This window comes from Cololabis saira, chromosome 11 (genome assembly GCF_033807715.1).
Source record: "Cololabis saira isolate AMF1-May2022 chromosome 11, fColSai1.1, whole genome shotgun sequence".
In the NCBI taxonomy this organism is placed as follows: Eukaryota; Metazoa; Chordata; class Actinopteri; order Beloniformes; family Belonidae; genus Cololabis; species Cololabis saira.
This window is the reverse complement of record NC_084597.1, coordinates 21,123,672-21,184,619: the sequence shown is the minus strand read 5'-3', so window position 1 is coordinate 21,184,619 and position 60,948 is coordinate 21,123,672. Positions and strand designations below refer to the sequence as shown.

General features: G+C 41.9%; 2 protein-coding genes across 3 annotated transcripts; one reads left to right on the top strand and one right to left on the bottom strand.

Moving 5' to 3' along the window:
* Positions 1-9,619: 9,619 nt before the first annotated feature.
* LOC133454618 (rhotekin-like) lies at positions 9,620-28,709 on the top strand. 2 transcript variants are annotated; one of them, XM_061733341.1, is made up of 13 exons: positions 9,620-9,663; positions 11,475-11,674; positions 13,230-13,282; positions 13,368-13,421; positions 13,535-13,652; positions 13,739-14,008; positions 14,524-14,618; positions 15,405-15,511; positions 15,612-15,731; positions 16,851-17,013; positions 18,180-18,278; positions 22,477-22,564; positions 28,146-28,709. In XM_061733341.1, the coding sequence occupies exons 1-13, from the start codon at positions 9,646-9,648 to the stop codon at positions 28,150-28,152; spliced, it is 1,392 nt and encodes a 463-aa protein (XP_061589325.1). In that variant the 5' UTR covers positions 9,620-9,645; the 3' UTR covers positions 28,153-28,709. The 2 variants fall into 2 exon arrangements, with proteins under 2 accessions (XP_061589325.1, XP_061589324.1); XM_061733340.1 differs by having other exon boundaries at positions 15,612-15,740.
* A 3,076-nt stretch (positions 28,710-31,785) lies between these two features.
* Positions 31,786-37,339, bottom strand: arid6 (AT-rich interaction domain 6). The gene is made up of 6 exons (XM_061733966.1): positions 37,211-37,339; positions 36,834-36,991; positions 35,295-35,347; positions 34,755-34,852; positions 34,459-34,606; positions 31,786-34,298 (listed from the first exon to the last, which is right to left on the bottom strand). The coding sequence occupies exons 2-6, from the start codon at positions 36,976-36,978 to the stop codon at positions 32,919-32,921; spliced, it is 1,824 nt and encodes a 607-aa protein (XP_061589950.1). The 5' UTR covers positions 36,979-36,991; positions 37,211-37,339; the 3' UTR covers positions 31,786-32,918.
* Positions 37,340-60,948: the final 23,609 nt, after the last annotated feature.

The window sequence follows — 60,948 nt, the reverse complement described above, 5'->3', positions numbered from 1 at the left end:
ATTTTTTTATTGAGACAAAAAAAAATTGAAATCATTTAAGAAACATTGGAAAGAGGGCTTCATTTTTCTCCACTTACAACAGTGTATATGATATTTAGTCAGTAAAAGAATGAAATTAACCAAAAGAGACACTGATTTGTCAATTGTATCTATGTAAAAAATAATGTTTGAGATTTCTAATGGGATGTCGTTCATTTTTAAAGATAGCCAATTTCTAATTTCACACCAAAAGGTTTGTGAGACAGGACACAATAGAAACATATGATCAAGTGATTCTTCAGATTCATTATAAAAAGCACAGGGGTCAACTTCAGATTTAAATCTTTGTCTCAAAAATTAAACGGTTGGATACATTTTATTGATCAATTTAAAATGAGTTTGACTTTGGGGGGATGGGCCATTTGATATCATTTGAGCAGGTATTTTCTAGTGTAGACAAAACTAAAGACTGTGAACTGTCAGAATATAACCTTCTGTGATAGTCATTAAATTATCGCGACTTAAAGACAGCACTTATAAACTTTTTTATTACATTTCTTATTCAATAACTCAGTGGTCACCAACCCTGGTCCTCAAGATCTACTGTCATGTTTTGGATGTTTCCCGGCCTCAGCACACCTGATTCTAATTAACGGTCCTCATTAGCTTGTTATCAAGGTCTGGACAGTTCTGTTGTTGACACAGCTCCTTGTATCACGGTGTGCTGAAGCAGGGTAACATCTTAAACATGCAGGACAGTACATCTCGAGGACCAGGGTTGGTGACCACTGCAATGATCCATAATCCTCAATAAATAACACAGGAAGTGCTGTCTCAATATCTCCATACATTAGAGCACTTTTAATCAAATGAATAAATGGCAGGGGAATGGCTTTACAAACCTTCATAAATTCTACATGACAATTTAAACCACATTTGTTCAAAAAGTATGCAAAATCAAATACATTCCCTGTATCATCTAGCTAGCATATCAGTGACAAAAACTATCCCTTTCTCAAACCAGCTTTGTTTAAACAAAGATCTTCTATTAGATAATATTACTGTATTATTCCATAGAGTTGATCTATGGGGTAAAAAATTATGTTTGAACAGCATCTTCCAGAAATTGAGAATCTGCTTATGGAAATTTGACAATTTAAAATACATTTTGCCCACTTCAAAATAACATTTTAAGAGAAACCCTAAGCCACCTATTTAACTAAACAAGGACCCGGGAATATGAAACCATATAGAGTCAGGCTGAGACGGACAATCCTTAATCCAGTTAATTATTTATTTTTTTTAAAGATTTTTTTTGGGCTCTAGTGGCCCCTTTATTTAAATTGCAGACAGGAAGGGGGTAGAGAGAGAGAATGGGGATGACATGCAGCAAGGGTGCGCAGGCTGAGATTAGAATCTGGGGACTGTAGCCTCAGTATATGAGCCGCTTGCTTAACCCCCTGCGCCACCAAGCGGCCCAATCCTGTTAATTCTAAATGTACCAGCCATTGCCTCGAAGTCCAGTGCTTTCACACCACCTCTTTCATAATCTTTAACAAGGTGTGACCTTCTGAGATAATGGGTTTTATTCCTCCATAAAAAAATGGAAAATGATTGAATTTGCTTTTTAAATATTTTTGGAAGAAACATACAAGGAGTGGAATTGATATATCAATTTAGAGATTCCCTCTGCCTTAGACAGAATAATTCTGCCGAATATTGTAAGATCTCTTGTTAGCCATTGGCTGAGGGATTTCTTCACATCAGTAATATGGCTGGATACATTTACGCCTTCACGTCTAATAAGATTTTTTGATATGGTTATTCCTAAGTATTTCAGCTCAGATACGACATTAATTTGTTCTATAGTGGAGTCAGGACATTCATGAATATGGAGTAATTCACATTTTTTGATATTAAGAGACAGACCTGAAGCATTAGAGAAAAAAAGAGATTTTGTTTTGTACTCTTCTCACCATTGATTTGCTTTTTAAGAAAATGGATGTGTCGTCCGCAAATTGACTCAATTCAAACTCTTTATTAAAAATGGTAATACCTTCTATTTCTGGGGATTGTTGAATTAGAAGAGTTAGTAATTGAGTTGCCAAAATGAAAAGCTTTGGGGATATAGGACAGCCTTGTCGAATACCTCGCGATACCATAAACCTAGGCGTCATTCCAGGATTAAGAGAAACACAACTGCTTATATCCGTATAAAACATTTTAACAAAAAGTTTTTCCAAAGCCCAAAAAGCTTAAAACTTCCAAAAGAAAGGGATGTTCCACACTATCAAAAGCCTTATAAAAATCTAGAAAGAGCACTAAGCTTTCAGAATCAATATAATCGCTATAATCCAGCATATCAAGTATCAACCTTGTGTGACTATGTATATTTCTGCCTTTTATGAAAGCCTACTGGCATTCATCAACAAGTTTTGTTATGCCACAATCCAGGCAGTTTGAGTATACATGAGCTATGTCTCCTCTTTTTGCCCGCAACACAAAACAGCTAGAGGAATTCAGGTGAGTCGGTCGAGCAACAAACAAAGGTGGAGGAAAAGTTTGACTGTACTTTCCCCACTCACTAAAAAGGGACTCCATAGACTTCTTTATGCCAAAAACAGAGCCACTGTCGTAACTCCAAACAGCAGACGCATAACAATTTCATAATTGGCCTGATATGACCACACATGTTATAAAAACAATAAATAGTTGTCTGCAGAAGGCTAGCAGTGGCGTAGCAAGCAAGACTCTGCATTCACGGTATGTTATATTGACTCCGTCATTCAAGCTTACTTTCCTTCAGAACAATGAAAACATAACTTAACCATGGCAAAGGTGTATGCAGTTACAGCAGGGTCGATTGCCTTATCACCGCCATCTGGTGGCCATAATAAGCCACAACATCAATTTTATTTATTAACAGGCAGTTAATAATAGCAGTTTTTTCTCCACAGTAGTCTCTCTAACTCAACTGATACGTGTTATGGGACTACATTTTTGCACTATTTTGCACCGATTTTGTATATATGTATATTTTTGCATTAAAGTTTTTTGATAATTTTTTTTTACTACTACTCACTTTTTAAAGTATTTGTTGCGTTTACTTGACTAGAGACGTGTTTTGATCTCCATTGTGACTCAAATTCATCAAGAGAGGAAATCAACTCTTGCCCTCATGCTATATAATCTTTTAATCTTGACTCATACCGTCTTTTTATTCATTTGACTATATTTCCCACAAACCCATGCAGTCAAAATTACATTGCGTCACATTAAAGATAGCAGACTAGTGAGTGCACGGGTCCGCTCGGTCCGCTATGCACCGATCATCAGATTCCTTGAAGGATAGATCTTTTTTCCTATAAAACAGCATTTTCTCGAACATGTACGTTGTTATAATCAAAGTAATACGTGATGTAATAAAACATATAGATATTGTTGTCCCAGCTGGAAAACATCAGTGATAAGACTGATTCAAGTTAGATAGAGACCTGCACGGATAGTGTTACGAGTGTAGTGTAGTAGAGTGTAGGCTCATTTTTGGCAGTTTTTGGCACAGTATTGGCGGGATATGCAGCCTATTTAACATGTGTGATGCTGAACATAACTTTCATTGTCCCTTGATCAGATAACATTCATAATGAAAAACCTCCTCTTACCAGTAGTCAACAAAACTCCTGAGTTTTGCAGTAAGTGACATGAATGAAAACACTAAAACACCCCATGGATGGGACATTTATGTCAGGAGATTGTGTATTTTGTGGTTGCTTGAACATTTTCACATTGGATTGCATTATTAAACAACTAATTTTGGTGTTTCAAAGCTGTACTTACTGTTATAGTATGTTCCTTGTGGTTTTACACTGAACCAGTCTTTCCAGAGTGGCAGTTCAAGCCAGTTCAAGCCCCTCCTTGAACCATCAACCATCAACCATCTGGTGGCCATAATTATGGTGGCCATAATAAGCCACAACATCAATTTTATTTATTAACAGGCAGTTAATAATAGCAGTTTTTTCTCCACAGTAGTCTCTCTAACTCAACTGATACGTGTTATGGGACTACATTTTTGCACTATTTTGCACCGATTTTGTATATATGTATATTTTTGCATTAAAGTTTTTTGATAATTTTTTTTACTACTACTCACTTTTTAAAGTATTTGTTGCGTTTACTTGACTAGAGACGTGTTTTGATCTCCATTGTGACTCAAATTCATCAAGAGAGGAAATCAACTCTTGCCCTCATGCTATATAATCTTTTAATCTTGACTCATACCGTCTTTTTATTCATTTGACTATATTTCCCACAAACCCATGCAGTCAAAATTACATTGCGTCACATTAAAGATAGCAGACTAGTGAGTGCACGGGTCCGCTCGGTCCGCTATGCACCGATCATCAGATTCCTTGAAGGATAGATCTTTTTTCCTATAAAACAGCATTTTCTCGAACATGTACGTTGTTATAATCAAAGTAATACGTGATGTAATAAAACATATAGATATTGTTGTCCCAGCTGGAAAACATCAGTGATAAGACTGATTCAAGTTAGATAGAGACCTGCACGGATAGTGTTACGAGTGTAGTGTAGTAGAGTGTAGGCTCATTTTTGGCAGTTTTTGGCACAGTATTGGCGGGATATGCAGCCTATTTAACATGTGTGATGCTGAACATAACTTTCATTGTCCCTTGATCAGATAACATTCATAATGAAAAACCTCCTCTTACCAGTAGTCAACAAAACTCCTGAGTTTTGCAGTAAGTGACATGAATGAAAACACTAAAACACCCCATGGATGGGACATTTATGTCAGGAGATTGTGTATTTTGTGGTTGCTTGAACATTTTCACATTGGATTGCATTATTAAACAACTAATTTTGGTGTTTCAAAGCTGTACTTACTGTTATAGTATGTTCCTTGTGGTTTTACACTGAACCAGTCTTTCCAGAGTGGCAGTTCAAGCCCCTCCTTGAACCACCACCTTATTGTGGTGGAGGGGTTTGTGTTGCCTGAATAATCCTAGGAGCTAAGTTGTCTGGGGCATTACGCCTGGTAGGGTCACCCATGGCAAACAGGTCCTGGGTGACGGGCCAGACGAAGAGCGGTTCAAAGGCTAATCATGGTAAAGAGAACATCAAGGACCGTTACGTCGCCGGATTGGCGTCACCGGGGCCCCTTCCTGGAGCCAGGCCTGGGGTTGGGGCTCGAAGGCGAGCGCCTGGTGGCCGGGTCTTTGTCCATGGGACCTGGTCGTGCTCAGCCCGAAACGGCAACGTGGGCCCGCCTTCCTGTAGGCCCACAACCCGCAGGAAGGACCGTGATAAGCTGGTGCATTGTGGTCTGGGTAGCAGTCATGGTGGGGTGCCTCGACGACCCAACCCCTGGACCAAAACCCTCGCAGGGGGGACATGGAATGTCACCTTGCTGGGGGGGAAGGAGCCGGAGCTAGTGCGTGAGGTTGAGAGATACCGGCTAGAGATAGTCGGGCTCACCTCCACACATAGCTTGGGCTCTGGAACCCAGCTCCTTGAAAGGGGCTGGACCCTCAACTATTCTGGAGTTGCCCAGGGTGAGAGGCTGCGAGCTGGTGTGGGCTTGTTTATAGCCCCCCAGCTCAGCTGCAATGTGTTGGAGTTCACCCCGGTGAATGAGAGGGTCGGTTCCCTGCGCCTTCGGGTCGGGAAAAGGTCTCTCACTGTTGTTTGTGCCTACGGGCTGAATAGCAGTGCGGAGTACCCGCCTTCTTGGAGTCCCTGGGAGAAGTACTTGATGGTGCTCCAACTGGGGACTCAATTGTTCTACTGGGGGACTTCAACGCTCACGTGGGCAATGACAGTGACACCTGGAGAGGCGTGATTGGGAGGAACGGCGTCCCCGATCTGAACCCGAATGGTCCTCTGTTGTTGGACTTCTGTGCTAGTCACAGTTTGTCCATAATGAACACCACGTTCAAGCAAAAGGGTGTCCATCAGTGCACATGGTACCAGGACACCCTTTGTTGTTGTTTCATCTGATCTTCGGCTGTATGTCTTGGACACTCGGGTAAAGAGAGGGGCTGAGCTGTCAACTGATCACCACCTGGTGGTGAGTTGGATACGCTGGCAGAGGAGGAAGTTGGACAGACCGGCAGACCCAAATGCCTGGCGACTGACATGCCTTCCATTGAGGAAGCAGAGACTGTGGACTCGGGGATGTGCTCATCCATCACCCAAGCCGAGGTCACTGAGGTGGTTCATAAACTCCTCAGTGGCAGGGCACCGGGAGTGGATGAGATCTGCCCTGAGTACCTCAAGTCTCTGGATGTCGTAGGGCTGTCTTGGTTGACACGCCTCTTCGAGATTGCATGGAAGAAGGGGACAGCACCGCTGGAGTGGCAAACATGGGTGGTGGTCCCTCTTTTTAAAAAAGGGGGCCGGAGAGTGTGTTCCAACTATAGGGGGATCACACTTCTCAGCCTCCCTGGGAAAATCTACGCCAGGGTGCTGGAGAGGAGAAAACGGCCGATAGTCGAACCTTGGATTCAGGAGGAACAATGCAGTTTTTGTCCTGGTCGTGGGACACCAGCTCTATAACCTCTGCAGGGTGCATGAGGGTTCATGGGAATTTGCCCAACCAGTCCACATGTGTTTTGTGGATCTGGAGAAGGCATTTGACCGTGTCCCTCTTGCCATTCTGTGGGGGGGTGCTCGGTGAGTATGGGGGCCGGGGCCCTTTATTAAGGGCTATCCGGTCTCTATATGATCGGAGCAGGAGTTTGGTTCGTATTGCCGGCAGTAAGTCAGACTTGTTCCCAATGCATGTTGGAGTTCGGCAGGGCTGCCCTTTGTCACCTGTTCTGTTCATAATTTTTACGGACAGGATTTGTAGGCATAGCCAGGGGCCTGAGGGGATCCCGTTTGGGAACCACAGGATGTCGTCTTTGCTTTTTGCGGATGACGTTGTCCTGTTGGCTTCATCGGACCGGGACCTTCAGCATGTGCTGGGGGGGTTTGAGGCCGGGTGCAACGCGGCAGGGATGAGAATCAGCACCTCCAAAACCGAGGCCATGGTTCTCCACCGGGAAAGGGTGGCGTGCCTTCTCCGGGTGGGTGGAGAAGTCCGGCCTCAGGTGGAGGAGTTCAAGTATCTCAGGGTCTTGTTCACGAGGGAACGATGGAGTGTGAGATTGACAGACGGATCGGTGCAGCGTCCGCAGTTATGCAGTTGGTGTACCGGACCGTTGTCGTGAAGAAAGAGCTGAGTCGAAAGGCGAAGCTCTCAATTTACCGGTCAGTCTACACGCCTACACTCACCTATGGTCATGAACTTTGGGTAGTGACCGAAAGGAAAAGATCGTGGATACAAGCAGCCAAGATGAGTTTCCTCCGCAGGGTGGCTGGACGCTCTCTTAGAGATGGGGTCACTCGGGAGGAGCTCAGAGTTGAGCCGCTGCTCCTTCACATTGAGAGGAGTCAGCTGAGGTGGCTTGGGCATCTGTATCGGATGCCTCCTAGACGCCTCCCTAGAGAGGTGTTCCAGGCATGTCCCACTGGGAGGAGACCCCTGGAGAGACCCAGGACACACTGGAGAGACTATGTCTCTCGGCTGGCCTGGGAACGCCTCTCGGAAGAGCTGGAGGAAGTGTCTAGGGTAAAGGAAGTCTGGGCATCTCTATTGAGGCTGCTGCCCCCGCGACCCGGTTCCGGATAAGCGGTGGAGAATAGATGGATGGATGGATGGCAGTCTGGAAAGTGACCAAATTCTCACCCAGAATAAAGTGTCCTTTCCTTATTGTAAGATATGCATAAAAAACCTACTTGTTTCAGTTGACAGAACATTAAAATGTTAATTCAAGGATAAGTGATGACTTGAACTTGAATTACTTCTTTACCAGCCTTTCTACCTGACAATGAGGCTACAGAAATATCAGAGAAAGTCAAGACCCTCTTGTCATCCAAACACATGTCTTTGCTGAAACCATCTGAGCCCCCCTTAAAATGTGTGTGAGGTAGACAGACAGATATTGCACATATGGTATTGCACATCTTGTTGTTGTTATTATTACATGTGTTGTTGGCCATAAACTACTGAGAGCAGGCCTGGTTGTACAGTCTGATGTCAGCGGGGAGGAAGGACCTGCGATACCTCTCAGTGATGCATCGCGGGTGACGAAGCCGGTCGCTGATGGAGCTCTCCAGGGATCTGACAATCTCATGAAGGGGGTGGGAGACATTATCCATGATGGATGAAAGTTTAGCCACCATCCTCCTCTCCCCCACCACCTCCACAGGATGGAGACTGCAGCCCAGGACAGAGCCGGCTTTCCTAACCCACTTGTCCAGTCTCTTCCTCTCTGCGGCTGTGATGCTGCTGCTCCAGCAGACCACACCATAAAAGATGGCCGACGCCACCACACAGTCATAGAAGGTACTCAGGAGGCCTTCCCCCACTCCGAAGGACCTCAGTCTGCGCAGCAGGTGGAGTCTGCTTTGGCCTTTCTTATACAGTGCCTGAGTGTTTACAGTCCAGTCCAGTTTTTTGTTCAGGTGAACACCCAGGTACTTGTAAGAGTCCACTATCTCTATGTCCGTTCCCTGGATGTTCACCGGCGAGGGGGGGACTTTGCGCCAGTTGAAGTCCGCTACCAGCTCCTTCGTTTTCCCAGCGTTAATCTGTTGGCGGTTCCGCTGGCACCAGTTCACAAATCTGTGGTTCAGTTCTCGGTACTCCCTCTCGTCTCCGTTGTTGATGAGACCGACGATGGCGGAGTCGTCCGAGAACTTCTGGAGGTGGCAGTTTGTTGTGTGTGGGGGACGTCGGCTGTGTAGACGGTGAAGAGGGGAGCCAGGACGGTCCCCTGTGGAGCTCCTGTGCTGCAGACCACCGTGTCAGACACGCAGCCTCCTGTCCTCACAAACTGTGGTCTGTTTGTGAGGAGGTCCAGGACCCATGATGCCAGCTGCTGGCAGACTCCAGCATGGTCCCGTTGGACGCTTATGGCGCTTTTCCACTAGCACCTACTCAGCCCGACTCGCCTCGGCGCGGCTCATCCCGGCTCCACCCGTTTTGTCCCCGTTTGTTTTTCCACAGCCAGGTGAGAAGTGGGCGGGTTGGGGTGAAGCTGCTGTGACGTACTCGATTGCGCAACCTCTTTGTTTGTGTCGACGCAGATGAGAAATCAGCTGGAACCGCGAGCGGCTGAGAGTAAAACAGAGCGCCTGTGGATCTGATCGTTCCTTATCGCCCGTCTACATCCCTTTTTTAATTCTCTCGTCAGCCATGTATTGTATAAGTAGTACATCACATGGTCATACCTTTTACTTTTACCAGTAGACCCTTTTTGATCTGGCTTGATTGCTGATCGGATACATTAAATCAGATGGAATTACCTATTTGAAAATAATAAACTGTAATGCTTTAAAAAGAGAGAGATTGATCTTTTTTTAATATTTGTGTTGTTATCTGAACCACCTATGCTACACACAGACCTTTATTATAGAGCCGCTTGAATAACAGACTTGGAGACCCCTAATCCTCTTGCTGCAGCCTCTTGTATGGAAGCTTATGGCTGTTTTGATCTCTGTTGTGTAACTAGCTGGCCTGTGTGCACGTCCACCTTAAATAAGACCGGCCATTCACTCGGTGTTACTGGACTGACTGGGTTCTGCGAGGGAAGGACCATGAATGATCCGACTCAGGTCAGACAGGGGAAATGGCTTTTCTGGTGACCCTATATATATATATATATATATATATATATATATATATATATATATATATATATATATATATATATATATATATATATATATATATATGATATACCTGTGTATGTAGGGAGAGAGAGAGAGAGAGATGATTGATAGTTTATTGTTTTATTTCAGTTACATTTAGTTCTAAGTGGCATTTTGTTTTATTTTTAATATGACGTTTTTAATTTACATGAGAAAATTGATCTGAAGTTTGAGGATTGATAGGTTATTTAAACTTTCATGTATCTGAGGTAAAGACTAGAAGACTGATTTCTTTCAAACAAGCTGCCTTTAACCTTCATCACTGGCAGTTGTCATTGTGTCCTTGAAGTTTTGAAAGAGAAAAAAAGTCTTAAATTGCATGTATTTACTGTAAAAAATATTTTAGTTTTGTCAGAAAGTATTCAAACGTGCCAACAGAGAGTGTGACAGACTTATGCAATGCTATTATGATCCGTAAAGCTGCGTTTTCACCTAAAATGCATGACTGGTTAATTCCCGGTTCACCTTGCGGGGACCTTAAGTCCTGGTGAAACCATTGTACAGAATTCATAGATGTGACATCAACATTGAGGCTAAATAACCTGATCAAATGATGTCTGCTGATACCTGAGGGGGTGACCTTTATCATCATCATAAACTCCTGTCCTGTCTAAGATCAGATACAAGCGGCTGAAATAAGCTTCCTCCAAAGTGGGGGCTGGACACTACCTTAGACGGGTGAGAAGTCAAGTTATCCAGGAGGGGCCATGCAGGCATCCTTCCTTGGGAGGTGTTTCGGGCATGTCCAACCGGGACTCACTGGAGAGATTATATCCCTGGGCTGGCCTGGGAACACCTTGGTATTCTCCTGGATGAGCCGGAGAAGGAGGCCTTTGCCCCTCTCTGCTTAGGCTGCTGCCCCGTGACCCGACCTTGGCTAAGCAAAAGTTAAAGGAGCTTGAGGCTCCTTTTAAGAAATGAGACTCTCTAGCGCCACCCTTCACCACGACGGCCGTTGGGGGTACTGCAGCCAACAGTGAAGCCGGCACGGGAGAACGGGGAGAACGTGCATGCAGCGTCATGTGACGTCACATCCGCAGCCCAGCGCGGGAAATTCGGGACCGAATTGCAGCACATTTTGCAGCACACAGCCTGTTCAAGGCAACGGAGAGATACACTAAAGGGCTCATTCTTTTGGGTTTGGAACGCTTCATCTGACATTATTACTAGAAAACTTAAAATGTATACGGATTTTTTTCATAAATCTTGCCACAATCCGGCCTCAAGCTCCTTTTAAAGGATGGATGGATGATATGGATGCATAGTAAACTCCTCGTCATACATGCATCAGCTAATCGTGTTTATTCCTATTCAGGGTCCCAATGATCTGCTGGAGCCAGAGCCAACAAACAATACACATAAATTAAAAATAAATAAGGGCTGTTGGAGCAGCAGAAGTAGTGACATCATACAAAAGTCTCATGTGATAGAGGCACGGTGGCGCAGCTGGTAGTGCAGCTCTCTCACAGCAAGAAGGTCCTGGGTTCAATTCCCGCCGAGGACGCTGTGGGCGCTGAAGTGTGTGTTAAGTTCCCCCCATGACTTCAGCGCCCACACCCTGGGTAGGGTTGGTGAAAGTGTGGGTTTCTGTGTGGAGTTTGCATGTTCTCCCCGTGCCCCCTCTGGCTAGCTGGGGTGCCAGATTAAGAAAAAAAAAAAGAAGAAAAGTCTCATGTGATATGTTTTCTTGTATTGTTTTTTTAAATCTCTAACAGGATGAGAAGGTGCTGCAGCAGATTGAGATGGAGGTGCGCATGCGGGAGGGGGCTGGTAAGCTGCTGGCTGCCTGTTCCCAGAAAGACCAGGCCCTGGAGGCCTCCAAGAGTCTGCTGACCTGCAACACTCGCATCCTGGCTTTTCTCAGCCAACTGCAGCAGATGAGGAGAGCTCAGATCTTGGAGAGAGTGGGATCCAGGTCAGATGGAGAGCCAGGATTTACTTTAAGAGTGGATATAATGCATAGGTGGATATAGAGGAGTGATTGCTGTGGTCAAGATTGTTTGGTTTTTCCCAAGCACGCTGTTCCAGCCATGTGTTTTGTTCAGATGCAACTTTGCAAACTGTTGCTCTGCTGCCACGTTCTTTTTGCAGGGATCAGATCTTCCATTTCATCTGTGTGCAGTGTTTTAACTGTTGCTCCCTGGGTAACTAAGGTTCTGCTGGGGCATTTTGAACTGCCCTTGGGAAGGAAACTGAACTCCACAATGTCCCCTGATATGCTGAGTGTGGTATGATTATAGGAAAAAAAGCACTTCTGTGTATAGATTGAATGTATACCGTAGAAGATTATGTAGCGCGAAGGTGTTTGGGTGAATTAGAAACATGTCATCGGACTTAGAATGAACTTGCTGGGATGTTTTCACCTGGACAGAATGTATGTAAGTAATTAAGTTTATTTATATAACACTTTTCAGAGGTTTAAAGCCACAAAGTGCTTCACAACAGCGAGTCACAAATATAGGACTAAAAGGGTAATACAAAGTACAAGTACAAGAAGAAATAAAAACATATGACAAAGCCTTAGTCTAATTAAAAGCTTGTTTAAAGTCTTTATCTGCTTTCAAAAAGATTGAAAGCTCTCTTGAATGTTTTCCACTTGTGAAGTTTTCTTGCATTAAAATGATGAACTCCATGTCGTGGTTCTGCTGGCACCACCAGGCAGGGATCTTTAGCTCACTGGAGTGGTCCACAACCGAGATGATGATTGGGGGGTGGGGGGAGTCCAGTCATCGAAGAGAGACTTGGAGCAGAGCTGTTGCTTCTCAGTTGGTTCCTTTATGCCAAAAGAAGCCCCCTGTGGTTCAGACACCTTGCTAGGATCCCCCCTTGATGCCTCCGTGGTAATTTGGGGACCTAGTGGAAGACTCAGGACATGCTGGACGGATTGTTTCTCATGGATGTTCTCGGAATGCTTTGGCATCTTTCTGGACGAGCTAGAGAGACCCGACTGACCCCACAACCTCAACCTGGATGGATGGATGGATGGATGGATGGGTGGATGGATGAAGGAAGGATCAAATGAATGAACGAATGAACAAATAGTTTGGAAATGTTTAACTCTTCCCAGATTCATGAAAAACAGTTGTTGCAGCCCTGAGATCTGCTGATGTCTGTACTGTTGGGCATTCTGTAAACACATACCTGAATGCCCCAGACCTGCCAAAACCTCTGCTTTTATAGAGCTGATCATACTTTCAAAAGACCACTTAATAAAATATATTTGATAAGCAGCGCCTGGCTGCTATAGACCTTAATGTCTTCAGGAGCGAAGGATGTGCTCAGTCTTCGGGCTCTTCTTCTCAATGTTGGCTTAGTTTTTGCAAAATAATGATCCCATGTCACATGTCACACATGGTCATTCTCTCAAGGCCAAAATTATCACCTTTTAAGGCCTCGTAAAAACACATTTTATTTTCACACAACTACATAAATCGACCTGAAGGATTAATCAATAATCTATTTTACTACAGAGCCTCTGAAGATGAAGATGTGGCACCATGTACCGGAAAAATAGCACTTTCAGGTGAATGTAACAACATCTTCTTTGCATTTATTCATTTCCCACAAATCTTTTGCAGAAGTTGACACTTGTTGTTTCCTCTCCGCAGACCTGCGGATCCCCCTCATGTGGAAGGACTCGGAGTACTTTAAAAACAAAGGCGGTAACGTTCAACATAAACCTCACCAGAAATTAAAATCATCGGGAAAAAACCCCAACTTGCACTTGAATGCTAATCATTTGAAAACTTTCATCTGTTTCTCTGTGTACTCTTAGACCTGCACCGCTGTGCTGTGTTCTGCCTTCTTCAGTGCGGCACTGAGATCCATGACACAGATCTGGTGATGGTAGACCGGACTCTAACTGATGTCTGTTTCGATAACACAATCATATTGTAAGTTCACCAGACGTTTCACCAGACTCTCAGAGGCCTGGATTATGGTTCATTGCTGTCTTTGCTAAACATTTCTGTGTGAGCAGCAACGACGTGGGTCCAGGGTTCCAGCTCCGCGTGGAGCTCTACAGCAGCAGTGCCGTCGAGGACTTCACGCCGGGAGCCCTGGTCCCCAGGAGACTGAGCTTTCTGGGAAGCTCCCTGGGAGGCTCCCTGGGAGGCTCTCTGGGATGTTCCTCCGGCAAAAAGATCAGAGCGGCGTTTGACTCCGCAGGTGCTTGTGGATCTGCTCCTGCTGGACGACACGTGAGACCGGGACGGGTGTCCCTGCCTCTATCGCTTGACCAGTCTGCACTGTGAGTGTGACAGTTTCTCTGACGTGCATTAAAGCCACTATGTGTGGCGGTACCACTTCTGACCACATGGGGGCAGCACATGGCAGGAAAGTCCACGCGTCTGCCTTTCGGCGTGAGAGACAGCAAAGGTCGTCTCTAGTGGCACACAGTGGTATTACAAGACGTGCCAGCCACGAGCGGATCTAGGATTCTAGGAGATCAGAGGCTTAGCCATGTGCGAGCGCATTCGTCGGAGCGGGGTGGCTTCTGATTCAATTGAAATCCACCACTAGCCTATCCGTTTAAAAATTTGCAGCTCAGGCACTCGACTTGACACAGCAACAAAAGGGAAACGCCTGTATCCCAAGTAGCCACCCCCTAGGTCCGCCACTGGTGGCGGCAAGCCCCACTCATGAACATGAGTGGGGACTCTTTAGTGAACATCAAGCATCTGCGTGCCTCCACGTGGTTAGAGGGGGTTGTTTTATTGGGTCGTTTTCAGGTCACTGAGGGCGCTTGCTGTTTTCTGTGTAAAGGGGCCCGAAGTACAACCTGTTGGCTCACACGACTCTGACCATCAAACACATCCAGGAAGGTCTAAAAGCACATGATCTCACATTTTCAGCATCAGGTGATTGTATTTTTCTTCTTTTCCTCTTTTTGCCTCCTTATGTCTTCTCTCTTGTGTTCAGTCTTGTGCACATTTATTTATTTCTGTCTCATGTGGTAACTGATAACTGCAATCACAAACTGGAAGAAGCCAAATAGAATATAAATGAGTTCATCATTTATTCAGTTTACTTTCACTTCCGTTTTATTTCGAGGCAAACTAAAAATGTTTTATCTTTTTTTCCCTCATCAGCTTCATTTAATTTAATATTCATCACTTTTTTGCATTTCAGACCTGCAAAACATTTAAAAAAAAAAGAAATTGTAACAGTAAAGTTTTTCCCACTTTCTAAAGCCATATTTCTGCTTCTGCTTATTCCACGGAGTTTGATTTGCGCAGATTATTATATCAGCTGTTGATTGATGATATTTAATGCAGCAGCGTTTGATGGATTAGAGGAGTCATAGGGGTCTTTATGCCCTGAAACTCCTCCTCACCTTTCAATTTGATAATAAACATGGTTTTTAGTGATTTCTCTGGTACATCTGTCGACAGATGGGATATCCTATGTCCAACTTTGCTCTTCAGAGATGTACTCCTCATGGATTTTCATTACAATCACCTGTTTGACATAACATCAATGTTCTTTTCTTTCGCTTCTTGTTTAGCACTAAATTGTAGCAGCATTTTTTAATGCACTGAGATGCAGAATTGGATGTACAACAAACCTGACAAGAAAAAACAAAGTATCTTGGACTTTTTTTACTCTTCTGATCTGGATCTGAGTGATTTCCCCTTTTTTTCCAGAGGACAGTCCGTTCTGGTTGCCCTTGTATGGCAGCATGTGCTGTCGCTTTGTAGCTCAGCCTCACTGTATGACCCAGGCAGTGATGAGGGGTCAAGTCAAGGTCAAGGTGACTGCATCTAAAAATGTTTTTTCCCCATCTTTCTTTTTAAAATGTGATCATTTGTATCATCACACTAGTTGTTTACTTTGTGCCCTCCTTCCCTTAGCTCAACCAGGACTCCAGTTGCTGGGAGACCTTCCACGCCACCATCAGGAGCCAAAGTCTTCTCTGTTATCAAACTCAAGAAGACCTGGACACCGAAGAGAGGCCGCTGCTTGTGATCCCCGTAAGAAAGGTTGGTCTCTTCCCAAGGGAAGCCATAAAAATGGTGAATGAAGAGCTGGAGTCTGGCTTTGTTCATGCTGGTTGCAGTTACAAGCCAAGGCCACAGGAGGGCGCAACTGAATTAAACTGAAAAGATACCGGTGATGTGGATGAGCATCGAATGGAATCTTCGCTTCTCCGTCACGTTTTGCTTTAGATTATTTAAATAATGTAATCGTAAATAAGAATACAAATACCCGCCGTTTCAGATGAACACATTGTTTGCTGCTTGTGTCTGAAAATGAACCTGAGAAAGGGTGTTTCTTCCTCCTCTTTCTCCTGCCATGTTGCACTGGAAACACAGCTGTGGATATCGCATGTGTTCCCCCAAATGGACCTCGAGTGTTTTAAACTGAATCCAAACGAAGAAGTTAAACAATTCTGGGTTTCTGGCAGTAACTGACTTTTTTAAAGGCTCATAAACCTGAACGAACAGTGATAGTCCAAGCATCGTTTATGGATAGACTCCGCTGTTGCAAGTACCAGCATCGTACGGGTCCTTTCAAAATAGCAGAAAATTAATTACCGGTGGGGGTGACGGGCAATCTGATCGTTGTGTTGTCATGGGTATGTTGTGTAGCAACAGAGACCAGAAAACTGTTCCTTGAACCAGGCTGTAAATATGTTTATTTCTGCTGGAAATGTGGACGTTTGAACATGGAGGTCGATGGAGAATTGGAGCCTGACCCTAGTGGTCATTCCAGAAAGTGATGAACTCCACCCAGAAACTCTGGTGGATACCGTGCAGCAGGCTTCATAGTTGAAAAATAGAAAAGTAGAAAAATGATTCAATAAAAGATTGGTGTCTTCTGACTACTAAAATAAAAGTATGGTTTACTTCTATTTCAGGTCTCCCACATGGGTCCTAAATTTTTCGAATTTATGTTTTTGACTTGACCTCCAGTTTAAACTTGACTATATTTAACAAATTCTATGGACCTCTCTAGCTCCTATGGACTGTAGCCGGTATATTTGGAGCAGGATGTTTTAGTTTGCAGAGATTTATTGTGAACTGTACATTTACATCTCATATCTTATCAGATCCTGCCAAAGTAAATGAACCTGTGCGTTTTTGTGACAGGACACATGCGTCTATGTGTCTGACGACGATCCTGTCCACGGCCAGAACGTGAACATCAGAGCGCAGCTTCAAGGAGAAGATGTAACCTACACCATTACCACGGAAATTGCTGAAGACATACATCTCTGGAGCAAGGCCCTCCAACAACACATCTTTAACCTTGGTAGGACCTTAATTAAAGAAAAAAAAAACAACCTTTTTTTCTTTCCAAGACACTTTTGTAGTTGGTCTCTGCAAGAGCAAAAGACGTTTGAATTTGAGCAGGTTGAGAGGCAACATTCAGGTTTCTTAGATGGGACATAATAGAGAAAATGTGTGTATATATATATATATATATATATATATATATATATATATATATATATATATATATATATATATATATATATATATATATATATATATATATATATATATATATATATATATATATATATATATATTCAACACAAATAATAATCAACCTGTATGTTTGAAAAACAGCCACCAAAGCAGGAAATAACAATAGTCATGACGTGGAAAATATAAGGGGACAAAAAGAGAAAAGCATTTTTTCATTTACAGACATAATGAACCTGAAGTTTTCAGCGAGACAATGCAAAACCACATCCTGCACACATTACAAAGGCCTGGATGAGGAAAAGAGAGACGCTGCCTCCGGACAAGGTTATGTGAAGAGTACGTGAAGATTTTAGCTCGTTCACCCATTAACATAACACATAAGCATCATGCTAATCTAGTCCTGAAATGGGGCCAATAAAATGCCTGAGGGATCTGAGAAGGATGATACCACTGGACTAGTGACCTCCCACTGTTCACCTAAAGACAGGTGGGATGGGCTCCAGTAGAGCCGGAAAAATGAGAGTAGACGGTGAATTCATGTTTTATGGAAGAAATGGGCTTCTGTATGCTTCAGACAAAAACAGAAAGCAGTGGGACCATGCAGACTGAGATGAAAGACGTCACCACTCTGTATCCTTTACATAAAAACACAGTTCATGTGTCTGGAAGGTGTTGCAGGCTTCACATGACAAAACAACGGTGCACTAACAACTTAAATTAAGCTGACGGTATGAGAAAACACATGAAACATTGTGGGTTTATATAGTTGGCAAAGAGTCAAGTACAAGTCAAATAAACAGTCAAAATCACTGCATTGGTTTTTAGTTTTCCACATCTCCCCAATGCTTTCTCAGTCAGGGTTTTATGAAGAAAGACAGACAGAAAAACTCTTAAAAAAGACTGCGGTTTTTCTTTCCAACTATTGCATGAATAGTTTGACGTTGTAATTCCTGCCATTTATGTGCTGTGATATATCTTTGTTTTCAGGCCAGTGGGGGCCATGTTGTGATCTCCTCATGAGAATTGAACCAGCAAACTCCAGGAGGCCTAATGCCATGAAGCAAGGATCTCTGTACCATGAAATAGGTAGTGACAAGCGTGACATCACATGCTCACCTCAGTGCATTTCAGTGATTTTAACTGATTAAAACCTGGAAGCCTCTTTATGTTTAACATCAAATCGCTGCCATTCATCACTCATATTTAGATTTTTACGAATCAGTGTGCTCTTAAACACTCTGTATTGTGGTTTTTAATAATTCATGATGTAATTTTCGGTCCGACAGCAACAGGCTTACATGCTTAAATGAAAAAGGAAATTTTTTTTGCAGCAGCATGTTCCAAACAGCTGCAGCATTAGTTGCCTTTCAGCTCCCAAACCTCATTTTACACTGCAAAAAGAGCAGCGTAAAATAACCATAGGCCTAACATTCCAAAGTAGTCAAAAACTGTCTCATTTTAAGCAAAAATATCTCTGCCAGTGGGGTAAAAAAAGCTATTCTTGACTAAATTCTTAAAACTAGCAAAATGGTAGGAAAAGTCTTCTAATTTTCTTGAAAGTAGGCTTTTTTACTGCCATAGAAATTTGTTTTTGCAGCACTAAACTCAGAATATAGGAACAGAGGAGGCACGGTGGCATGCAGCGAAGATAATTATATATACTTGCTTCATTTTAAAGCCCCACTGCAAAAGATTTCTCCTCTCTTGGAGCCCCATACAGACAGTTTCAATGCAATAATCACTACTGTATATAAAGATTGCAGTTTGAGGCCTGCAGGAGAGCATCCTTGCTTCTAGTTCCTCCAGCAAGCCTCCTCTCCCCTCTCCACTCTGTCCTGCAGGTTCATTGTAGTAATAGAGACATACTTCCACATCACATTCTGAGAAAATGGGGGACAAAGAAGCGTGACGAGACAAATCTGAGGCTTTCTGGCAGATAATATGCAAGTTGTTTTCACAGTGATGTCGATTAAATCGTCTCAGGTACGCTACAACGCTGGGTACTGTAACTCCCATTGGTGGGATCTCTTTAAACTCCAAAAGGCACGTAATGAATCCATGAAACTGTACGCAGAAAAAAATAAATAAGAAATAAAGAAAAAAACAACAACAAAAATAATGTGAGCAATATTAAGTACCCCTTTGCTGCTTCCATAGGATTTAAGAAGGTAATTTACAGTGGGTGTTATTTGTTATCCAGCATTATTGAACTGAGCATTGGGAGGTGAGCAGGCCTCTGTGAGCGGCATTCAGGTGTGTTTTAACACGATCCCAAGAGTATAAAATGAGGGTTACGCTGGACTGACACAGCAGCGTTCTGGCAACGCACGTCGGAGGGATTGTCTATGCTTTCCACATCTGCCAACCCTCATTTTTGGGCTCTGTTTTTGTCGAACATGCAGGTAGTTGAAGATGGCGATGATTCGTTTTTTCCTCTATTGTCCTGTGATCTGTGTTCAGAACGACCCGCTTCCACCTTTGACGCGGTTTGGACGCAGATGAAACACGCATCGCTGCTGTGTTAATCCAGCATTGGTCTCAGAGAAGCAACTTTCATCAACCTGGACAGAGTTATAAATGACATAAGTTAGAGTTCAACAATCAATAGTTGGAAAGATTATTGATAATTGGAAATCATTAAAATACTTCCCCGTCATTACGCCGCAACTGAAAAGACAGAAAACTGGAAGAACAGCTTGTTTGGAAGCGTTCCCAAAAGAACCTTTTGTCATGAAAAAAATTAGCCAGTTGGAACCAATTGTGCTGCTGACTGGCACATTGTATAGTGGCTAGCCAATGAAATTCTGAAAACAACAATATGCCGCTTCAGGGGGTGGTAACAAAGCCACAACAAGGAAGTTCATGCATAAAGTGAATTACTTGCAGCCAATGAAACGTGCATACGTGTTTTGACTCTTTTATATGCAAATTTAGCTTAATGTTTGAGTAACTTTTTTTCAGCAATATTGATAGTGAATCTGGATATGGGATAGGATACCTCTAAGTGTCACCTTTCATTACCTTTCAAATTATGACTGTACGTTGAAGGGTTCAAGAGTTATGCCCTTTTATCCTAGATATGTGACCATGGTTATCCAAGATGTCCTTTTGGCATCTCCAAATGGCCATTTTTGGAAAGGTCTAGACACAATCTTACAAAAACATGTGTAAAATACTAATTTTTTCTGGTATTGTTATCAAATTTGAACTTGCACTAGATAAGGCTTCATGCTGTAGTGCCATTGTGTTTTCCAGCTAATAAGTCACAGCTACACTCATCTGCAGACATCTGGTTACAAAACAAATTTCCGCTGGAAATAAAAACCTTCTATTTCAGCGTGTTCAAACTTATTACTCAATGCTATTAGCACTTATAGGGATTCTGACAGTCGGGGGAAAAACTTGTGTGAGTGTTACCTTTCAAAAGTTTTATGCAAATTTTACAGAAATGATAACAGGTTAAAATACTTCCCCGTCATTACGCCGCAACTGAAAAGATAGAAAACTGGAAGAACAGCTCGCTTGGTAATAAAAACCTTCTATTTCAGTGTGTTCAAACTTAGATTACACAATGCTATTAGCCCTTATAATGATTCTGACAGTTGGGGGAAAAACTTTTATGAGTTTTACCTTTCAAAAGTTTTATGCAAATTTTACAGGAATGGTAACAGGTTAAAATACTTCCCTGTCATTACGCCACAACTGAAAAGATAGAAAACGGGAAGAACAGCTCATTTGGAAGCATTCCCAAAAGAACCTGTAGCACAGCTGAGGTTCACAAAACTCCATCTGAACCAATCATCAGACTCCTGGAGCAACGTCACCAACATGAATGTGTTTCTTTAGCACCCACTGCCATGTTTCAGCAAAAACGCCTACTGTCCAGCACGTACAATGGAACAGAGATCTGGAGCATCAACGCTTTGGAATGAGCGGCGGAGAAGTGAAAACCCCAAAACGTCAATGACCTGAAGAGATGTCGTAGAGAAAAATGGGGCAAAATCTGTTCACAGTGATTCAAAAGGCAGATAAAGTCATTCAGAAAGCAAGAACTTCCAGTTATTGGAGCTAAAACAGGAACTACAAGTTACTGAATCAGGAGCCTACATAGTGCTGCCCCGATTTATGTTTTTCTTTCTCTTGTTAAATAATGGCATGCTGAGACATTTTTTCTGTGGTTTATTCGTATGAAGTTGCATTTTCCTGATAGTGAAAACAAAAAAAACGGAATATTAAAAGAGGTTCTCCAGTTTTAACTTGTGAACAACCTTGCAGTCGACAGTAAAGTACACTTCGCACTTTCGTTGAGTGTGAATTTAACAATTTAACATGACCCCGCTGATGATTCTCTTTTAATCGTTCCAGAATATTCACCGACCTGTCAGGTGCTCAGCCTTTCTGCTGTTTGGTTTTGAGCTGGGAAACTACAGGCTGTTTCCATGAGCTGCACTTATATCCAAAGAGGGAAAATGAATCGGAGCAGCAAAGGGATGGAGTATGGGAAGGTTCTCAGTGGGATTTGTCACTATGAGGGAACCCATTTATTTAAGAGTCCATTTGATCCATTATTAATAAATATACAGTAGCTGATTTAACTTTGACTTGTGACTGAGTGTACCAATTAAATGAGGGTAATATGTCTGCAAATAATGTTTAACTAAGAAAAATGAATAAAAGCTCCATACAGAAGAAAAAAGCCACAAAGCATGTAATGGAACATTCTGGCTCTCAATGCTCTAAATGGTGCAAACAATCTTATCATTGTAAGCATCAGAACGTTACAGTCAACATGCAACATTGCTCAATCTCTGGAATTTGCAAAAACAAAATAATTTGCAAAGATTCAGAGTTTATCTGGGCCAGGTTGCAGTAACAACTATATTCAAAGTAGACAGACATGGTTGAATGATCCTAATGATAAAGACGCAACCCAACAAGCCAGATACTGTCATCGTATCCATCATCCCAAACACCATCAGACAAACACTTCGGTCATGCAGATCAAAGAATCTTTCACCACAGCCCAGGGCACGAACCAATTATAAAAATAAAATTTGGCACATCAGATGAAGGTGTGTAATCAAATGATCCCTTTGTAGTTCGACATTCAATTATAAAAACAAACAAACAAACAAAAAAGAACGTCAGTGTGAAGAGAAAAAGTGCATAATAAGTACATAATAAGTACATAAAAATGGTACAAAGGAAGTGTTGAAAGTATGTGATCTCCAGTTTGATCATATAAATTTACAGTAAATTCTGTTTCCTTATTGTCCATTTTCAGTAACGCCCTCTTCTCCAAGAATGGGTCCTGTGGTTCACGATCTATCTCACGAGATTCGCACCTTGCTGTCGTCATACTACAGTGAAAGGTATGTTTCCTGCCTCGCACAAAGATTTTTCCCACAGTTTGGCTTTCTAACTAAAAGTAACTCTTCAATTCCTGATGTATTAAATAAACACAGAAAATCATATTTTTAAGTGTTTATTATATATTGAAATTAAAAACACAAATTTTTTGTATCATTGAGTAATTTTAAAATGTATTTGTTTAAAATTTGCATTATTTGGTGCATTATTTATTTACTTTTAATTTACTTAAAAAAAAATTGTATTCGTGTACAGTATTTGGCCAGAGCAGTACATATTTGTTCAGTTCACTTTACTTCACTTGATTTGTACAGAGCCAATTCTCAACAAAAGTAATTTCAAGGTACTTGAGACAGAAAGTAAACAAGTTCAGTGCAGTCTATTGAAATACAGTGCGATTCAATTCAAATTCAAATCTCAAAATATTACAGGAATATTCCAGCGTAAAAACAGTCCTAGGCCTGTTATTAAATGGTAAAGACTTTAAAATAAGGACCAACATGATGTTAACTCAAGCATTTTTAAATGCATTTTTTCAAGCATTTTTTAATTGTGTTTATTGTTAGCACAGTGTAATCCAAAAAGGAAGTTGTTATCCGCAGATTATTGACAGATTCAAGTTCAGTTAAGACACGGCTGCATCAGGTAAAGAATGAGTCACTGTCCTCCTGAGACGATTGCTTATTGCTCGCACAAACAGATATGTACAGTACCTGCCTCTAAACAGCGGTTATCAGAGGAAATTTTAGTTTCTGTGGCACTGCAAAACATTCAGAATACACTACATAACTCCAATCTTTATGTAGGGTGTTTCCAGGCAGGTGTAAGGGGGCATTTAATAATAGTAAAAAGGGGGAAAAAAGGCAGGCAGGTGATCATAGGAAACTTGAAAGCTAAACAAGTTTGGTAAGAACATGGTTGCAGCTAATACATTGAATCCAGTGAAGCATGTACTGTATGTGGAAGAGTGATGATATGCGGTTTGAATAAGTATAAAAGATGTTAAGAGAGACAATGCTTATAGATGGCGCCATTAATGTCTGTGACCAATATACCAAAATACTGATTGACAGATGATTTCAGTCTGCAGTTGGCAGTTCATGGCGGTAACAGTGCGTAGCACACTGTAGCCGTTACATTAGAGGAGCTAAAGAAGAAAAACATAAACACTGCAATCTGCTTACTTAAGTAAAATCTAAGAGCATCTTTGGGTGTGATGTTATTTTAAATGTATGCAACATTTAAATCCTCCAAGATAGTAAGAATGAATAAGCCAGCCAGCGCATAAATGGATAAAGATAAATAACTTTGATAAATGTAAGTATTTTCAAATATAAAGTATAAAATCAAATAATTAAAAATGTATGTAATGAAAGGCCTATTTTAGGGCCTGTATTTGACAGTAGTGAGTTTAAACTAGTATTTCAATTTATCAGGAGAGAAAATGCCCTCTGCTGTTCAGAAGTGATGTTTTTAGGTATGACTGCAACCAGCAATCATGTAGGTAGTCAAATAACTTGTTGATAATTTCCGTTTCAACTACCTGACTAGTCAAAAATGATATCCATCATGTCTTCCATGTGGTTCTGAGAAATGATAGCTGTTCATCACAAATGCAACTCATCACCGTGGTAGATATAGGTAGAAGATGGCTGATGGATCTGGATAGCACTCGCTTCTGGTGGCATCAGCTGTTTAAAACGGGACGCTGCAGCGCAGCAAGACATGTGCTATTCCCGTGCCGGCCTGGGGCGGGGTGGTCATGGTGCCCGGGTCCTGGCGTGGGCTCGCCGCGCTGCCTGGCGGTGCCGGACCCCCCTGGGGAGTGGGGAATGGTGAGAGAATGAGTGTCCATGTCTTTGTCGGTGAGTGTGGGTATGTAAGGATCCTGCGATGGAAGATGCACAAAATTTTGGGCCTCCATCAGCAGGACAAAAAAAAATAAAAAAAATAGAGATACTTAATAATAATAATTATATATATATATATATATATATATATATATATATATATATATATATATATATATATACTTAAAATATATATATATATTGTCGGGCCCGCGCGGGTGTCGCCTTGTTGGGGGGTTCCCTCTCTCCGGGCCCGTCTCCGGTCCCCCCCTCACTGTCGACGTGGCCCCGTCTCTCTGGGCAGGCTGGCCTCTCGCCGGGTGGGGGGTCATTGGCCTGGGGGGTGTGGGCCTCCTGGCTGCATGTCCGGCCCATGCCGGGTGGTCGGAGTTCGCCTGGGTCCTGGTCCACCGCTGTGGGTTCCCTAGCTGCCTCTTCCCGTGGTCGTGGGGGCTCCGCCCGCGGGTTCCCTCGGTCGCCGCTGGGAGGGGGCGGGCCTCGCTGGCAGTGAGTTTCCTCCCGCCCTTTTCTCGCCCTCTGTGGGGTTGCTGGTGGCCTGGATCCGGGTTTTTCCTTGTCGGCCTCTGGTCTCTCAGGTGGCGGGGTTGCGCCCTCCCTCCTCCACTATAGTTACAGTTCAGGTAGAGCATCGTTTTGGCTTTGCACACACACAGTTATACAGACATACACACCTGCTCACTCACCTACATACTTATGTCTCTGCCTGTTCTCGTGTCTGTTTATTTTTTCTCTTACAGATCTCCAAGGCTTGTGTGCTCGTTGTGCGTTTCCCTGTGTTTTTCGCGTTTTAGACTAACAGCGGATGTCACCCCTCACCCCCACCCCCCACCCGACCCCCCCATATAAAAAAGATATATATATATGCATACTGTATATATATATGCCTCAAGTTTTTACCAGCTTGGTAACCATTAATGTATATGCAGACAAAAAAAAAGACATCTGCTATTGTGCATCTGCTTTGCATACTATATCCCAAAATAGAATGTGTCACTCGAGTACAAGCTTGTCAGAGCAGTCACGTCACTGCCTTCCATTTTTCCCATAGTGTAATTTGTTTTTATAGTGTCATGTTGTGTACTCTAAAAACCTGCTAAACCAGTATGTAGTTCCTTCCTTATAGAACTTTGTGTGTGCTGTGTTTCCATTAGAGAGGGTTCAGGTCAAACCTTGGAGGCTGGAACCGTGACTACCTTGTCTTGGGTCTTTTCCATTTATACTGATATTCTGATGGACCTGGTAGGATCTAATGACCCAGCAAATGGCTGCAAAATGCCACCTGGGGGTGATAGAGCATCACTTTCACTGTACGCCAACCACCAAAAAGTAAAAGAAGAAGAAAAACCATGGCGTTAATTTGACATAAAATGTATTATGAATCCGAACCCAAAATCTATAATCTATTGCTTCGTTCTCAAACCTTTTTTCTCAGTTGTGCATTGCGGTTGCAATTCTGAAACGAGTGTCAAAGCAGCGCTGCGTCTATCTGCAGTGGGGAGTTGGGACATATTTGAGATTTAGTAGCTCATTGGCTACCGAATGACTCGGTACCTCTCGTCGACATTGACAGGGACAGTTCACAAAAGATCTTGGTGAGAAAAGAAACAAACTATATGAGATCAACGGTGAAGGACCAGAGATGGTTGCCGAGTTTCTGTTTGCTGTTTGTTTACATTGTGCTGTGGCAATGAATGAAAAAAGGACTGCTCGTACTCTAGAACAGGGATCCTAAATTCCGATCCTTGTGAGCCGGTGTCCTGAATGTTTTAGATGTTTCTCTGCTTTAACACATCTGATTTTAATTGTTGGTCACCATCGGCATGTCATCAAGGTCTGCACAAGTCTGATAATGACACAGTTATTTGTATCACATTGTGCTGAAGCAGAGAAACATCTAAGGCATGCAGGAAACTGGCCCACGAGTGCCGGAATTGACTGATCGTCATCTCCCTCTCTCATTGTGCAGTTTTGCACAGTGAGCCACCCTGAGTAGGGACGTGTTTGGGCCCCGTCATTTGTTCCTGAACATTCTTGTTGCAGGGCCGTTCCTGATAGTAGAAACATGCATCAATGATTAGGGGCCTGAAAAACTTAGAAACCGGCAAGCTGAGAGTGCAGTCTGCAGCGTAGTCTATATTTAACCACCCTATACAACTATAATTGAGCATTCCTTTCAAGCAGTAAAGACCTGCTTGTCCACGATACATGGTTTTATTCAATGCATCTGCACAAAAAAAAATCCTAGATCAACTTTTCGTTGCATCCCAATTTCAAATTAATATTGGACATGGGACATTTGTACATTGGACATTTTGACTACTCAGTGTAACCATGTCTTTATTTGCAATAGATACACTAAAGGCACAGTGAGGAGAATTATTTCAGCTTCAATTCAGTTGGTGGTGTGTAACTAGCTACTTATTTAGATCATTTAGCTCATTGAGTCAGTTTATTGAGAGCAATAATGGGCAGTGGCACAAGTCACAATCTTCTCTTTCATGTATGACTCAAGCTCAGCAGTAATATGACTTAACGGATGGGATTAGTGCTAAGCAAGGCAAATATTTTTTGCCCGCAACACATAATGGTCCTGTTGTAGAATGTAGGCGATGTCATCAAACGCTAACTTACAAACTGATCTCTTACTCCAGCAAGCAAACAAAACTTACAAGTTTGAACATGCACACAATGCCTATATTGTTTGTAATGGTCCTCTTGGACACACTGGGTTATTACATCAAACACAGACTTGCACTTTGACCTCTCACACCATCAAGCAAACAAAGAGTTACAAGTCAAATCTGTGCATAATACTCCTCTTGTTCAGAAGTGTGCTTGTTTGTGTACAGACAGAGACCGTAGATTGGTCATGCGATGTCAGACAAAACAGGTTATACTGCTGGGTCTGATAGTTGATATGTGCGAGGGAACAGCCTAAGACGATAATGCTGCCTTTGTTTGAATATTTATGTTTCCACTGGTGCATTACATAATTCCTGTAATGAGACGGCCAATACATTGCATTCATAACCACCCGGTCTGGGGCTGCAGGGGTTGTATACATCTGATGCATTGTATGCGTAGCTGGGATTTTCCTCTAGTTTGATGGAGATGGAGATAAGCTATCGCTGATGTACTGTCAGCAAATTTTAAAGACAGTTTGACACAATCTCAAATGCCAACTCTTCTAAATCTCAACAAAAAAAAAGCGATTTCTTGCGTGGTTAGTTTATCTAGAGAGCCTGAAATAATCCCAGCAAAGATAAAACAAGATGCGAATACAATTCAAATCCGTTTAGGAACTCACTGGGTAGAAAGTTACAACCAAACTAACAATGCCACGTTGGTATTAATTTGATGGGTGATATAATAATTGTAAGTAAAATGCATGACCTGCCTTGTTCCAAATGAGACGGAAAACAAACGTATTTCCTCATACCTGTCACTTCTCGGATAAGAAGAAACTGGTTTTGATAGATACTCGTCTGAATAGTTTCAACTGTCAGGAGGGGGTGATGTGCCACTCTTTGTAGATAAGAATGTTAATAGGGGTGTGTGCATGTTACCAAAAAAACATGTCACCACCCTAATTTTACACAGGCAATTCAATATCAGAAGAAAGAGATGAATACAAGCACATTAAACACAGTTTTGGGACACTGTTATTATTTTATAACCTTGTACTACAATTTTCCTTTTTTCTTTCATGCAGTTACTAAACTCCTTGTGAGAAGCCGGGGACCGCTTCTGTTCTCATTACCCGACCTGATCAAGGGGGACTTGGGCCTGACGAGCATAGTTACCTTCTTCAAGGAGACCGGTCTTCCTGTGTCATTGTCACTGTTTTCATTAATCTTTCTGTTTAGCCAATGGTAATAGGAAGGAATGAGTCAATTGAAATAAATGATATGTAAATGCTGGAAGGTCTCCCAGTATAAGTCTCTGTAAATATAACCATGGACACAACATGCCCTGCTGTTTTTAATTTGGTGATGTTGATGCATCCACCCTCCGTTGTGATAGTTGAAGCAATCAGGAATTACGGCTTGGCATCCAAACTTTGGTATTAAACCCCATACCGAGTCTGGCTCACTTGCTGATGACTCATGCGGCAATGATTTATTTTCCGCCTCCCAGTGACCGAACGCTGGTCGTCCCGTGGATACACATCCTCATTTGTTCAATATGTTGTTTTTAATGGTGCAAATGACCGTCAAACATTTCTCTAACACGTTTATATATTATATATCACTCTCCACAGCAAAAAGTAAACTATAAGAAGTTAAATATTCACATTTGTTTCAATGAGTTCATTGCAAGAATTAATGTGTCCAGACTATTTTCATAGTTTTAAGACTTCTAATCAAACTACTTCTTACTCTATTGGCAGATATATTTTTGGTTAATACAAGAGAAAATTATTGTTTTTGCACCCTCTTGAAAACACTCAGCTGCAGTGTTCATTAAGGATTAAAACCAAATCAGGTAAATTAATAACAGTATTATATGATTTAATGCCAAAAATATGCTTCAGGTGAAGATAAGTCCCTGCTTTCAAGATACATTTTTTTATTTTACTTCAATCTGGAACCTACATCGACTTCGCACTACTGCAGATGTCTTCATGTAAATGTAAATGTAAATGTAATTCATTTATATAGCACCTTACATCAACCTACAGGTGAACCAAGGTGCTTTACATAATAAACATACAATCAGCAAAATAAAACAAGGATAAAACATATGAACATATAAAACATCAAGAGCAAAGTATAAAAAAAAGTGTCGCCACACTACTGGGTATTAAAAGCCAGCCTGAATAAATACGTTTTCATTTTAGATTTAAAAAGGCCCAGGTCAGAGATCGCACGTATCTCACAGGGGAGCTTATTCCAGAGCCTGGGCTGGCAACTGAAAAGGCTCGGTCACCCCAGTGATTCTGCTTTGACCTGGACACTTCCAACAAACGTTGGTTGGAGGATCTCAGAGCTCTGCCAGGCTCACGCACCGTTAAAAGCTCTGATAAATGAGGGGCCAGGCCGTTCAGAGCTTTAAAAACAAACATTAAAAGTTTAAAATTAACTCTAAAATGAACAGGCAACCAGTGAAGGGAATAGGAGACCGTGGTGATGCTCTTGTCTGTGTTTGTTAAAAGACGGGCAGCTGCATTTTGTACCAGCTGAAGACGGCTAAAAGATAACTCACATAACTCACTGTACTGTACTGTAACCGGATGTTTAGGAGCAATAAATCCCAACGAGACACAATTCCTGAGCACATTCCATCTGTCCAATAAAACAAAACACAGGTAAGATGTAACAAAGGCCATCTACTTCAGGCCCGAAGGCTTCCGAGGCCTGATGCCGTGACGGACCAGATTTTTGTGGTTTTTTTGCTACCTCTCTGCCTCCAACCTTCATTGTCCTCCCTGATATATGTCTAAAAATAACTGAACAACCTCCCGTGATGTCACCTACAGTTTTTTTCTGAAGAGTTGGGTTAAAGCAGTTTTTTTCACACCTCTCACTGGTGCCATATTGGCAGGATGGGATTCCAATTCACTGTGGTTTAATGAAGATGTGGGCCAGTGGTCAGTGATGGGAAACTCGGTGTCACCAAAGTGGATTGGGTCTTTGAGTCGTTCGAGTCACTCGGTTGCCAGTAGTGTGCGCACACAGGCTCCTCCCACTCCCAGGTCACCACTGATTCACATGATTCATATGCAAAACCACTCATTTGAAATGAGACAATGATCCATTTTTTTGAAAAAAGATCAAACATTCGTTAAGGGATAATGTTTATTTTCTCTCAAACTCACTCAGAAGATGAGTGTTTAATTCACTTATTGATTTGTCTGGACCAGGATGAATTTATCTAATTTAGACTCTTCCAGGCCAACTCAGAGCTGATGGCAGTAGCCTGATAGTCCAACTAACTTCTCAACAAGCTATATATATATATATATATATATATATATATATATATATATATATATATATATATATATATATATATATCTTTACAGTAAGAATACTTTGCTCTGTCTTTATCCGCAGCTCAGAAGTCCTGTCAAGAAGGTGTTGATCACTAAGTAGCAAAATGCCAACGATCCACTTCAATGCAGCTGTCACTCAAAATACCACAGCTCTAACTATGCCTGCAAATGTTACCTTATGCCGTACATAAAACCTCCCCCACTGCACATAGCCCAGCTATGAAAACCATGAAGTTTCAGGCTGTAATTCTGTTCATCACAGCCAGAACGTTGTGCATTTTAATGTAACATCAGTGGAGATTGATTCACTTTGTAGCAGGCATCCATTATCTGCACACATTTAGCCACTTGCTCGTCAGCCCTTGTGAATATATAAGGTATTGTCTGTCCTCCGTCACTTCCGTCTGTTTATTATTATTATTATTATTGCTTCCTCATTGTGTCCTTCTGTCTCTTTAATTGTTGCCTTTGGATTTTGGATATTCTGATTTTCTTCTTCTTTTTGTTGGATAATAAAGGACTTTATCTTTTCTCCTGCACTCCTGGCAAATGGTTGTACTGTTTTATTGCAAAAGGTTATAAACTTTCCATATAAGCCTCAGGGATATCTCACAAGCACCATTATCAGTTTATTTCTCACCAATTAATGGCAGAAGAGAAAGAACAAGTGGACACATGAACGACACAAAGCTGGGAAACAGTGGAATCAGCTGTTAAGCTCCTGGCCCGAGCCACAATGTTGCATCTGTTAATGGTTTAAGCTCCTTTCAGAGGAAAGACTCGTTAAATCCAATTAACTATAATAGCATTCACAAGACTTTTGTGCTATTGATAGGAGACTGGCACGTAATATTCAGCCTGAATTCACAGTGACGGGTGTGTCTGCATCCGCGTTGCTGTCGCACCAGAAGATTCCACAGATACTGATATGTCCTGAGGGTGGTAATTACAATCACCGCAACATTATAGCAGCTTCCACGTGTATTGTTTAAGCAAAGTCAATAAAAACAAAGCTCTCGGAAACAAAAATAGCTTTTTCTCTGTTCAGTTTACTATTTTCTTAGGTTATTTTCCCTCCCTCATTCGTGTCAATTAGTGCTTAAGGCCAGACACGACTATTCAGACAAAAATAATCCAGTATTTAATAATAATAAAGATGATGATGATGATGATGATAATAATACTAAAGTGTATTAATGTTGCCCTGTGTGGAATATTATTATTATCTTGTGCTGTTTACCTCTGTATCACCACCCTGTAATTATCTAAGCGCCAAATTACTAAAAGAAACAACTTCAACACAGAAATGGTTGGCAAGAAGCATGATAATCATGATAAACAATAATTTATTGTGTCAACAGATTTATTTAAAAACAGGAAAGGAGAAAAGAGTCCTTAAACTTTTAAGTATCATTTCTATACAGAAAACCTTAAAAAAAAGAAGTCAGTAATGCACAATTTCTTCAAATCAGGGTTTGCTACATGATGTGAATGATTTTAAATGAAATTAATTACATTTAATTTGTCAAAGGTATATTTCTGACATGCATTAGCGCTCAAATAAAATGATAACATTTGCGAGACAACTGTTAACTCTTGCCACTACTAATGCTACTTTAACAACAAAAATGGAGCGACGGGAGACTGATTTATTTATTTTGCATTTTGAGAATGAAAACAACTCATTATGAATAACTTCAATGTATCTGTCAAATCCAGCCACTATGACGTGTTTGTACCTCCAATCACACACAACTAATCCCAATACTTAAAATAACACTGTGTTCTTGGACTAAAAGAGAAGCACATTCCTTGTGGATTAAGCCGGTTTTGGAGATTGACGGCAAATTATTTCCTCAAGTTATTTTAATCTGCATCATGTGCAGCTGTGATGTCAGTCTGACTTCATTATTGAAATAAGCTTGTTCTCAAGAGTTTGACTTCACGCCTAAAAAGCAGGAGGAAAGACAATGAAAATTGAGTTGAAAATTGAGAATTGTTGGATATATTTCGATATCAGGTTTCTGTCTGTCTGCAAATCCATCAGTCTTTAGTCCTTCAGGAGTCAAAGTCTACTGAAAATACAATGCTGCAAATCAAATGAACTGTGGCCCCTTTGATCCTGTCTTGGTTTGCTGTGCCTTCGCCACACGAGGACTACACCACAGTTCACCAGATCATTGGGATCAAAACTCAATTTTGGGGTCTCGTTCTAGTTTGCGATTATTGCATTCACGCTGGAAAAACAGAACATCGGCAAGTTGGGTATAAAATGTGCAAACACTGCCTCCCATATGGTAGGACACAACCAAACAAGAGATCCCATGGAAAGGAGGGTCTCGGTCCAAGTCCAGATGGACTGACGCATCTGTCTGATAATGCTGAAACTTTTGTTCCACATTTGTTGCGTTGTCTTTTGGCCTGTCGGATGTTGAAAGGTCTAAGTGAATGCAGTTGCTACAAATGTGAACACACTTAGTATAACGATCTTCATGATGAGTTTGAGATGATTTTCTTCAGCTTCACGACCTCGTCAGTGGTGAGGTGCAGCACCGAGGTAGAGCTGGGATTCAGCATTAGTGGTGATGGCTCCATCTCTGTTGTCTTCCTTCCAGTAACTTTGTTTTCGTAATTGAATTTAGAGGTAAAGTTTTCTGCAGCTCCCAGGGGGCTAGAGCCCCTCCTCGGTGAATTGAAGGGTGCAAGGATCTCTTCTTTATAAGCATCCCAGAAGTCTATGGAGTTGAATTTGCGCGACTTATCCATATCTTGCTGATGAGGTGGCCAGAGTTCACAGCTGGAAGCATTATTCTGACCTTCATCCCAAGGTAAACGCTTGTGAAAGGTGATGTGCTCCTGGCTGGAACCGTGCTGGTGACTGATTTTCTGGATTTTTGACACTGGGCTTGATTCATCTCTCATGCTCAGATCTTCGGCCGAGCTCAGATGTTGGCGATTCGCGTGAAACATAAGGTTTGGGGGATGGATGTTTGCACCAGGCCCGCTCCTTTGTCCCAAGATCTCCTCGTGGTCAGAAGGACAAGTGTCCTTCGGCTCATGCAACATGGCAGAAGACCTGCACAGCTTAAGCCAGTTACGGAACACAGATAGCGGTACTTCTATTTCCATCCTGCCTTCCTCTTGTTGAGGGAGGCTGTGCAGTTCATGGCTGAAAGTTAACCCCATTGTTTCCTGACTCCGCTCTCTGTGTTCTGCTGGCCTGGTTGGAAAGTCTGTTGTTGGAAGATTGGGTCCTTGTTCCATTTCAGAGGTATATTCGTCAGCTTCCACTGTCGGAGGAGAGATGCATATAGGGCTCCCAGAAGGTGGGAAGGCTCTGACTTCAACAACTTGAGCCGTTCTCTCTTCAGGATGATATGAAAAGGCTGTGACTTCTTCACTTTCCTCAACTCCTTGTGTCTCAGATCCTTCATGTCTCAGCGATCCTGAATGGTGAGAGGTGTACAGTGTAGAGGGTTTGTTCAAAAACTTTGGATTCTTGCTGGATGACAGAGGTGAGAAGGACGAGACCGGGTTACTGTTGGTCTCCTGGGCATTCACGCTCAGGTTCAGGGGCTCTGTCAGAGGCTCCGTCAGACCAGATGAGGTTTTGTAACGCTCTGCCAGGTAGCGCAGTTGCTCCAGCGGCTCCTTAACCACATCTGCTGAGTCCAGGTGCCTTGGGTAAAGATTAGGTGGTTGTAAAGGGAACTGGGGCTTGAGGACAGGGGAGCCATGTGACGGTAGTGATGTAGGCGGGATAAGACCATACAAGGGGAGGAGTGGGTGTCCTGGGTTGTAATAGTGAGGGTAGTGAAGAGGCAGATGGTACAGACTCCTGCTGGGGTCTGACTGGATGCTCTGGAATCTCTGTGGGGAACACACAAGTGGTTTATGAGTAATTTATGATTCAGATTTTCTCAAAATTAAAAAAGGCAATCTGACTTGGAAAATGTCACTCATAAGATACTGTCTTTCTTCCAAAAAAAAGTAAAATAAAGAAATCTTGTGTGAGTTTGAAATGACTGACCAGAGGCATGTGCACCGGTACCAGCCTCCGTTTGGAGTGTCTCTGGCCGCCGTCCTCGTCTGTGCTGTAGCGACAGGGCCTTGGTGGAAGCTGCGGCGCAGTGCTTATCATTATTCCTTTCAAGTGGCACTCGTATGGCAGAAGCAGCCTACACCACCAGCACAAAAAGGCAAGGCAAGGCAAGGCAAGTTTATTCATATAGCACAATTCAACACCAAAAGAACCAGAGACAAGCTTTGAGGAACTGCACCATGGACCCACAGCCCGATGACATGCACATGAATGATCACACTCACTTCTCATAGTGTCTGCGGGTGCAGGTGGCCGCGCTTGTACTCCGAGGGTTCCCCCCCAGCACGCTGTACACTTGCTTCCACAGCTGATGAGAAGTGACCTGGCGTAAAACAGGGTTGCTTACTCAAGGTTTGGCTATTTTACACATGGGGAAAGCATCATCTCGTACTATGATACTTTTCTTCCTGCAGAGACAAAGCTTGCTCTTTTACATTCCTCCCGTAAAACCAAGTTGAGCTAGAGGTGAGCTGGAGGTGGTTGTTTCACACCCGCAGGTTCGCCGCTGCTGTTAAATTCCCACCTTTTCCTGACTGTCACTTACAGGTTCTGATTCTGAGGGGTTTAAGTTTTGTTCATCCGTCAAATAAACCAAAGATTTTAGATGCCAAAAATGCTTCCTTAAAATTGTTGTTTTGCTTAAATGAAGCATTTGAAGTCTTTGCTGTAACAGTTGACACAGACTGAAATACTTTTGATAATATTGAAATCAAGAATGATGATGAAACCACATGTGATAGGAAATGAAAACATCATCCAATTACCTGATGATAGCCTCCCAAGTCACCGACAGTCTTGAACATCACAAATAAATCAACTGGAAAAGGGGAAAAAATACATTATTAAAATGACTTATGGCAATATAGAAAACGGTTTTCATTTTAATACTTAATTGTGTGAATGCTGGCCATCATTTAAAGGGGACCTATAATGAAAAAGACGTTTTTTCTTGCTTTAACATATATAAAGTGGTCTACCCTCACCCTGCCAACACAGAGGAGGGAGGAAGGAGGAAAGCAGCCAAATTATGCAGGGACTGTTCACCCTGCCCGGAGGATCCTTCCAGTGTTATGTGACTTTTACGAGCTGTTCAGAATCTGGTGCATAAATGTTATTTATATACAACTTATGTTATTTTTTTTTTTTTAACAATAAAGGTGCCATTTGTGAAAATTCAGTGTTGTGATTTCTTTACAGTTAACATGATTCATTTGTCTTGTAACATAAGAAATGATAGATGAGGAATTGGAGTAAATAACTGGTGTACCTGTTTAGAATTCAATTAAATCTTCCTATTTGAAGACGATGTGACTAAAGGCTGATTTATGGTTCCGCGTTACACCAACGCAGAGCCTACGGCGTAGAGTACGTGTCGATTTAACGCAGAACCGTAATTCAGGCTTTAAGATCCGTTTACACCGTGTCATAAATGCATCTGAGCGTCCGACTATCGCGTCGAGCTGCGTGACATCGGACGCTCTCTGTCCACACTGAAACCGTTAAACTTATATTTACTCTTTTTACCATAACATTTTACTGTGATGAATAACCCCATTTGAGAGACATAATGAGAGGGAATTTTTTTTTTTTACAAAAGCTGTATTTTCCCATGATTCTCTCAGGATAATTTTTTTACTTTCCAGGTATTCCACTGATTAAATTAAAGCATCTACTTTCTAATTTTCAGCTTAAGTTGAAACTAAATTAATTGAAATGAAACCAAATTAAACACAATTTTTGATTCACTTCTAATTTGTTAATACTTATTTAATTTGAAATGTGCCTGTTTAGGTTATTTGAACTCCTTCATGGAGTCCTGTCCTGGTATATTACTATTTTATGCAAAAAGTACAGTCATGTCAGGATTTTAAAATTATTCAAACATTTCAAAAATGTCAAATACATCAGCTACCAGTTGCTTTTCCTTTCTCATCTTGAAAGAGGAATATTTTGAAGAAACCCCTTTAAAAAATTATATCCTCATCAAAGGTCATTATGGCTGAAGTTGCTGGCTCTGGTCTACACAGATACCAAATATTCATTTTAGAGGAACATAAACAGGAGAAGAAGTAGCTGCATCTGAGAAGCCTGAGGTGTGCTCATCTGTTTGATTTTTAGGCGGCTGCACATCTTGTTAATTTTTAAAGTTGTTTTGTTCATTATTTCTTCAGATTACAGCATATTTGAAACTGGACGCTACATCTGAACTTTGGAACAACAATGCATTTTTTGTAAATATTTTTCTTAAAGTCCAGTACGGGTATATGTGATGTGTAAATAAATATGCTCAAAGGTTTACATACTTTGTTTGAAGCCCAGATTGGGGATCCTCTCTATCGGAGTGTCTCTTTTCTTCATAAAAAGGTATAGATTTTTCAGGAACTGTTCCTCCGTGATGTCCTCCATTGGGTCTTTGGGTTTTTCCTCTCGGACTTCTGTGTGTGCCATTTTTCTGTCGCCCCTGAAAACCAAATTAAGAGTCAAGAGTTTTCAGTTGAGTAATGTCCAGTGCTGTATGTTTACAAACCTACTGCATGAAAAGCAGCATGGAGAGAAGCTGTTAAGTTTTTAAATCTGCTTGAGTGCAATGTGCTCATGCATTAACAGAAACAAACTATACCTACAAACACCAATCTTTAAAAAGATCTAATTCTTCTAATTCCAGAAATCTTTTCCTTACCTGTGTTTCCTGTGGGAGAATAAGAGTGTGTTAAAAGAATAAGAGTATGTTAAAAGAAAGAAACCAAAGGAGACTGACTACCGCTGCCTGCTCATGTCACATCACGTCAGGTAGCAATCTCTGTTTGCGTCTGGGTGACAATGTGGGAAACTAATAGAGGCTGTGTTTATTCTTATGACTTCCTGCTGAGATTTGTATTGTCGGACCAGTTTGACTGGCTCCTGGGCATGTCCCCAAAACGTAGTCCTGGAGCCATCAAATTGACAGAGTAGATTAGATTAGATTAGATTGTCCTTTATTCCTCCCTCAGTGGGGAAATTCACTTTGAGCAGCAGCAGTACACACAACACACACATGCAGTGAAAGAAGGATAAAAAAGTAAAAAATATATAATTACAAAATATAAACAGTATATACAGTGAAAGGGAAATAAAAGTAGTGCAGTATGAGAAAGAAAATAAACAGTGCAAAAAAAGGCCTGGTTGTACAGTCTGATGGCAGCGGGGAGGAAGGACCTGCGATGCCCCTCAGTGACGCATCGCGGGTGACGAAGCCGGTCGCTGATGGAGCTCTCCAGGGCTCTGACAGTCTCATGAAGGGGGTGGGAGACATTGTCCATGATGGATGACAGCTTAGCCACCATCCTCCTCTCCCCCACCACCTCCACAGGATGGAGACTGCAGCCCAGGACAGAGCCGGCTTTCCTCACCACTTTGTCCATTCTCTTCCTCTCCGCCACCACACCACAGTCATAGAAGGTCCTCAGGAGGCCGTCCCTCACTCCAAAAAGTAATGAGGAAACCAGCAATCAGGGGAGTGCTTATCATTTCCTCCTGAAATGATAAGCACTATATTCATTTATTTTGTATGTGTGAGAAATAAGTTAATCAGTAATCAGAGGAAAGCCTTTACTACTACTACTACTAGATAAAGAGGATGTGTTATTAGATCACATTTCTGAAATGTTGATTCCAAAAAGTTGTTTCTCCGAGGTGATATGGATGGTAGTGTGATCCCTGCTGTGTTAAAGCTTACAGCTCTTCAACATGCTTAATTACAGTTGTCTTCTGCTACTTGAGGCCGTTAAACTGGATTAACAAACCTGTATTGTGTAACCCAGGGGTTCCCAACCTTTTTTGAGCCAAGGACCAGCAGAAGTATAAACAAAAAGCTCAGGGACCGGTTGACAATTTATGTCAATTTTAATAAACATTTTAGAAAAAAACTATGCATTTTAAAATGCAGGCTATCATCAGCGACGTTAGCTGATGTTGTGACCTTTAAAACTTGCTTCTGCAAATGTAACTCACGTTTTTTCCTTTCGAAAAAATCCACTGGTTTGTCTTTGAGAGAAGGATGTTTTGTATTTAAGTGTCTTTGAAGCTTGGATGGGTTCATTGCTTCGTTGGCGAGCGTTTCTCCACATAAAATACATAGTGGGTTTGGCGCCTCCAAATCGCCCGTTGCAACAAATCCGTATTTTATATACATAATGTCGTACTTGCGATTAAAGCTTTTGCTTTTCTTTTTGGTAGGATTTTCTACTTGTTCATCACCATTTCTTTTACTCGAACAACCAGTAAAGAAACGGCTCATGGAGGTTTGCTGAGGTCCGCTCATCTCTGCAGCTGACTGTACCTAACCTGCATACAGCACCTGTGCATTGTGCTGGTCAGTCCGGTCGGGTACCAGAACTTATTGTCCGCCAAGCCATGACAGGGCTGCCACTCAAAGAAACACATTTCGATTTATACAAGTTTTGGATGAAATTATATGACAAAAAAATGCAAAAATTGTTTTCTTAAATTTAGTATGAGGTTGCTTTAATTATGTGGCAAATGATAATAAACACGAGAAAGATGGGTACTTCAATGAAAAATAAATATTTTTTTCAACTTTGCTGCTGTTCATACAAAAAGTAAATAAAAAACAACAATTTTTTTTCAAAGATTTTCACTTGAAATAAGTAGAAAAATCTGAGATTTTTTTGCTTGTAATGAGAAGATAAATCTTGTTCCACTGGCAGATTTTCCTACTTATTTCAAGTGAAAATTGACTTGAAACAGGTGAAAATTGTCAAATGAGTTATTTTTCTGGTGTTATTTTTCTGGTGATGACTCTAAATGTTGAAATAGCAGTAAAACCACATTCATTGATGAAATGACATAAGGGATGGAAAGGAGGGATGGCAGTTTTACAGGGGGATGATTTGGACTTTTTTTATTTCAGGGGGGATGATTTGGACCTTTTTTATTTCAGGGGGGATGATTTGGACCGTTTTTATTTCAGGGGGGGGGGGTGATTCTGACCGTTTTTATTTCAGGGGGGGATGATTTGGACCGTTTTTATTTCAGGGGGGGATGATTTGGACCGTTTTTATTTCAGGGGGGGATGATTTGGACCGTTTTTATTTCAGGGGGGATGCTGGCTTTAGTTCTTCTGAGGAGGAGACGAGCAGCAGCAGCAAGGAGGGTCCATGAAATCCTCATGAGAAGACTTGAGAAGATTTGGGGGAATCCAGGCTCGTTGGAGCTACAGCTCCATGATGACCAGGTCTACTTCAGATTGAACAGGGAGCAGTTTGACAGCCTGTTGGGGAGTGGGTCCTCAGCAGGATGACAACCATCTACTCTCCTATTGGTCGCACCGAGATGCCCTCACAGCGCGATTAAATTAAAAAATGTTCAATTCAGACGCAGGCAGGTGAAACGCCCGTGGCAGGTGGCCTTTCCCGCGCCGCCAAGCTCGCCAGCAGAGCGGTCCACTCTTGCGCTGCGGCAGCACATACACAATGAATGGGAAAGCCGGCGGCGGTCCCGCTTTGCGCCCTCTATGTGAAAGGGGCTTAATACTGTTGGCCCCTGAAGGTTACATTTGGCCCCATAATGGCCCCTGTTTCAGAAAAATCCTAGAACCCCCAGTGCCAAGTTTTGTTACCCGCAACTGCGCTGACACGCAAAGAAAAGAAAAGCTGCTGAGACCCTGTCGTGCAGCGCTGCTCTCGGCAGAGATTGTATGAGGTGAAGTGAAGTGAGATGCCTCACTCCATTGGGAAAAAAACGTCTGGTGACAATTTTGATTATCGCTTTTTTGTCGACAACGTTGGCGAATCATTGCAGCCCTAATTATGATCGGAACACAAGCCATTCCACGGCCCGGTAGTAACGGCTCTACGGACCGGTACCGGTCCGGGGACCGGGGGTTGAGAATCACGGGTGTAACCCACACACTAAAAGTGTATGGTCACTAAGGGGTTAACGCTGCGCGAGTCATTCTTTTTGATCCTTGGCAGCACCCGTTGGAACGGCAGACCCCGCCCCCCGCTGGTGTGTCTTGTAATTAACAGCACGCGGGAGAAAGGAAAAAAGGAGAGTTTCCAATGCATGTAAACGGGAAGGTGAAATGAGTGCAGGTGAAATTATAAAGGAAAAAACGATACAAGAGACGATAAAGAGTGCGGGAGGGAGTGCTGCATGGTGCAGTATTGCTGAAAGAATTGGTTAAATTGACAGAAGAACTCCGGTGAGTGATTTAATTGATAAGTGAACACCTTGCGTGGCAGTCGGTTACGACGGCCATTACGTAGCAAGTTGCTCATATTAGCATCCTATAACGTGGTAGAATGTCGGTTAAAACCAGTCGGAGTATTTTGGAACTTGTTAATTTCGGGATGTTAGTAAAATACTGTGTGTTCATATAATTTCATTTTTGATGTGCTTAGAGAATGAGTACAAGTTAAAAGATGAATGTTCTATTCATGTCTAAAAAAGAATGTTAAGAAATGATTTCATGCTGTGATTATTATAAGTTAAAAATGTAAAGTTAAGGTAACAGTTGAACCTGACATTTAATTTTTTATGATTTGAAATGCACTTTAAGTAATTTTAATTTGTTTTTTCTGCACAATATGTGCAGACTGGTTTTTTTGAGACCCCCTTCTATTATGAGAGAGAAGACTTCGGATGTGATGGCGAGTCAGACCCACGGACGATGCGTTGGAGGTTCCTGCCAGTAGACTGGCCAGCTGCTGCAGGGATTAACAAGATCACCTTGAACTCAGGATTTCCCACCTAAGGAAATACCATAACACCTACACTTATACCTACCCGGGTAGTGTATACATACATAAGAGACACGGAAAAGAACAAGAAACTCCAAAAGAACATTTACCAGTACAAAAAGAACTGGAAAAATCTCAGAAGGGAATTCTTTATTTTATTTTAATTTTTTTGAGAAAAGAGCTCTATTTTATTTTGGGATATTTATTCTTTTTTCAGTCACTGTAAGTGTGATCATATTTTGTTTTGTGTTGCTACAATAAAATTGTCAGTTGTTTACAATACATTATATTCTTTCTTGCTCCTCAGAACCTAGATCTTCATAGCCTATACTTTTTCTTTTGCAATGTTATAAGTACAAGTGCTACAATTGCATAAATGCTAAAACATATCCCTCCTTCTATTTGTTTCTGCTTCTCAGATCTCAAGAGAGTAACAGATCTTTCTCTCCTCCTCCACTTCCTCCTCCTCTTCCTCTTCCTCCTCCTTCTTCTCCTCCTCCTCCTCCTCCTCCTCCTCCTCCTTATCCAGCTCCACCGGGGAGTGAAACCTTACAAGGCAGTTTGGAGATGTCTTTTTCCTGGAAGTCCAGGGTGTGCTCAGAGGCTTCCTTCCGATGGGACACCTTCCACAGATTCCTCCATATCCTCAGCTGGCTCTTTTTCAACTCTACACCCTTCTTAGATGACTGAGCTCCCACCCCATTCATGGACAAGAATGACACCAAGCGATGCTTCAACTGCCCTACCTGATGCAGAATATATCTCCAATCTTGAGAGGGGAATGCCTGCTTATGCAATGGAAGACCATGACCCCCGACTTGGAGGTGCGGATTCTTATCAAAGATGCTTCACACAAAGCAGGAAACTTCCCCAAAGGTCTCTCTTCAGTGAGGTCAGTACAAGGGACAACTTTAGTTGTTGCACATATGGAGGTACAACTCCCTAAATAACCACCAGACATTGTTCTGTTGACCTCCATGTTAAAATGTCCATGTCTTGGTCTCCATGGCTAGATTTCTAATCCATGCCCACAGTGTATAAATGAGATAAGCCATGCTATAATAGCTGACTCATGACAAGTGGTGGGTGGGAATGTCATGACCAAAAGGACAACGATAAAGCCGGGCATACACTGTGCGATTATCGGCTCGTTTTGAGACGATTTTCCAGTCGTGCGACTATTTTTTGGATCGGGACGGATTTTGACCCAATTGTTGCTCGTGCCTCGTGCAGTGTACGTAGGGTAACGACGAGAGATTAACACCTCACGACGAGCTCCCAATCACGAATTGTGAGGTCGCAAGAAAATCAAGCGTGTTTGAAATCCCGGTCGCTCCTCGTGAAGGAATCGCACAGTTGAAGCAGTGCTACGACCCGATTGGCCTCATCCTTTTGCAGAGAGCATGCGCAATCTCTGATGTCACGTCAAAAACTATTATTTGTAGTTTAAGTGTTGCAAATTCACATTACAAATCATGTTTTAATAGCAGAAAAAAAGACATGCATTTCCCACGTACAGTGCGCGTCGCCGCGTACCCTGCGCCGTAGGCTCTGCGTTGGTGTAACGCGGAACCATACGGGATACCGACGGGAGGATTATGATCGTATAGTGTGAGCAGACGGGTCGCATCCGAGCATCGGGTCGTACAGTGTGAGACCATAAATCGTGGGCTGTGAACTTTTGAACTCCGCGATCTAGTCGTGCAGTGTGAGATGGGGCAGTCTCAAACGATTTAAAATATCGCACAGTGTATGCCCGGCTTAAGTAGCTGCCAGAGCTCTGTCAGAAGAGCCCGAAGAAGGACTTCTTGGAAACCAATTCGGTCACTTCACAGGTCCTCATTATCTACAAAAGCAAATATTCTAACCTAGCTCCACCAAACCAGAAGGCCTCAACCCTGTGACTGAAGCTATAAATTATGTTCATAAAGTTAAATAAAAGAATCTGTGACGAAGAGAAGCCCTAAAATGAGTGAGACATTACGTCAGAATTCCCATTCAAGCGCTGAATGACCTCTGACAACAGACATTCCAGAACGCCTGTTTTACAACTCTTGCTCATAAATCATGTCATTTGGCGGTTATTATTGATGGGGAAGGAAGTGTGAAAAGTATGTATCGATGGAGCACAGACATATCGTAGGAATCTGTGCTAGACGGGATTGGAGACTGGGTTGAAAATGCAGAGATGCTCTGCTCTATCTGCTGGTAAGACTCATTTGTGGGAATGGCTGATAGAGAGAACAGAGTAGAGATTAGCTGTGTCAATGTAACTATATATAGCAGTCTATCCCCAGAAAATGGCAAGGGGGATAGTGTGGGGTTGGAAGGGTGATTAGCGTAATTGTTTTAGTCTCAATGAATCTGTGATTAAAGGCAGAATATAAAGGTTTGTCCTCGTGTGTGTGTGTGTGTGTGTGTGTGTGTGTGTGTGTGTGTGTGTGTGTGTGTGTGTGTGTGTGTGTGTGTGTGTGTGTGTGTGTGTGTGTGTGTGTGTGTGTGTGTGTGTGTGTGTGTGTGTGTGTGTGTGTGTGTGTGTGTGTGTGTGTGTGTGTGTGTGTGTGTGTGTGTGTGTGTGTGATAGTCCAATCGATGCTCCACCTGAACTGTATCTATAGTGGAGGAGGGGGGGGCGCAACCCCGCCACCCGAGAGACCAGAGAAGAACCTGGAACCCAGGCCACCAGCAACCCCACAGAGGGTGAGAAGAGGGCGGGAGGAAAACCAACGCTTGGGAGACTACTTTTATTTTCATTACACTATACTATTTATATTTGTAATGATATATTTTTTATCTTGTTTTACCCTTCCGCTGCATGTGTGTGTTGAGTGTACTGCTGCTGCAGAAAGAGAATTTCCCTATTGAGGGAGGAATAAAGGACAATCTAATCTCTAATCTAAACACTTGATATTTTAAAAGCACATATCCTTATCCTTTCAAAGATTTGTACAAAGTGTGTTTTCAGTGAATATCTACAAACAGCTTTAAAATACAGTGAAAGTAATGTGAAACGGGACCCCTGGCAATTCCCATCAATGCAAAACAAGCAAACTAGAGATCTACGTACATGTATGGGATCAGTGTTTATTAAAACAAGCAATAGTACATGGGAAGAAAGAGAATAAGCAGCATTAAGTTACAGAACATAATAAAACTTTGGAAATGGGATGTGGCTTTGTGCAAAAGTAATAACTGGAACTCATCTGTGTTTATTTCAACACAACATACTTGTACCCAGCATCAAATGACACAAAAAGGTTGGTGGCTGGTGAAGGAAGTTATTTAGATTATTCCTAGGTGCACAAAAGATGTCACTGTCAGTTTACCTGCTGTGGCACATTCAAGTCACCTGTGAAATTCTGTGGAAAAACAAAAAGGGAGGAGGTGGTGCTGTCCCGGATATATCACCTAGTGTATCTTTTCCTGGTTGATCTTGATGAGAGAAGAGTCGAAGTTCAAGTCTTGTTTCTCAAATAAATTCCCCAATGTTCACGTGAAACAACACGAACCTCCAATCATCACCACCGGTTCTGTTCATGGCAGCTGTGACGGAAGAAATGTCTCAAAGTGAATACTTAAAAAGGACCAAAATAAGACATCTGGTGACAGTAACAGTTGTCCTCAGGTGGCTGTTTAATGGAGAAAAATAAACTAACTTTAAAGGGGAACTATTATGGCATTTAATGTATATTTTAAACAGGCCATGAATGTCTTAAAAACAATCTAAAGCTTGTTTTTTCTACATAAAACAGAAATTCAGACTGTGGACCATGTCTCTAGTTTTACCGCTTCTAACCCCATTCTGTGATTGATTCTAAGGGGCGAGGAGGCTATGATAATGAGGCTCTGTGCTGATTGGCTCCCTGAATGACGTGTAGGAGGGGAGGGAACAAAGCCTCGCTCCGGGGAGAAGAGCCGTCTGCGTACACAAAGCGTGTCGCATGCCAGGGAGCTTAGGCGACAAAATAAATTCCATTGCTTTATTTTTTTTGTATTGGACTGTCCTAACTGGCCGCGAGTTTAACGGTTTCAGTGTGGACAGAGAGCGTCCGATGTCACGCAGCTCGACGCGATAGTCGGACGCTCGCATTCAGTTATGACACGGTGTTAATGGATCTTAAGCCTGATTTACGGTTCTGCGTTAAATCGACGCGTACCCTACGCAGTAGGCTCTGCGTTGGTGTAACACGGAACCATAAATCAGCCTTTAGTTCCCTGACCGGGTCACCTCGTCTTCACACTAATTCACACAGGAAGATTTAATTGAATTCTAAACAGGTACACCACAGTTATTTACTCAGATTCCTCCTCATTTCACTTCTTATGTTACAAGACAAATGAATCATGTTAACTGTAAAGAAATCACAACACGGAATTTTCACAAATGGCAACTTTATTGTTAAAAAAATAAAACATAAGTTGTATATAAATAACATGTATGCACTATTGCTGGCTCAAGGAAGGACCGCGCGTCTTCTGAAGGTGTCGTTGAACAGCTTCAGGTGCATTGCTTGGAAGATCTGAAACCATGAACAGAAGAAAAACGTATTACGGTACTAATAGAGCTCCAGTGTTACCTAACACTCCGTTAGGTAACACCGGAGCCGCCGGGGATCCTCATCGGTCCGGTCCGTGAGCAGCTCCGGCAGCTCCGGAGCTAAGCTAAATACTTAGCCCATGCAAAGATCATAATTGTAAACAAATATAAATAACATTAAAAAAATAACGTCACTTACCGCTGACTCGTGTGCAGTTGCCGGGTCCGTACCGTGGGCACTGATCCTTTTATGAGGGTAAATGTCGATGCAAAACCTCATTCTTACTGTCCCCTCGTTGTTCAAACAGCCACCGCTTCTGAACAATGGCGGACGCTCCAGCCGGCGGAGAGAGTTGTGGGCGTGGTTTCAGCAGCGGAGGCCGACCTATGGAAATCTGCTCCTGTCGTTACGTAAGGACAGGAGCAGATTCTGAACGGCTCGTAGAAATCACATGACATTGGAAGATTCAGCCGAGCGGGGTGTACAGACCTTGCAGAATTTCATGTTATTTCATGTTTTCTGTGTTGGCAGGGTGAGGGGAGACCACTTTATATATGTTAAAACAAGAAAAAACTTGTTTTTCATAATAGGTCCCCTTTAACTGTTTAAAAGGGTGTTTAAGCAATCTATATTAGGTTGTTATTTAGACATTAAACTAAAAAAAACAGCAAAAGTTTACTTACCATGATATACGCTCACCCTTACACTATCTTGATATTGAATGAGTCATGTCTGTTAACAAATATTTTTCAACAAAAGGAGTAGCCTTTTTATGGAAGTGTGGGTCACCATCCTTTGTAAATGAATCAATTATTGAAGAATCAAGGATATCTTCATTGTTCCAAGAGGAGTGGGAAAAAAATCTGAAGAGACAGGACAAAATATACAAATAAATATTTGTGTGTGTGTGTGTTTTCAGCTTCTTTCAGGTTTTCCAGGACATGAAGCACAGCCCTGGTCTGAATAAATTAAAACAACTAGCAGGTAGATTGAGTAACATCGAAGCAATGTTTTACTAGGAAGTGGAATGTGATTCAGTATACCGACAGTTGTTGTCATAACACTCTGTTTGGATCCTTCAACTTAGTTTATTTGCAAGTGTAGATGGGCTCAGTTGGAATTCAGTACAGCCTGATTTAAAATAACTATAGCTGTGACATGATGACAACTGGTTGAGGTTAGTCGAGGAGCAGCTGTTAAGACTGCAGACGAAGAGCTCAAAGACCATGATAAGGACTCTAAGTTGTTTAACTGCCTCAAAATGTCTAAAATGCAAATCTAATGTGATCTGATTTCGTCCCAGTCGATAGAGACCCTTTCCTACAACACCCTTACCCAAAGGATCTATTGCTAGCATCTCCATACAAGACGGTCCAGGACATATTCTTTATCCACTTCCTGACCAGTCACGGATTACAGAACATCAGTTTTATTCTTTTAGGAATAATTTGCTTCTATTTACCCTCATTTTGGAAACTGCAGGTTGCTGCCTCTGAATTTAATACCATTGAGGACATAATTGATTCAGTAGGATCATCATAACCAAGAGTGGAAACATGCATCTATGCACACGTACAAAAGTGATAGTGATAATACTTGACTGGATTGGAGCTGCTTGGGGAGGACCGCTCCTATTCTAAGTGTCTTTTATTACCGTTGTGGCAGGATGAAGCTCGACTCCAGAGGTTGGTAAACAGGACTTTATTCCAGATAACGGAATAACAACTGACAACAGAAACTGATAGCTGACAACTGACAGCTGACAACTGACACAGAACACGTGTTGCTAAGCAACCATAAAACTCCCTGTGACCAAGCCCCCTTCCATACAATCTTGATGGGTGCAAGGTCCGTAATTGTGTCCACCACACCGTCAGAAAAATAAGTACAAGCTGTGTTATATTCATGCTCAGTGACCAAAACTCAACCTTCATGAATTTCCATAAGGCCTTTTTGTCGTTTCTGTGCTCAGGAAACCTCGTGAACTGTTCAGCCTCATGCTCAAGTAAGGTTGTGGTGTCTTTTCATGTAGCCTCAATAGCCAGGCGATGCATGTATGTATATAAATGACATTTTGCATGTCATGTGAGCTTTTGTATATGTTAATATTACCCCAGTGATTGAATTTGTTGCACAGTTTATAATTATGATTCATGTACAGTTCAAAAGTACTCATCATGTCAGCTCCCTTTCAGTGCACGTCAATGATTTTTTTAAATGTCAAATCTAGCCTGGGCAGTCATCCGAGCCTTTACTCCTTGATACTTTACTCCTAGTGAATTAGTCTGGTTCCTCTGGATTGGACTCTTCAGAAGGCAATACCAAAGGAAGGACATGGAAGAAACTGCATATGGACGTCATTGGGCAGCCATACAACCAATCAGAGAAACAGAGCATGTGATGCAGGCGGAACGACAAAAGACATCCAAAATGGCTTACAGTGGCACACAAACACTGGTGAATGGCTATTGTCGGTTTTGCAGTTAAAACGAGTTGATCCAAGATGTTGTTTGCAGTTTGGCAGTCATCTTGGTTGTTTTGAGTTAGGGCTCTTGGATGAATGAACGGAGGTTACCACACCCATCCCATAAAAGAGAACTGACCAGGGTAAACGAAAAAGGCACATTTCGGTGCATTAGGCCTTCAGTGATGTCCAACTTAGTCAATAAATAGCTTTCATTATGCCAGCATTTATAACACCAGGGGCCTTATGTACTAAGAGTGCGTGGATTTCAACGTGAATCCGTGTGTGGAATTAACAAGAACGCAAAAATCCACATGTACAAAACTGTGCATTCGCCCAAATCCACGCAGGTTTCTCTGTACATCCCAATCAGCGTGGATTTGAACGCACATGGGGGAGCACAACACTCCGCCCCATCTCCTCCCTCAAATACATGTTTGAATATGATAATGAAGATAATTATCCATTAAAAAACGCTCATCCTAACAAGAAATGTGCAAAAACAGGTAAAACAACTGAAAAAAACATCGGCTCTGAGCTGGAATAAATAATTTATTTGGGGCATTTCTTCCGATTTAAGCCGCATTGCATTATGGGTAATGCTGTTCTTTGCTTTGCGTTGCGTTCCGTGAAGAGTTTTGGTTTTATTATGATCGTACGGGTTTGTGAATGTTTATGGGCAGCATTGGTGCATCATTACACTCTGCTTTTCTTGTTTGTAATTTAAGAACCGACACCAGAACTTAAGTCGGTGGATGAAAAACGGCTCATCGTTCCGCTTTATTGTCATGCTGACGGATTAAGACCAATGTACACGTGCCAAAAAGTGATTGCCTGCCAGAATCTGATTTCTTCTGATTTCTGGCCGCGGGAGCGCGCACAGCAGCCCGTTGAGCGCTAGCGCTGAAACGTCAGATTTTCAGATTATGAAGCTCAAGATTGAGATCAAGTCATTAACTGTATTTGGCCTTCAATCAATTTTTGGCTGGTAAAAAGACCCATTTTCAGGGGAGAAATCAGATTCTGGCAGGCAATCACTTTTTGGCACGACACCTGTCCATCACCGGAGAAACTCTTTCTGGAGTCCTGCAGCACCTGCAGCTGACTCGATATCAGACTATGAAAGTTGCCTAAACATTCAATAAAAACTTTATTCATCACTGCTGAGTCACATCAGTTCCTACCAACCAACCTTTCCGTTACATCTTGGTTTTATTTTAAATACAACTTTACAGAACCGGTTTTTCGCTGCAAAATGTATTTTAATGTTTTTCTGTCCAGACACAGTTATGGGATGTTTTAGGATCTGGCTTTTATCTCCAGTCCTCGTCCCATACGGTCGTCATGGTGACAGAGATGTCCGACCTGTAGCAGCTCCAGCTGAAGCATCATGTTGGTCTGAACTGGAGCAGCTGGTCCAGTTCAGGGCAGAGATCCAGGAGGATCCTCTTGGTACCTAAACCTGATGGCCCAGTCTTAGTCCTGGACCAGCAGATCAGTCTGGTCCCTGAATACTCGCTCCCGATCCTGCCATCAGCAGGTTCCTCAACGGAGCCAAAGCTCCATCGGGATTTGCGGGTTCCATCGTTGAGCTCCTGCCTTTAGTTGTTTGTTCAGATCATGTGGTTGATTGTGAGATTGTCGCAGCTCCACTCTTGTGTAACTTATCTGGTGATGTGGGGACTGTCGTGTCCTTCACGTGGTCGTGAACTTATTGTTGACGTTAAGTTTCCTCATATTCTGCACTTCACTGCATCACCAGTGAGTGTCGCCAACGGACAAAACCTCAGAAAAGTGCGTGTACCAGCCTTGGTGTGTGAGTGAAGGACCGCAGCTTTCTACGTTCATGTCATTCTTTGTACATACGACCGTGAGCGTTGAAAGTGGCGAACGCACGTTTTTTGTGCGCTGCACTGCACTTAGTACATAAGGCCCCAAGACTGGAGAGTAGTTAGAAACACACTTAAGCACTACTTAAGCACTACTAGGCATTGCATCACCTCAGTTGTGTACAAAATGGGCTATTATCTGGCGCATTTTAAAAATAAACAAACCTGCATCAGCAATTAAAACATATCTAGTATGTTCGTGTCAAAACTTAAAAACAAAAGGGTGTTTTTATCTTTTTTTTTAATAAAAAGGTGTCTTTAAAATTATCTTTCCAAAAAGTTTCATTAAATGAGTCCACAAAGAATATGCAAGCTTAAAGGGGACCTATTATGAAAAACACGTTTTTTCTTGTTTTAACATATATAAAGTGGTCTCCCCTCACCCTGCCAACACAGGGAAGATAAAATCCCATGAAAATCTGCAAGGTCTGTTCCCCCCGCCCGCTGAATCTTCCAGTGTCACGTGACTTTTTTACGAGCCATTCTGAATCTGCGCCTATGGTGACGTCACCATAGGCGCAGAGGTTCGGCCTCCGCTGCTGAAACAAGATTGTACAATACATTGCAAAATTGCAGTTTATTATCAAAAAGACACTAACGATGGCAACTTTCTTTGAGAAAAAACGTTTTCATGTCAAACCGTGACGTATCACAGCTTTCTGTGACCTGTTGCTTTGAATACAACCACACAGCTGCGTCAATGCGCCAGAATATAATCTTTTTCCATTTTCAATATATTTAGGGCCTGAGATCTGACCCCCTAACAGTGCCCCAAAGTCACCAAATTTTGCACGCAAGCCAGGCCTGGCGAAAAATTTGATATTTAATGGTTTGCTTTAATGGGCGTGGCCTAATGGCTCAACAGCGCCTCCTAGAAAACTTTGTGCCTCAAGCCCCACAATACGGTTTGACGTACATGCACGAAAATCGGTAAAACACCTGTATCATGTCGCAACTTAAAGAAAAGTCTCTTGGCGCCATAACCAAAACCGAACAGGAAGTCGGCAATTTTGAATTAATCGTGTAATTTTGGCACAATTTATGCCATTTGTTCGGCCGTTAATGCAGCCCGAACCGTAACGTGTACCCAGGTGTGTTATACATCAAAATGTGCGTCTCGATCCTGCAACGATGGGCATTACTTTTCTCAGTCAAAAGCGTTACCGTGGTGACGATAGACGCCAAAAAGCGCGCCCCCCCTTCATGTGATTGGTCAGTATTTGATAGTTCCTACTTTCTGCCATAACTTTTGAATGGTTTGACATAAAGAGTCATGGGTGGTGTCATCGGACTCGGTTTTGAGTCCTTGACCATAATTGGTGCAAATTAGCCCCGCCCCTTCTTCTGATTGGTCGATATATGATAGTTCCTATTTTCTGCCATAACTTTTGAATGGTTTGACATAAACAGTCATGGGTGGTTTCATCGGATTCGGTTTTGAGTCCTTGACCTTTATTGGTGAAAATTGCACGCGCGAGGGCCTGTTCATCGCTGCTTGCAGCCTTAATTCTCTTTTTTTTTACTTTGTTATTATAGATTTGATATGAACAAAATAAATTACAAAAACATACCAAACGTGAAAAAAAGAAATAAAAGGTTTGCACTCACCTTAACGGCTGTGTTCCCGAAAACTTTATTGATCTGCCTCGCACTGCCGTGGCTCAAACTAGTACGTATCGATATCTAATCACAGGACGCGTAAATCTCATGTTCAACGTGAGGCCAACTAGAGGGCCTTACTGACACAACTCGTGATCTGATTGGCTATTGCAACTATCTATCAACTGTATTTGCCCATTCACTTACAATGCACAGACACCCGCACTGTTGATTCTGAAGGCCCGTGCAGATTTCATACAGCCTGGCAACATAAGATAGCTGAATTCTGATTGGCAAAAAACTCTAAAAACAACAGGACTGGTAGGAGCATAATGTGACATGAAGAGAATATGAATATTAGATATTTAGAGAAAGTCAATAAAAAATGTAATTAACCTTTATCATATTTATGATCATGATTTGTGGTTATCTTAAGCCTGCAGAGAAGGCCTTGCTGGCCTTGACTGCGCACCACTGCCTAAATCTAATATGGGATGGTAAGGAAGTGGTAACTGAAGCCCCTTCGAGTGCAACTGCAGCCATGCAATTGTACCACACCTTTGAGACCTGGAATACACCATTTCACAAGGACGCTCTGTTCTGCTGTTAAATGCACACAACGCGATATCAAAAGTCCATATCAGTGTTCCCTGCAAACCGTAATGTATGTATTGTAAACATGTCACACTGAACAATCTCATGCATCAAGTACATAAGCTGCATTCGTTGTGAAGACTTCACGCCTTGTGACAGCAAAGCTTAGTTATGATAAATACCTCACACGATGGGGCAGAGACACCTAAATCTAATGGTGGTGGATTTGAAGCAGGTGGGAACAACAGCACGGGCCAGGGACAGGTTGAATAAGTCCGTCAGGACCCCCGCCAGCTCCCCAGCGCATGCTCTGAGCACACATCCAGGGATGCCATCAGGGCCTGCAGCATTGTGTGTGTTGGTCTGACTCAGCACTGCTTCAACATCAGTCGGGGAGAGTGTTAGTGGCGGATGGTTGGCAGTCAGCTCTGCCCTTATTGCTGGTGTGTGTTATCCTTCTCAAAATTAGCGTAGAACTCATCCAGCTCGTTGAGGAAGGATGTGTCAGAGGAGAGGGAGGTTGGGGTTGGTGGGCTTGAAGTCACTGCACAGAAAGTTAGGTTTGTTTGTACATGCATGTAATACTGAATGCTGCGCAAATAGAGGCAAGTTCATGGTATCTGCTTCCAGAGAAATGGCTCAATGTTGACGTTATTATGACAAACCTAAGAGGATGACATATTTGAGTCTTAAAATACTGGTTTGTTTAGATATAGGTCAATTCCATTTCAGTTCTTACTCAAATCTGCTTCGATTCATGTCCTCCAATAAAGTTTACACTCCTTACTATTTAAAAGAGCTCTGGGTGTTCCTTTAAGAGTTGCTTTATTGATTTTTCAGTTTGTTTAACCTTTAATGGTCATTTTTTATATTATACTGTCTTATGGTTCACTGTATGGTATCCTTGCATGATGTATCTTTAGGTTTTAACTTGTTTGTTATAGTTTTCCGTAATGTTATCCAGATGTATTCCTCTGTCACCTTTTTTTATTTCTCTAATTCTAAGACTTTTGATGATATTAAGGTTATTCAGTGACATATGAAAGTGTTGCAATTTTTGGGGTGGGATTATTGTGAAGTCAAACCTAAAATATAAAATTGATTTGATGCCAATCAACCATGTAGCGACATTGCCATATATCAGTGTGGCTGTCACCATTGTTGATACGGTGTGGTTTTCATCTGTACCCAGATGAAAATAAATTGAAATAGTAACAATGTTCTAAATACTCCTGCTGTCGTAAAAACTACCAATGCCTCTGTGTTACAATCTATGAACTATGTGTACTCAGAAGGAAGGTCATATAAAGACTCAGCACAACATTTCCATCACAACTACATGTGTTACTGGGCTCTTGATCTCCAAAGAGAACTTTTTTTGTTTGTATTTATTTTTTACAAGCAATCATTGGTAAAAGCCATCATGCAATATTTTAAGTGCCAGCGTTTGAGTTGATACTGTATCTTAGACATCTATAAAGATTCTAAGAATGCTGAACAATATGGTTCTGGGGCAACATATTTTGGTGTCTGAGCAGCGTCTTTGTCAAAAAAGGGCTTGGTTATTTCAAGGTAACTGTCAAACAACATTCCTGAGCCTGGATTAGAAAGACTCCTGGTGTGAAACTGGCCCGCCTGCAGTATAGACCTGTCACCCAGTGAAAACATCCTGGCATGCTATAAAATGTCAAATATAATAAATGAGGCCCTGAAATGTTGAGCAGCTTTAATCCTACGCGAAGAAAGAGCAGGAATTCAAAACAGCAAATGGTTTGTCCTTTGTGTTGTCAAAGAGGTGAAGCGATGAAAAACAACCGCCTGGCAGCAAAAAGTAAAACAAAAACTAAAAAAAAACAAAAAACTGCTGTACTTTGTCAACTTGCGTGGTGAATTTTGGGGCAAATGTATATGCTGTAATTGAAAGCAGCTAGCACAATGGGAATAACTACCAGGCTTTTGAGAAATAAGAGTAAAAAAAAAAAAACTATTTCCCTCTAGAAATAAACCTAATATTCATCTATCTTGTTAAAATAGTTTTATTTTAAGCAAGAAATATCTTTGCAAAAGGGGTTGAAAGTAATTCCTGGACAAGAAAACTTTAAACTAGCAAAACAGATAGTCTTCTAATTTTCATGAAACAAGAGATCTTAGATATTACAAAATGGCAGTAACCGTAGGCTGTAAAAACAACGGACGAAGCATTTGGTCACATGACCCACTGGTTTTCAAGCCTTTTTCTTTATGCAATGTGCAGGCGTGCAATCACTGATTGCATCAGTAAGCTGGGTAGTATGACAACTACATGAGGAGATGAGGAAGTGATTTAAATGTATTGCTTTATAAAAACTCTCCTGAGTTGTCATGGATATGAAATCAGTTTTCTCTTTTGTACCAGGCTGTAAGTATGTAAAGTTCTGCACTAAACTTGGACATTTTAACACGGGAGTCTGTGGTGACTGACTCACTTTTCCCGCCAGCTTCTATCAGTCAGTTGAGCAACTGCAGCTTGAGACTCAACCCAGAGGGTTTGATGGTTCGATGCCACTAGCCTAGGGCGGAACTATACAGAACTGTAGTTCCTCAGGTTGAACACCAGGGAGAGTGCTCCGTGTTGTATACGTTGGTGGGGTGTAATTAGGGTCCGAGCACTTACAGTGCGAAGGCCCTATTGTATCTGTAGGAATTTTTATTATTAGGGCCCGAGCACTGACAGTGCGAAGGCCCTATTATATCTGTAGGAATTTGTATTATTAGGGCCCGAGCACTTACAGTGCACCACTTGTATCTGTAGGAATTTTTTTTTTTTAATTCTTTCTTTCTTTCTTTCTTTCTTTCTTTCTTTCTTTCTTTCTTTCTTTCTTTCTTTCTTTCTTTCTTTCTTTCTTTCTTTCTTTCTTTCTTTCTTTCTTTCTTTCTTTCTTTCTTTCTTTCTTTCTTTCTTTCTTTCTTTCTTTCTTTCTTTCTTTCTTTCATTCTTTCTTTCTTTCTTTCTTTCTTTCTTTGATTGCATTAATGGGCGTGGCAAAATGGCTCAACAGCGTCCCCTAGAAAACTTTGTGCCTCAAGCCCCACAATGCGGTTTGACGTACATGCACGAAAATCGGTACACACCTGTATCATGTCGCAACTTAAGAAAAGTCTCTTGGTGCCATGGCCAAAACCGAACAGGAAGTCGGCCATTTTGAATTAATCGCGTAATTTTGGTGCAATTTATGCCATTCCTTCGGCAGTTTATACGGCCCGAACCGTAAAGTGCACCCAGGTGTGTTATACATCAAAATGTGCGTCTTCATCCTGCGACGATGCGCATTACTTTTCTCTTTCAAAAGCGTTACCGTGGCGACACTAGACGCCAAAAAGCGTTATGAAAATAAGTCCATTTACTTGTATTAGTTTGCAGCCCAGTCTTGCCACATCCAATATGGTGGCGACGTCAGTAGGCGATGCAATGTGCTGATTGGCTCTCCAGAAACGTTTTGAAACCCGTGCCAAAGATCGCTGATTGGCTCTTAGTTTTGGCACGTCAAAACAGTACCATAACTCGTAGTTGTAAAAAAAGTTTGTAGCTTTGTAAAAATAACTTTGTAGCTTTGTAAAAAGTTTGTAGCTTTGTATCTACATGTACAAATATGTTTTGCAAGTACAAATATGTTTTTCACACGCACAAAATATTTTTACAAGTACAAATATTCTCTCTGCTAAAAAAGGACAATCTTGACAGGACACAAATGAACAACTATAGGCCGATCTCAAATCCCCCATTGTTGCCTTCCAGTTAGGTTTCAGACAACACCACAGCACTGAGATTTTGTGGACCAGAGTGTTTAATGAAATATATCCGAATACAAACAGTGGAAACATGTCGGTCTTGGTTTTACTGGATTTGCTGCATTTGATACAGTTGACCACAATATTTTACTCAAAGGACTGGAGAACTGGGCGGGTCTTTGGCCAGATGACTCTGGCCAGTCATCCGCACCGAAGACAACAAACACCAGCGCTGGTAAGGGAAGCCTCAGGGAAGCCATAGAAATCAAGAAGCGGGGCCCGAGGACCATCAACAGGACAAATGACGGGTCACACACACCATCTTGTGAATCTGATGAAGGCGAAAGGAATCGCCAAAACATGTCGGGTATTTAGCAAACCTAAAAATTTCTTGTCCGACAAAAATAATTAGCAAATGAAATTGTAAAGCCATGGACAAAATGAACTTTATTAAATCATCAAATTGCTCTGTGGACCGAAATCGACACACACACAGCAATGGCTAAAGGGCTGCTCAGTACAGTTCTGACAGAGAAAAGTTTTCTTTTGGGAATTAGTGGCTTGGTGAATTGATGGTTGAGGATGTCAAGGGGAACATTGGTAGGAATTTGCAGCTTCATGTTCCATTAGAGTGGCTACCATGTTGGTTAAAGTCTCTACTTGTGCAGCAAGTTGTCTGATTGTCTGTGAGGCTTGCTGTTCTTTCGCTATCTTGTCCTTTGTTTTGATAGCAAACATGGTTGCAAATATTTGGGTGCACCTCAATAACACATTCCCACTTAACACTGTCATGCTTTTTCTTTTCATCCTCTTCTTGTTTTTTTCTTTCTTTTCATATTCCCAGAGGGATATGTTTGTTAAAAATGTTCAAATTCCGACTGTCAGTGCAGTGTCTACGGGGGTTACACATTGTGTCGCTGATATGAAGCAACATCAGATGTCTGTCGGGCCCCCTATTAGCCAGTGGCTAGTAAGAGGGCCCCGTTAGGGAGTTTCCCGACTGTCATTGCAGTGTCTAGAGGGGTTACGGTTTGTGTCGCAAATATGTAGGGATATCAGACGTCTTTAGTGGCCCCCTACTATCAACCATCCAGTGACAACTAAGAAAGGGCCCCGTGTGGGGCATTCCCTGGGTTGCCTGCCCTGTTGCGGCACCTCTGCCTTCAATGTAGTCAGATAATACGGCTCTCATTTCAGTCGGTATATTTGCACATGGGAATATGATTTCAGTCATCTCTGACATAAGTCTAGAATAGAAGACCATAGAAGAGAATACCATAGAATAGCTTTACCGTGATTGTGACAAACATTGTTCCTCTAACAGGGATGCTGCTATTACCTCCCACAGCTTTGTGTTAATCAGATCTTGAGTGAAACCCTATGCTAATTTGTTCCTTGAACTTCTTATGTTATAACATATCAAATTGTGGTAATTTACAAATCTAAAATATCTTGATGTCGTTGATAATCATAACATGAGGGTGTAGACTCTGTTGGCTGTCGTGGTTTCTTAATATCCTTGGAATGTTTTTTAGAATTAATTTCCTTCATTTTTTGCGCATCTCACTTTTGTTTCTCTTCTGTGTACACCTGTGGGCGTGGCGCTCTCACCGCCTATCGGCCTCCTTACTCTATCACCCCCATCTACCGCGTCTCGTTGGCCCAGCAGCAGCGTAGTACCGAACCTTGCATTTACATAAACTTTTAGAGAAATTATGCAGACGATGGGCCACAAATGTTTTTGCTTCTTTGGTTTGAATCATTTTTCTTGCGTACATTCTTTCTTTCCATGTCCTGAAGGTCCAAAGCCCATCCACTTTGTTACCCCTCTCCGCCATCGGCTCATCCTCTCCAACTGCATGTCCAGCCCTCCGTGCACTCTGTCCCGGCCCGTTCCCTCGCTCAACCTGCTCTGCCAGATGCCTGCCATCCTCCCACTCTCTCAACAGTCTTCAGTTTGTATCTTACCGTGTTCAATACAGATTCAGTCATTTTTTAATTATTATTTTATCCATTATTATTTTAAATCCTCTCATTGTTTCAATCAACAGTTTAGTACAGTTTGGAGGCCGATCAGCCACACAGCTGCAGAGTCTCATCCTGAATGGAAAGAATACAATTGTAATAAGTGTGGATTTCCTAAAATCCACACTTGGACTGGCTTGGACATGCAATGCTGACACGATCTATAAATAGTAAGGGAGCAGACTGTAGTTCTTCAGGAAGCTTAGGTTCCTCAGGTCTTGCAGTATGATGTTGCACATCTTTTTCCTCTCTGAACGCAGATTTTGTCTTTAAAGAACAACTACGGCTGTTGTAGTTAGTTTTTCTGCAGTCTTGGAGACCAGTCAAAGCACTTTCAAACAACAAATGTCAATCTCCTATGGGTATATAGACATGCATCTCCATCACAGACAAGCACACACTAATGAGGGCTTCAGGGGGGAAATGCTGGGTTCAGTAAGGAGGGAAGTGCAGCAGGGAGCCCGGGAACTAAGTCATCAATTACTAGACAGCTGTACCTCGTGATCCAAAGCCACCCTGGTGCAAGATGGTGGACATCTAAGAAGAGGGATGGTTCTCCATGTTTTGTTCAAATATCAACAGATGTGATGTGATCTAGAAATCTGCAGTCTGTTTTAAAAAGTTTTAAATAGATGTGTCTTCAGTAGAGATTTGAAAATGTGAAGTGAGCCAATAATGCATAAGTGATGTGGGAGACATTTCCAGAGATGCAACTATGTACTATCGCCATGGGCTCGAGTACGAGTTCAGACAGGTAGTGGGGGGTGGGGCCATGGGCCGTCTTGAAAGTAAGTAGCAGAATCTTGTACTCAGTTTGAAATTTGATGGGAAGCCATTCAAGTTGCTGCAGGACAGGACATATATGATCCATGGAGGGCGTTCTTGTGATACAGCTGAGTTTTGGACTAGTTGATGTTTGTGGATGAGAAGAAGACCAAAGAGGAAGGAGTTGCAGTAGTTGTAATAAGAAGCAATTTAACATGAACCAATGTGGCAACAGCTATGGCTGAAGATGGCCGATGTGTACATTTCTTTTAAATCTTTTTTTTTATTGAAAGCACACAGAAACAGAGACATTTTTTATTATGTCCATTTGGTCCACGTCCCATAAAATCTGTCCATTTGTAGTTTTAGTGAGAAGTGAAATCTCTCCGTGACAAAGACTCTGTGGATGATGTTGATCCGGTGCCCCACTGTTGGTGCTTCAGTCGTAAGCCTCCCGCATCTCCCGGTGACTGCCCAGTGCCTTCTGACTCGCTGCTGGAGGAATATATAGTAGCATCAGGTCTCCAACGCTATATTCCCCAGGTACAAAACTTCAAATGTAAAAGGGATTATAGTTGAGAATACATGCTGGACATGATCATGTATTTTACTCTAGTAATGATGGAGGACCCAACAGCACCCCAAAAAAACATGAAGATAAAGAGCACCAGGAGCTCCACACCTCCAACACTCGTCATTATTGTCATGCTCTTTGCTTTGGTGTTATAAAGAAAAAAATCTCAAAATATTCTTTCAGCCAGATTCCTGCCAACTTGTGGATCCTGTTGAGGCCCACTGCTTTTGATAGATTTTCTCTCACCTCTCTTTCACGTAGCTCGTGGTCTTCTTCCTGCCTCCCAGGATGCTCCTGTATATCCAGGATATTATATTTTTACCCCTGACCTGTAAGTATCCAAAGAAGTCCTCTGACCTCTGACTGAATAAATAATTAAATGAAATAAATGAAATGAAAAAAAATGACCCTAGACCGAATATCTGTTTTACAACCCTGTCCTCCCTTTTTTCTGCTCGGCTGTAAAGTTTTGTATTTCACCTTGGCTCTTTTACCTTTCCATACGTGTCTTGACAGTAACCTGTCCAACTCCTCTGTGTTTGGGAATAGTAATAGAGTTCCAGACCCCACGTGTCGTCAAAAGTCACGGCGTAATCATGAATTTCCGAGATTACTGCGCATTTTAAACCAAAGGTTGTTGAAAACTATGTTGCTGAACTTGCGAAAGTCAATATTACCAACCCTTACAAAGCTCCGGGAGGACTTTTTAAAAGCATGGAAACTGCAACGGAGCTGCCAGACGTCCAGCATCCCAACATTTGCAATTACCTGATCAATTTTCCTCCGTCCTACTCTGGGGATTCTCTAGAAAAATTACAAAAGACAGATTTGCAATTGTCTGTTCCTACTCAAGCGTGCTGCTTATGGCTTGAAAATGTTTTCTCTTGAGCATCACTAACCTTCCACAAAAAAAAACAAAAAAACAAAAACAAATGCAGTCAGAATGCAATACATTCTACAATTTGAAAAATACGCCCCTGAGAACCAGTCCTGGTGAAAAACTTGTGAAGCTGGTTTATAAACAAATAACGTCCCAGTCTATCAGCAAGGCAAACATTTGAAACACACATTCCTTTGTTGAACGCCTACTTCTCCCAGAGTTGCTGCTATCAATTTTATTTGGTGATGCACAATCAGGTGGTTAACTATATCAACGTGCCAAGAAAATCTACTCAAATAACTATTTGGAATATGCTTGTAAAGAGCCATGCCCTTTGATCAAATACACTCAGGTGCAAATGTTTTTCATTTTCAAACAGATTCATTTTTCAAATGTGTGCTTGAAATAATTTATGTTACAAAAAAATGTGCTCTGTTTATTTCTTTGTAGAGTTTACCATCTTGGCATTTCTGCATATATTCAGTTTGATTACAAAATGTAAACTACAATTTATTTCAACATCTAAATCATCTCCATGGCAACAGTGCAGCTCTGTCTAATCAGCTGTTATCATCCTGCAGA

Excerpts from the sequence above, each read along its gene's own strand:
- LOC133454618 (XM_061733340.1), top strand. Across the intron at positions 15,512-15,611 it reads GGGGTCAAGTCAAGGTCAAG|CTCAACCAGGACTCCAGTTG; the intron begins GTGACTGCATCT and ends TCCTTCCCTTAG. Across the intron at positions 18,279-22,476 it reads ATCTCTGTACCATGAAATAG|TAACGCCCTCTTCTCCAAGA; the intron begins GTAGTGACAAGC and ends GTCCATTTTCAG.
- arid6 (XM_061733966.1), bottom strand. The coding sequence starts at position 36,978 with ATGGCACACACAGAAGTCCGAGAGGAAAAACCCAAAGACCCAATGGAG. Across the intron at positions 34,853-35,294 it reads ACTTGGGAGGCTATCATCAG|GTCACTTCTCATCAGCTGTG; the intron begins GTAATTGGATGA and ends GTTTTACGCCAG. Across the intron at positions 34,607-34,754 it reads ACCCGCAGACACTATGAGAA|GCTGCTTCTGCCATACGAGT; the intron begins GTGAGTGTGATC and ends CTGGTGGTGTAG.